The sequence below is a fragment of the Catharus ustulatus genome, chromosome 12 (assembly GCF_009819885.2).
Source record: "Catharus ustulatus isolate bCatUst1 chromosome 12, bCatUst1.pri.v2, whole genome shotgun sequence".
NCBI lineage: Eukaryota > Metazoa > Chordata > Aves > Passeriformes > Turdidae > Catharus > Catharus ustulatus.
This window is the reverse complement of record NC_046232.1, coordinates 9,893,465-9,965,553: the sequence shown is the minus strand read 5'-3', so window position 1 is coordinate 9,965,553 and position 72,089 is coordinate 9,893,465. Positions and strand designations below refer to the sequence as shown.

Below are 72,089 nucleotides of genomic sequence, written 5' to 3'. Positions count from 1 at the left end.
GACTGTTGAGTATTCCCATAGCTGAGAGGGGTTTTTTCTTTTTTTTTTTCATTTTACAAGATGGATTGCAAATGTGCTTGAGCAAAATTCACAGTCATTTTTATCCTCTGCAGACTTAAATTCATTGGTGTGAGATGTGAGGAGATAAGCCAGGTTATAGCCATGAACCTCCAATCAAAATGGGACAATGTATTTGAGCACTTGTGCATTTCCACAGCATTATAAATCTCCACAGTAATTCAATGCAGGTCTTTGCTGTTGCTTTCTCTCTTGTATTTCTGTGTAATTCATTATAAAACCAATAAACCAGCCAAACAAAAAAGGAAAAATAAAAGCAATTTTCTTTAGCCTGTATTGCTGCAGTTGCTTACAACTACCATTATTTTTTTACCTGTTTTGTCCTTTTCCTCTCAATAACTATGCTCCATCCCCATTTTTTAGTAATACTTCCAATTAAACTGAAATCAGCTGGGCTTCTTGTTCTTCTGGTTGCTTCCTTATTTACATATCACCATTGATAACACTTCTAAAACAACTCTGGAAGGAGACTTCCTTCAGTTAGTAAATACCTTATGTTAATGTAGTCTTTCTGAGTGATGCTTTGAGGTTTTTGCTAAAGGACTTTAGGCATAGAAGCAACAGATAAAATATAAACAACAACAACACAGCTCCCCTCTCCACCCCCATCTTGCCAATACTCCTCACACCTGACCCAGGAGGGTGATTTGCCATGGTACATTGAACACTGCACTAGCAGGGGCCAGCAAGGGTGCCAAGTGCTACATGGAAAGCAGTCCACGGGAAAATTGACTGATCCTCCCAAACCTCATTTCACTTAAAGCACTCACTAACAATCACCCGATAACAACCCTCAGTCATTACTGTTCTTGTCCCAGAGTTGAATAAGCAGCTGCTTCAAATCGGACACTAAATCCACTTTCTAGTCAACAGATCAATTTGAGGTTCTCCATTGAAAGTGCACAGGATTAAAACACAGCAGACACAGTCAGCATTTGTTAGAAGATATGCAAGATAATTCTAGAGAACCCTGCTTTACAAGATGAAACTTTAAAAACAGAATGACAAAATACTGCTATTTATGACCTCTAAAAAGTACAAAGATAGTTATAATTCATTCATTAGTTTCTACCTGGTATACCAGGTCTTTATAGGATACCACATGAGAATGAATCAATCTGGCCCTGAACATAGAACATTCCACAGTAAAAAGCAAAATTCTTACCCAAAAGGAGCAGCAGCACTGAAACCCGCATTGTTCCAGCCCTTGGGTCACTCCAGCTGTAGCCATGCTGGTAATGATTCCAATTACATCAAGGATGGCCCTATGAGAACTCTTTTTTCCATACAGTTTTTTTAAAGCAAGCATTCTTTTTTTTTCTTTTTTTTTGACTAGGGAATTTAAACATTTTGCTTTATTACTGGGAACTTTTAAAATTCTGTTCCCATCCCAAGAGTAAAGCTACAAATTAGCCACTGCTAAAACTCCAGACTTGCCTCTGGCTATCTCCTTATGAATGTAAATTTATTACAAGACCCAGTAAATCACAGCTCTTTGGGTATCAGTAAACAAGATCTTATTTAGTGGCCTAATTGTTTAATAAGGAGAGGAGGAAAGGGATTAACCTGCCTGCTCCTCCTCTGTGCTGGGCAGATGGAGATTGCCAAACATCCTGCAGTTTGGCAATCTCTGCCACTGCACAGAATGCAAAGGGAACTGTGAGTGAAAATGCAGTGGGATGGCTGCAGAGCACGTGGGCTTTGAAGTCAGGGCACAAATGATTGTAAGCACTTGTGAAAATCACAGGAATATTACAGACAGCTGAGGGGATATGAAAAACCTGCAGAACCATAAGATTTAATATTCAAGGACAAAAGGACCCTCAAACCAACAGTGTTATTTAAATGTCCTAGAGTATTTGAAACATCTGGATGTAGCTACCAGGTATGGCACAAGACCCAGGGGAAATCCATACATTCCTGGGACGAAGCTGGAGGCCTCATCATTCATTCATTCATTCCAGGATGAAGCACCTCCACCTAGGCTCAGAAAGCACCACTGCAATCCTAGGCAACTGAATCTCATACAAGGAGCCTTGAAGAGACAGTGGCTCTCCATGCAGAGACACGAGGGCTGGTCTTGTCTGCAAGCTGTGTCTTGGTCTGAAGGAAGCTCTTTATTGGACTGCACATGGACTACAGGTGTCTGAACTAGGAAGGCAAAGGCAGCAGGATGCCTTGTGTGCTACTGGCAACAAAACCAGAAGCTCCTTTGTTTGCCATGGGCACATGTATGTTTTACATGTACTGGTGACCTTTTTTTCCCCTTCACTGGACATCGAGTCAAAACTAAAGAGAAAAAGTTTGAAAGTTGGAACTGAATTATTGAATTAGAGTGGATGAGGAGGAACTGAGGAGTAAAAGTGACCTTCTTACTGACAATCCAAGAAATTGCCATATTTACTCAGCTCAGCAGAGCAAATGATGGCAAAAAGCAGAGCAGATCCTCTGCCAGAGCATAGCTGCATCACTCCAATGACTTCAATATACTTTAACATAATAGTTGTGTAGCTGGGCTCTAATGAGTTGCAGCCACATTACACCACTAAGGATCTTTACCTGGAGAAAAAGACTGAAACACCAACCAATTTAACAGACTTGGTTTCATTTTATCCTGATTTTGCTCCAGTGTAAATGCCTTCAATGATTCAAAACCACTGACAAGGAATATGGCATCTTTTGCAACACGGTGTTAACAGACACAATCTATCAGCCATCGAAGGGGGAGACTCTCGCCAGCCACACCTGGCAAACAGCAACGACAAGCACTCCACATTTTCTGGTTTGCTGTGATGTATGGCACCTTTCTCCTGCAGAATGGTGTCCAGTCAAGCTGATCCCTCATTTCAGGGTGGGTGGAAGAATTGTTTGCAGTCCTTACAAAGTGTTCCATTAGCCCTAATATTTGCAGTGATTAAAGGCTTTGTTTAAACCTTGAGTTGCACTCATTTTTCAACTAAAACCCAACTTTTAAATGCCCAAATACTTCTTTTAAAACATTTCAGCTTTTCCATATGCTAATCAATTTCTGGATTAAACTATTCTCTGAATTCAATCCAAAACCAATATTCAACTATCTGTGAATTTACTATTCCTCAAGAAAAATGATTGCTTTGATTTTGTTACCAAGAAACCTACAGGGGAACCATGACAGTCATAGGAATTGCATGGTGTAGGATTGAAAAGAAAAAGATACTTGTGAAAAATTATTAACAAACCTGGCACATGTTAGTCGCCCTGGCATCAAGAAGTAAGAGAGGGGAGACAAAACCCGCATATAGAGTAGGTACAAGTTAGTCATCACTGCCAAATACAGCAAGAAAAAATAGTTCACACTAAATTACAGAAGGACTTGCTACAAAAACCAAAAGGTACGTAACAAAAAGAATAGATTCTAGATAATAGCACCACTCGGAGAATTATGGTCATTCAATTTGCATGAAATCCTGAAAGATCTCAGCTTGCCTCATTGGGAGAGATGAGTCAGCAATTGCCAAGGGTACAGATATCAAAAAAATGAAATAATTGTAATTCATACTTCCTCTTCATTCTGAGAAATATAACCATTAGATTAATAACTTGAATTTTACCTTTGCAGACTTTGGGTTTTCCTGTTCTGCTTCAGTAGACAGTAGCAACAGTAGCAGAAGCTCATTTCTACAAGTCAAATACTTTGTCTATGCACCTAAATATTTAGAGGTAGTTGGAGCTTATGAAATGCGAAGGATGCTCCATGTGCAGGTAGAAAGGCTGCAAACACATCCTATTCCAAAGTATTTTGTCAATGATGGCCAGCAAAATGCTGACCATCAGCAGCAAATAATTATTTTGCTGAAGGTTTGGATGTTTTTTGTTTCACCAAAATCCTGGGCTTTAACACTGTGTCCTTGTCCCAAATCTTCCTTCCCAGAGGCCCACTGCTATGGCAGGCAGTTTGAATTCATCCCTTCCCACCTGACAGGACGATCACCACCTCCTGACACTGTGGGGGCCACCGGGTTACCCTGGTGGGGCCAAGGGTCTCTGAGAGCCTTCCAAAGAGGGGAGGAAAGGCTGCTGCCAGGAGCCACCTGGAGCTGTGGGCAGCGCCCTTCCCACCTGTAATGTGGTGTGGTGGGCAAAGCCTGTCCTCAAATCGGGCAAAGCCTGTCCTCAAATCGGGCAAAGCCTGTCCTCAAAACAGGCAAAGCCTGTCCTTCAAATGGGGCAAAGCCTTGTCCTTCACACCAGGCAAAGCCTGTCCTCCAAATGGGGCAAAGTCTGTCCTTCAAACCGGGCAAAGCCTGTCCTCCAAATAGGGCAAAGCCTGTACTCAAACCGGGCAAAGCCAGTCCTCAAACCGGGCAAAGCCTGTCCTCAAACTGGGCGAACCCATTGTTCAAACCCATAGCCGGGAGGCACTGAGCAAACTCCACATCATGGGCAGATAAAGGAGAGCCCTGCAGGTTGTTTGAGTCTGTCACAGAGCCTGTGCCCCCTGCCTGGGCCATTCCATCTCCTGAGAATTCATTTGCAGCTTTTTCCGTGCTCTGGCCGAGGGGAAGCGGGTGGTCTGGGCCCGCTCCTGTGGCAGCTCTGCCTCACAGGCCTCGCGGATCCCAGCGGGATGGAGCGGGCCATCGTTCTCTGCTCTCCGCCCAGCAGCAGCTCCCATCGGAACAGGAGCACTTCTCTGAGCCTGCCCCAATGCCCAGGGCTCGGAGGGGCCGGGGAAGGAAGGAGCAGCAGCTGCCGTGCGGCCCCAGCTCTGCAGCGCTGCCTGCCCAGATGGCGAGAGGCAGAGCAGATGCTCCGTGATCCCGGGCGCTCCCAGAGAGTCACCTCTGCTCCGTGCCCCCGGGTCTGCGGACAAAAGGTGACCCCGAGCGGGGCCTGTTTCACTGCTGGCAGCAGAACTGAGAGAGCGACGGCTCTCTGGATCTGGATCTGCTCTGCCAACTCGAGTTTCCAGCTCAGCAGCACTAATTTGCCTTGTCTCCTGACAATCAGTCTCATTGGTACACTGCTCTCCTCTTAACTTTTGTGAGGTGCGGTTACAACATGAGGGCCCAAATCCTTTGTGCCCCTTTTGTGTATATGTAAATACATATTTGTCCAACTAGACAGATGTTGATTTATCAGAGCTGTGAATGAAGAAGAAAGGGAAGTGGGCTCAGTGCAAACTGAGTGTTGTCTTTCTTGGGTCAGAACTCACAGAACAGAACCAACAAAAGTCTTTGAGAGTGATCTGTCTTCTCCCTAGGCCAGATCTAAAGATCGCCCTTTCTTCTGCTGTGCCTGAAAGTCATTTGTCCATCAGGATCTTGAAAGCTTCTGTTGGTCATTCCCTGCAGCATCCCCAGGTAGTGCTGTAGTGCTTAATTGTCTACATTTTGGAAGATGTTTCTCTTTGTCTAAATTCACTTGCCAGAATGACGCATTAGACCCTGTGCAACTCAGAGGAGTTGTGGAGAAGAGTTTAATTGCTTTTACAGCTCACAGTAGAATACCTGTTGTGTGAGTGTGATCAGCCAGCAGTGCCCTGGGTACCCAGCCCCACAGGTAAGGCTGGCTGTCCTCACTGGGTGGCAGCCCCCTGGCTTCTCCACCATGGACAAGCATGCTCAGGTCCCTCTCAGTGGCAGCTCCTGTCGCTGCCACAATACAACAGCAAGTACAGAACAAGGGAGTTACTTGGGAGCCCCAGGATGTGTATGACTTGCTCCAAAGGTGTCACACAAAATGGCAAAATTTGATTCCATGGAAGTCAGTCTGTGCTATGTACAGTAATTCCACGATTATAAGCCGCACCTGATTATAAGCCGCACGTCTGGATGTTGGCAACTGTCTTGGGTTACAATACAGAGTGTGATAAAAGGTATCTATTCTATCACCATCTGTTGAGGGTGGGGGCAGTGATCCTTATCTCAACGGCAGATATTCTGCTAATGGGCCATCCATTGAAACCAGGCAGGGCATTGTTCTTTATCTTTTCATAACCCATCCTTCCTCCAGGGAGTCATTTTCTGCCAACGGCCCATTGAGTCCCACTGTGGGACTGATAAAATTACTGCATCCCATTGGAAGCTGCTCCAGCCAGGGGGAAGAGCCCAACATTTCTTACCAAGATAAAAACAGAGGTTTTGGGACACTAAGGGAGCCCCTTTCTCCACTGGACTCCAGAGGAAAACCGGATTTCTCCACATCACCACTGGACCTCCAGAGGGAAACTGCACCTTGTACAGGAGCACTGCTCCAACTGAGCCACATCTGTCACTGCAGGAGGATGCAGCCACCATTTAATGGGACTGCTACCAACACCCTGCCTGACAGGGTGTCAGGTTGTACTCTGACTGTGTCAGAGTTTGGAGTTTGTTTCTTTGTAGTACTGTATTTCTATTTTAATTTCCCTAGAAAGAACTGTTATTCCTAATGCCCATATCTTTGCCTGAGAGCCCCTTGATTTCCAAATTATAATAATTTGGAGGGAGGGGGTTTACATTCTCCATTTCAAAGAGAAGCTCCTGCCTTTTTCAGCAGACACCTGTCCCCCAAACGAAAACAGCAACTTTTCCTTCTTTGTCTATATATAAGATGCACCTGATTATAAGCCGCACTTTGGGTTCAGACCACAATTTTAGTCAAAATGGTGCGGCTTATAATCGTGAAATTACTATACTATCCAAAAATCTATGGATTAATTTCATTCTCTGTATACGAAAGTGCATCTGTAAATACTGCCTAAGACAGCAGTCTATATCCATAGTAATGTGATTTAATAAGACTTTCTTTAATTTTATTAATATTGAGTATAGCCCCTTTATAAATCTCATGTATGTGTACTGTGATACTGCAAATTCCAATGATTTATGCATCCTCTTTGTGCAATCATTTAAAAAATAGTTTTAAAATTGAATGTAAACACTTTATCTGTATGATGGGGGTACATAAATTATGGCTATACCATTTTTGTTGAAAGCTTATGGCTGAGAAAAGTCACAGGAAGGTTCGGTAACTGGAAACATGTTTAATAAATATAAGGTATTGCTATTAAAGTGAACAGTTATTCATGCTATATTTTAATTTAAGTACTTTTTATAGGAGCCATGTGAAGTAATTCATACAGAAATAGCTGTTGAATGTCTGGTTTTGTTACAAATAACAAAAAATGCTGTTACATAAAATGGCTGTTTCCTGCAGGAAGAGGTTGCTATTCACCTATACAGAAAGCAGAGCGTCTAAGGCCATACCCCTGTGAAAGATCACCAGCTTCAGTACAGTGTTCCTTGTCTGCTTTCATGCCATCATGTGTGAAAAAGGGCAGTAGCATTTTCCTGACCCACTCAAAGGATGTGTTGACTTGGTACGTACTGGTGAGCAGGGCTTTGGAGGACTTTAGTGTGAAAGTGTCCCAATAAAATGACATTGTTCAATAGAAAGTTACTTTGAACATGTGGGAACCTTCAGATCCTTCATACAAAGGAATAATCTGCTCTCATGTTTTAAAATAATTTAAAAAAAGGTATGTTTATTGTAGGGAAACTTAGTAACCATTAAAAATTAAAGTTGACCAACCATTTTAATTTTCCTCCTTAATTTGGCTTCCTCTAAACCAAAGAACCTCTAAGCTTTCCTTAAATACTGCAACTCTTTAGCCTATAAAACATCCAGGCTGAATTTTCTGTGAATGTCAAATGAAATTCCCTCTTGAACCACAGCAGTGACTAAGTACATAGTCATGAACATTTCTGTTCTGAGGCTTGTGGTAGTATTTAGTATGGTCTGAGAAAGACTCTTAAAATACATGCTTAATATACTGCTGAAACAGCTACAAGAAAGCTTTTGAAATTACTTCTGTTTGCATTTTGATGAAGCTCAGTTAAAACTTAGGACTGATGTCCAGCCCTTTGTTCTGTTTAGGTGAAAGCAAGACACCATACAAAGGCTGTTTTCCAGGACTGAACTGCCCTGAAGTCCTAATGGCTTATGTAGACCTGCTAGAAGTGGCTTGAAATGGGTTAGAATAGCAGATCTGTCTCTTTCTGGCTTCTGATGAAATAGCACAAATCACTTGAAATCAAATTTAACTATACAATTTTGAATAATTGTAAATATTACCAGCAGAAAGCCCATTCTAAGCCCACAGAATTATTTGCATGTTTAAGGTTCCTCTTCCCCATTTGCCCATAGGCACATTTGATTCAAAAAAGGAATTACAAGTAAGTGTCAGCTTCAGAAGCCCAGATTTAAGACCTGAATTCAACCAAACAAAGAGTAGCACTATCATTTGACAGACAGTGTTGCAGAATAAATTTTGTGAATATTCATGCTGCCAAGAATGCTTGGTAGAAATTGCCTGTGTGTGAGTAACACAGAATGTGACATATGGGGCACTTGTACATCTTTTGCCGGGAAGCAAGACCATATTAGGCAGTTAATCACTTTCCTCTAATCACTATTGCCACGGTTTGTACCATTTCTGATAATCTTTCAGTGCTATAACAGCCAGAAGAGCTGGACTGGACTATTGCATGCACGGGAAATTGGTGCACAGAAAAACACAGATGTGCACACTCATACACAAACCATTTCTCATTAAAATCAATATTGGATCCCCTGTTATTAAATCTCAGTATCAAAATGCACCCAAGGCACATTTCTTTAATTCCAAGCAGCAGAATTGTTCACAGGGTGCAGTGGAACCACTAGGAGCATCACTAGTATTGATTAATGGGATATGACTGAGGGCAGAAATTAAGCTGGGGATAGGGGTCTCCATTAAAAATGTTTATTGCTAAGTGCTCATGTATCACTTCAGTTCCTCTGCAGATCAGATAAAAAAACCACATTACAACCTTCTTCAGGGAAAAAGAAAGACATTTAGCTGACATATTTGTCAAAGAAATTTTCATTCCTTTCTTTACTCCAATCTTATTTAGGGTGCTAAGAGTGCTAATAAAACCTGAGAAGTACCAGTTTGGGAAGAGAGTTAAGTACATCCTTAGCACAAAGCAACACTTGAAGCAAAATATATGCTTTTCCAGTCAGCTCTGTTCTGCTTTCAGTGGCCTGAATCCCAGACTAGGAAAATCAGATCTGTTTTCTTATCTGAAGATGGATACATAAAAATGGTGCCTCCCCCTTCCCCACTAAATTCATTAACTTACCCAGAAGCTGCACCAGGTTACAATCAATTCAAGAAAACACCCTGTAACAAAGAAGAGAAAAAGTATTAACCCCATCTGCTCAACCTGCTACTCTCCAAGCCTGACAGCAGCTTCAGAGTCCAATTGTCTAGCAAAGAGTCTTCAGGATGAGCCACTTCGGTCTGCTTTACTTTTTGGGTACCTACAGCTGCTCTGGGATTCTTCATTTTTACATCCATCTCCTTCCCTTGCTGTTCCAGGCTCATCAAAATGGAAAACTCAGAACTGAGCCTAAACTTTCACAACACTTAAGCATTAGTAGAACTTAAAGGGACTCCACTTTCTAAAAATCAAATTACAATTCCTAGGGTATTTTTTTGTTTGCTATATTTTTATGAGACCTACTGAGTTGCATCACCTTTTAAATAAAAGCCTCTGTGTTTGCTTTTGCTGCAACCCAGAGTCAGAGAGATGGGTAAGAACTGAGAAGACCTCTGGTGAACATTTCCTGGAACCTCAGCGGACTTGGTTCTTACTTGTTCCTTACTCCTAGGATGTCCTTTACTACAAACTCAGGGTTTATCCTCTCTTTAGTGATTTTTACTTTCTTTTCATGTTAAGTTTGGTCTAAATGTTCTGAATTCCATGAAATGAAGTGATGGACTTGAGAAGAAGAGAATGGCATTTAGCTGAATCTCCAAGGAATTAATTTCTGGCATTGAAGGGAAACTTGCAGATAATTATCAGATAATGGAGACAGTAGGATGCTATTGGCACAATACCTATGTAAAGGACTTAAGGACAGAAAAGCACCCTGTTCCCTTGTCCTGATAAGCAATTACAGGTGCAGAGGCACAGTCCCTACTCCTGCCTCACCGATGGAAATCTTCCATTGTTCTGCCTCCAAGGGAAAACTGTCCCCAGTTCTGTGTGGATTCCTGTCTCCATCTCTGGCAAGGCCTACCACCATCTGCACCAGCACAGCAGATACTCAAAGAGATCCCAAGAAAACAAGAGGGACAGGAAAGCTCACAAACTCAATAGTCTGCACAATGCTGCTTACCTATCCTAATCCATACCAGCTGAAGAGTCTGGTAAGGGCTTGGCTCACACAAAGGCATTTCTCCAGTCCAAAGCCAGTAACAGTTCCAGTTCATCACAGTTCCAGTTTTCCAGTTCTAACACACACATGCACACACACACACCCCACACACACCAAAACAGTGGATTTCATTTTGTTTTAGTTAGTTTTTACATCCCTGAAAAAAAAAATGCTCAACTTGCTTTTATTTGTTGAAGTGTGACCAGAGGCAGCTCACAGGTACCAGGTCACAGTCAGTCTGTAGGTAACTCTCAATGCTAATGCATGAACCCCCCGTGCTTGTGCTTGTTGCAAGTACAGGAGAGGGAGGAACAGCTAAAGAGCTGGAATAGCAGCAAAGGAAGGAAAGCATGTGTGAGTGAGTGAGAGTGGGAGAAAAATCCACAGTCAGGCCAGAATTCTGCTTGCCAAAAAAAATGCTAAGAGATCTCTTTCCAAAAAAATGAGTCAAACCAGGGAAACAAAAATAATAATGCTGTATGCAACTTAAAGCAGCAGCTGCTGTCTGAGAGAAAACATGGGATGAATTAGAAGACACAGAAGATTAGTCTTTTTTTTTTTTTGCTTTTCAAATTATTATGTTTGTCAAGCTTTTGGCTCAAAAATGTTTGACCTAATCACATCTGTTTTACTGACTTAAATGAGAGGCCTGGCAGCTGTAGCTGGCAAAAAGATCTCCAAATCTGCAGACAACCTTCCAATATTTGGGCTCTTGTCTGAGCAATGTAGGGATAACAAAGTCTATACCCTAAAAGTGCCTATGCTGTGCATAACCACTTACAGACGGATGCTGCTGTAGCCACTCTGCAAACAAGTCTGCTTCTAAATTCAGCTGTTCCTTGGCTTAGCCTCTGGAAATGGAAACCCATTACTCTGCTGAATGTAAATTTATTTCATATTCTTGCAAACAATCAACTGAAGCCTCTTTGTCTGCGCCCAGATACAAAGGCAAACAATGGCTGCTGAAGAGAAGTAAGGGCTGACAAGTTGGAACACAACCTAGAAAGTCTTGCAAGTAAGATGAAGCCAATCTGTCTTGAGTGAATAGAGAAAAGGTGTTTTGCAGAAACGTAAAACAGCATATACATTTCTTTTTACTACACAAATATGTGTATAACAAGTGAACACCCCCCCCCCCCCCACTATTAATATGGTTACATGAAGATGAACTGACTAAGTGATCTAAAATTACTTTTTTATTTTGAGCCCCTATAACCTGCTGGGTTTTATTTAGTGAGAATTTCCTGTCTGTCAAATTTTCATTGGCACATCAATTTTCTTGCAGTGCCTGATTCTCTTTCAACATCTGTTGCTCAGTTTGACAGTATTAATTTTGGATTTTTCCCCAGATCTGATTAGTTGAAGATTGTAGTGAATGCTGGCAAGAGATCTAAGATTTCTGTCTCTCTTCTCTCTTCTTCATAATGAAAAAATGTTTTTTTGAGATTCATAATACTTGCTATCACTGTACTTGATACTGAAAATCATAAAGATGTTTAGAGAATTCTTATATATACTAATAGAAATAGGTTTTCTTCGCTTTCCAAATATTTTCTCCACCTGTCCATACACACACCTTATTATTCATGGCTACTGTATCCATGAATTGTAAGCACATTCCTCTAAGTATATATGTTGAAAATTGATCAATTTTTCCTGCGTGTAACTGCTGAAGTGTTATTCTAAAAACACAAGTGAAGGTCACAGGACCAAATAGGAACATATATACAAGCACACTGTATTTTTTTTGGTTACAGTCAGTAGACACCAGTGGGTGCTCTGTGCCATTAATCATGTCTCAGGCACAGCCCTTGCCCCAGAGAGCACACAATCTGCGTTTAAGGGAAGAGCCAAGATGCTCTCAGGCAGAGCAAAGAAGTTCAGGAAGTAGCATTTGTCAGTTTGATCAGTGGCAGCACCATACATGAACAACATCTATTTTTGTTCAGGTGATGCTGATTTAGGCATCCAAGCAGAACGAGGAAGCAGCTCTGTGAAATCCCTCTGACAGTGCTGCTCGTGTATAGGAAGAACGTAGAAAAGCACATTGGTTTCTCCTTTAAGGAGTAAAAGAGCTCAACCACCACAAGCCAGCCTCTAGAAAGCAGAAAGAGCTGCAGGAAGAGAGTCCAAACTCTCCTGGGTGTTTTAGGAGAGGGAAGCAAGTCAAGTAGAGCCAAATAAAATAGGTACATTCGTTTATTTGGTGTAAATGAGATATAAGGGAATTCTGAGTTGCCCAAATTAAACTCTGCTGTCTGCATTTGTCCTGTGACAAAATGATTAAAACAACAAGCTACTAAAATAGTCTTGGCAGCAATGTTCTAGATGAATGTAGACAGAGCAAAATATATATGCAATGCCAGTAAAAAGGATGTTGCAGTAATTAAGATGGGAGATGAACAATTTCTAGAAGAGCATTTCAGCTGTGTGGGCAGGTTCTAAGAATTTTTAAAAAGACCCAAACCAACCTTGCAGGTTTTCTCCACTTTTCCTCCAAGGAAATAATTTCCTGAACTGGTTGGGGCAGGGGCCCCTTGAGGCCCCTTTCTAGAGGGACCCCATTTGGAGGTTTCCTCCCAAATTCACCCTAAACCAGGACAGCAGGGAAACAAAGCTGCAGCTTTGTGTCAGTGTGCGGTAACCTGGTGGGAGGATCTTAAATAAAATAAATCAAGCTGATCTGAAAAATTATCTTGTTCCAGACTAGGAAATCCTGATTAGCACAGAGGCTGATCTTTGCTCTCACTTGTGATCAAATAAATAATAGATACTCATCAAGCTGTTCTTCCTACAGTTCTGAAAAATAATCATTTTGATTTATAAATACATGGGAGGTGTTCAGATATTGTTAAAGAAATCTGACAACTATCATCTGATTGTGGGTAATTTATTGCCTGCCTTTGGGTATTAGCAAGATCTGTCATTTAGCTTTTTAGAAACCCAGATGCTTTCATGAGGCGCTTGATTTTTACAGTCTTTCCATTTAAAAATCAGCTGTCTCCACTATTTAAGTTCTAGATCTTTTGATCCTTGTGCTTTTATGTACTGGACTGTTCAAAGTTAACAGGGAGCTGCCAAGTGCACAAAGGATGTTTTAGCTTAATTAGCTCTGGTTTACTCTCCTTAGCATGAGCTACACATAAATGCATGCAAATATTATTGATTCAGAGCAACTGATCTATAATATTGCTCTGGAGGTGAATTACCACAGACAAGAAGGCAGGAGAGCAAAGTGCTCTGTCTAAGCTGCACTATTAACAGCAGGACTTTGGAAGGCTCACTTTTAAACTGCAGCCTCCCCGGGCTGGAGGGATTAACTTCCTCATCTGTATAGGCACAAACAGGCACTACAGCTTCCCATTTGGTTGTGTACCATTGCACAAAACATGCATTTTTCTCTTCATAGCTGGCATTTTACACATCTCTACGTACTACTGACAAAGTTTAGAACATCTTCCATCACACCACAGTCACAGCAGATAATTTTGTATTTTTGATGGCACTGCACAAGCACTCACAGCAAAGGATGCATCTGCCTAACTCTTCCTAAAGGTTTAACAAATGCTTTTGTTCTACAGCCATTTTCCCAGTCATAACTGTTGTGAAAACATGCATTTTTATCTCATCAGGTGCTCTAGGAATTAGCTGGTAGATGTCTTCATGTGCATGTGAGTTTTCAGTTTGATTCAGTTGTCCTTAGACTTTAACAATCTTGCAATCCTTGGCACTGCTGCTGTTCTCTCACCCCTGCTGACCTATCCTGCAAGGGGCAAAACTGGAATGGGCTAGAGCTGAGGTCACTTGAAATAGATTTCAAAGTCAGAATTTTAGCACAGGTGGGAATGGCAGTGCCTGCTATTATTATGTGCTGGTGTTTAACACTTTAACACTGCATTTTCAAATACCATTTTACTCTGCCAAACTTTAATAATTTGGTCTGAAATTTTATTTGCCAGTTGATCTGCATCATAGAAAAAGCCCATAGAATTCTAACTTTTATTTCCAGAGCAGGGTCTGAAGATGTAGTCAGCCACAAAGACAGAAGAATGCCTAATTATAATCACTGTGCTGAGAGTGGGTGGGGTCCAGTGGTAAAAATACAGAAGTAAATAAAAATGCATATGCCTGAGCAGGAAGGATAAAGATTTAAAGCTGGACACAAGCTCTGGAGAGTCTGACAGCTGGAGTTTCTGTGTCTGGAATCTGTTCTTGGTGACAGTATATTTGTATGTAATTAAGCATAGGAAATAATCATCTGTGCTTTCTTTGTTATTAGTTGCAGCATCATTTAGCAAGTCCCTTTTCCTGGCTGAAGCAAACATCAGAGAGGAGATGTATGACCCAGCAGTAGGTGAAGGATGGATGTGAAGGGCTTGCAGCACTCCATGCCATGGGAAACTCTGCCATCTGGAGCACCGAGCATGGCACAGGCCCTTCCTAGCAGGTACCTCAGACACGAGGATCACGTTTCCCTGGCTGTGGCCATAGCTGACTCCACACTTCCCAGCAAATTGAGTGGCCTTTGCTCGGGGCTGTGTCTGCGCCGTCACGCCAGGCACAGATTGACGCGGGCTGGCAGCGCTGGATTGCTCCCTGGAGTTGACAAGCGCTTCGTCTCAGCCACATGTGCTCTGCTCAGTCTTTCAAAAGCCCTTTAAACTTCCACTGATTAGAGGTGGCTGAACTGAAAACAGAGCTCTGCCCTGGTTTTGATCAGCAAATAGAAGCTCAAGTGCTTCTTTGGCTTAAAGGTACGTGTATAAATCTAGCCTGGGAAATTTGCAGGACACACTTCTGTCAGGAGGCATTAAGTGCATGCTGCTTTATTTTAGGACACATTGTGATGAGTCATTTTTTGTAAATGTTCTGGCACTTTATCTTCGTGATCTGGCTTGAACCTTTCTCTGAAAAGTGAAAATAGTAACAAGACTTACTGTGTTAGCTTTTTTTTAAATGCTATTCTATCCTTTTAATATGATTAAGGCTTAACTTTTTTATTATTTTTTTTAACAAGCTATTCTTTGCTTTTAATATCATTAAGCTGTTTATATTTTTAGGTTTTTACCATTAAAACCATGCAGGGACACACAAATGTCGTCACAAGAGAAAATTAAATTTGGGAACGTTTTTCTCTGTTTGAAGCTGAGTTTCAGATTGAGGAGCCTGTTCTAGCTAACAATCTGTCAACTGAGTCATGGCTCACTTTTAGTAATCTTTCATAGTCTGGGATGCTCATGAAAAGGAGCAAGAAGTTAGTTAGAAGGACCTGTTCTCATGATGGGAGGTAGGAGAAGAACAGAGGAGCATGCCATGTGCTCATGTGTCTCTCTGCTGCTGCAATCCAGCATGTTTTCTGAGAGAGCAGATATTTCAATGATCTCTACACCATGGTCAGCAGTCAGAACCAGTAATTCCCCTGCAAGTGGAGTACATTTTGAGTGTGGTCATTGCTATATTTGTTGATTGACTGGTGCACATATTTTGAAAAATGTTTCTTTAAACACTGCAGTATATATAAAGTTGGAACATGGAAGACTGAATATCTCTTGGCAAAATGAAAACTTGACAAAACACTCGTATTGACAAGCAAAGGATGTATTGGGAGGTAGGCAGATCAGGAAACACCCTACAGCTGAGAATTTCAGGGCTAAAATTCTTCAGGAATAGGCATTTTTGCCATTCAATTTGGACAATGTTTTGCATTTATTCTGAAAGGAGCTGGGTTGTCACAGTATGAAATGCTTTGCTGTGATAATGAAGTTTCATACCAATTCTGTTTTCATTACAAAACATTTGTAAAGTGGAATCAGAAAGGTCACTTAATTTTTAACTGTGAAAAGCTCTAAAAATCTATGGGGTAAAACATTCCCTCAATCTGAGTAGAATTACACCTGGCTGGAATTTGGTTCCTGAATCCTTTTCATGCCTTAATCAGGAAAGCAAGTGTGAACATGCACTCCCAGAAGGGATCAATCAGCTGTGTCAAAAGTAAGAAGAGAATTACCTCATTTTTGTCATTAGACATGAGCCAAAATGTTAAGGATTTTCTTAAAAGGTTACTTTTTTTTTTTAGGAGTTGTTCAGTGTTCTCATTTTCTGATTTGTCTGCAGACAGCAAAGGATGAAATATGAAAGATGCACAAGTGTGTCTCATATTTTCTGAATGACTGAAATGACAAAGTCTCAGAAATCCTTTGTTTTTGTGAGATTTTCATCATCAAGAAGTCTGGATGGATTAGATAAGCTTCCTGACTTTGGGTACTTAGCCAGACTGATGAAACAGGATTGCAGGTAGCCCTGCTTTCAGATCACAGGCATTTCAGTATTTCTCTGCCTGCTCATGCATTGATTTTTGCACTTTGTGAGTATATAAAATGTGAGCTTTTAGTACAGGCTTGTGCTAAATTGCCACGGTTTCATACAAGAATAACAAAAGTGAAAGATTTGGCAGTAAGCCTCACAGAAAACTGTTCCCACAGCTCAAGCAATATCATGAGTTGTGAGGACTATTTTAAAGTCATTAATGCAGAATTCAGTGTGCTGTCTAATATCCTGTGGTCTGCATGTGATGGAGATGTCTGACTCAAAGGATGTACAGTGTAAAGATATATTGTTGAAATTCTTTCAAGACCATCGCTAAGGGAGCTATGAATATTTGCAGTTGTGTCTTTTTCAAGTTTCATTGTTTTTTAAAATATACTTTTACTAAGTACCTGAGGCTATTTCAGTTTGTAATAACAACTATCTATAAAACAAAGGACTAAGTATGCTTTGCACAGATCTTCCCTAAAAGCAGTTAGACTAATTGTGCAGTGATAGTCTGCAGGAGAAAACCCTGGAAGTTGCCACCTGAGAGGGGTGACCTAGAGTCTGCAGCCTCCACAGAGGAGCAGGTTCATGAACAACCTGAACAGCTCTGTTTCCAATATTTCCCTTTACTTGAATTAGTAAAGTTGGACATCTTCTGGAGATATTTCATGTTCTAGACAGTCAGTGGGATGACTAAGGCTTTACTTAAACTGATACAGTGAAATTTAGAATCAATGAGACCATTAATGCAATCACCAATCTTTCCATAATCTTAGCTAAATTCTATCAGAACAGGATATGGGCCCTCTTTATCATCTGTCATAGAAAACCTATCCTGGGAAGCAAATCTCTGCAATATTTTTCCTGTTCAGCTCCCCTTGGCTCTGTTCCCCTTCCGAGCACATCTCCAGGGAGCCGAGGAAGACTATCACAGCTGCAGAGACATGAGCCCACCTCCCAGTCATGGGCTCTGCCTAACACAAGTGCACAAAATTAGTGGGGAAAACAGATGCTTTGACATCTTCAAATGTCTCCTGAATGCTTTTACTACCTCAGGGTACCACAGTGTTCATGTTGCTTGTTCAGCATTCAGGCAGTACTGAAATGGGAGGATATATTTTGCTCAAGACTTTAAAACACAGCCAAGTATTAGCAGTGCTATTTTTGGCAAACAAACATGTACAGACATCTTCTTTGATTGCTACTTTCTCAAAATCACTATAATTTTCAGCAGTTGCCAAGAAATTAATCCTGCTAGCAAGTCCCAACCCTCATTTCCATAGATAATTAGTGGATGGGGGGCAGCTAGTCCCTACTATCATAGCTGGAGAAATGCATTGTTCTCAATCTGCAGCTACACCACCAAATGTTCCATGCTAAATTTATCACTGTTGATTACTTGCACGAATGCTCGGGGTGGCCTTTTGGGGATTTTTCTGGACTTTTGCTGGTGTGTTACTTGACAGCCTTACCACAATAAAACAAAGCTATGATTATACCACTAGTAAACAACTCCCCTTCAAAAATGAAAATAGGGAGACAAGGTACAGAAGAAATGCAGAAAATCCTGCAAGCCTGTTCCCAGACTCCAGACAATGTGAAGAGCAGATCCAGCTTCTTTACTCTATTGTTTCTACCCTCTAGTCCCATAGTGACACTTTTCCATCCATTTTTCACTACTGGATAAGTTTCTTTGTTATGCTGGTGTCTAATACTTATCCTTCCACTACCTTCAAAATGGGGAGTAGTGAAAAGGACGGAAGCACTTTCAAAGGTTTCCACTAATTCCAGATGTCCAAGCCCTGCTTACTGAATTTCAGTAAAAGGAAGCGCCTAAATGTCCTAGTTTTCTTTAATTCTCATAGTCAGTTTTTCTTTTTTATATTTAGTGGGTTTTTTTCCTCCATATGTTGTGCATCTTAACAATGTGTCATCATTAAGAGAGAGAAATAAGGCAAATCAGTGGTCTCACAAGAGAAGCCCAAATTCAAACTACTGTTAATGTTCTCCTACAAAAGGTTTAGGAAAAAAAACCCAAACCTTTAAAACACTCCCTAGCTACAATCACCCATCCTGTTGTTCCAACAATATGTCACAGGAGAAAAAGCCATATACTACCCACAACTAGATATTGTTGCATTATTTTTCAAACTCAAAAAAAACCAACTTTAAGGACATTTTCAGTTCTGCCAATCAACATTGTAGCGTGAGAATCAGTTTAATATTTTGATAGGTGATGACTCATTCTCACATCTGAAAAATAAATGACATTAACTCTGGGATTAAGTCATTGACAAGACAGAGGTAATCATATACATGTAGCATTATGCTGGTTTTATTACCCTGAATCTTTTAAGCTTGCACATATTCAACAAAGAAGTAATGTAAAATGGAAAATCCAATTAGCCCACGCATATGCTTCTTGAATACCACTACCACTACCAGCTCTGCATGTAGATGAACTCAACAATGCATTCACAGCTTACAAAAGAATTGTCATAAACAGCTTTTTAGCCTTGCATTTAGATTTTGCAAAAAAGATGAATTTACTTCATTTATAGATGATGAAAACATTGGGTTTTACATGGGTTAATAAAACATCTTCTATGTAAAACTTCAGCAAATCCATCTCATTTATAAATAAGTTCTAACAGCGATCATGATCAAGTTTAGGAATGCTAAATCAAGAATGAGAGTACTAGTTTTGAAGCAAGCAGAATTAGAAAAAAATCCTAGAAAAACAACTGCATAATGAAAATCAAAATATATCTGTTTAATCTATACACATTGACAGTTTGTGTATTTAGATTTAAACTTTGTGAGGCATACGGAAGACATTTCTTAATTCAAGAATGCACTAATATCTCTGTGAAATATTTGGCAGAGTAAATGCATCTCAGACTTTTTTTCGATCTGTAATGAGCAAATTGCAAAATTAAGAGTTTCATAAAGCAAATCTGGTCTGTAGGCTCACAGCATCTCAATGCAAAGATGTGTATATTGAATTTCATGAGAAGCCTCAGGTTCAACCCTCATGGCTGTCAGGGTGAGCAGTCTAAGCCTTTTTTTGCAGCTTTTGTTTTGCTAGTGGGAAGAAGCTTTCAGCTTTCTTACATAGGTCATGCTTCCAAATCCCTGCAGCCATTCTTTATTCCAGACACCATTTTCCTGGGAAGGTTAGCAGAGAACTGTACACAGTATTGAAGCTCCAATAGCACCAACACTTCCTCACATGTGTGAGAATACCTTGAACAATACTACTAAAAACAGAAGCTAAAAATCACCAAATTTATAATCTCAAGTCCCACAGCTTGTCAATGGTGCAGACTCCATCTTCCTCACAATGAAAACACAAAAAACTTCTCTGAGGAGATTAAGTCCAGATGTTCAAAAACATAAGCACCAACAGCCGAGCCAGCCAGCACTGGACAAATCACTAGAGGTCAGTGAACAGAGATTGCTCCTTCCTCTCTGTGGTGAGTCCCAAGGAAATGCCCAGTTTTCTTGCTAACTCTCCATGCATTAACATCCCCTGAAAAGGAATGGGAAATACTCCCTAGATTCCTTTTCCACACATATGAAACATGTAGGTGTACAACCTCACACCAACATGCAAAAATATGCAAAATTTGTCACTGGACATTGACAGAACAGAAGAAAATAAATACAAGAATTGACCCATTTCTATTTGGTTGATTGTCCACTGTCAGTACAAATGTTTACTTCCTATAACTTTAACAATAATTTATTATACTACTCCCTTGTAAATGCAGGCATATAGAATATGTTATGATTTTATCACTGATATAGAAAATATTATGCTTTTGAAAAATGCAGAAGTTTCCATTATGAATTCTTTTAGAAGTTTCTTTATTTCATTTTAAAACTTTTAGAATGCCTTAAGTATGTGAAATTCAAATGCAGTATAACTGGGATTAGAGTCTAATTTCAGAAAATAGAATCTCATTCTTTATAAACCCTTCTTTGTTTTCTTTATGAGTCAAAATGACAGCTACAGATAGGCCAAATTTTCTCCTGCTTTGCAATTTTTACTTACATTTAGGATTCAATATAACAAAATACATGAACTCTTGACTCCAGAGTCTCTTCCCACAGTTCCTAATGTCTATTTAAATGTAAGCCAAAATTTGAGTGGCCTACTTTAGATACTGAACAACCTGGCTCATAATATCCTCACTCAGCTAATGAGGAATTCCTGATACTGTATGAAAATACAAGTATAGCTCAGTATATAGATGTATGTGATTTAGGAGTTTCTATGGGAAAGCTGATGGTTGAGTTTAAAGTGCACTGCCACAAATCTCAGCCAGTGGGCTTGGACACAGGATACAGAAAGAGTCCTCTTATCATACCACATAAAAAATAGCCTGACCTGGGTTTCTCCAGAGCTGGCTTGTCTTTCAGCTCATTTTTTTCTTTGATTATTGTGGCATTTGGGGTATCAGAGAACACACAGAAACTCCAGAGAACGTGTTCAGCAGGTTCTCAGGAAACAAGGTCAGTTTTCTGTGCATGTACAAATTTAAATTCAACATACCCAAAAACCCCATGTTGCACCCAGTGTGCACATGATCTGGCCTGAAAAATCTCAGAGAAAACCACTGGATTTGCTGTAAAAAATCAATTTGTCTGCATATCATTGACTGAATGTTCTTGAATCTATTTGTTTGATAGGTAGTGTGGCATTTGTAGTCACCACGTTTCAGATAATTAGGAAAATTGACATTGCTTCTTTCAAGCGTGGTTTTATTTTAGTCTCAAAACAAGAGAAAATCTGCCAGGAGCCAAAAGAGATGTCTAAATCCACAGCCCTGGCCGAGCTTGGCTTCAGCAGAACATTATTTTTGCAGGAACTATGATGGGGAATGAAAGAGCACCACAGGACAGAGACACTTTCATTCAGATTCATTCTGGCTGAAATGAAAGTGAAGTGCAATTAAAGCTTGGAGATTTTCCAAGGAGCTCTAAATAACAATACATCTTCCTTTTATTCAGATGTTTAAATAGCTTTCAAAGAAATCCTGACGAACATTTTAAATGTGATTTTTTTTTTGCTTTAAAGCCCAAGAGAAATGGCCATATTCCTCTTTAACTTAAATCCTAAAACCCCATGAAAATACGTACTTTTCATTTAATCAAGATTTTGTTTATCCTAAATTAGAATGATCTAACTTTAGGCATTAAGTGTTAAAGATTTTTTTTACCTTTCTTCCTCTGCAGTCAGTGAAGAAGGGGACTTGCACCCAGACTGAGACCATTCTACTTTTTGGAAGGGTCTGCCTCCCACCACCAAATGCAGAGGGACTACTTCCAGGTAAAATCTGATTTTAGAACTAAGCTGACTGCCTTTCAACCTCACCTGTGCTTGCCTGGACCCACTGTGGGATGGTTCAGGTACCTAAACCTGTAGAAAATGAATCTTCCCCTACAAAAACAAATTGCTTCTGTCTTTAGCTCCCTGAACCAGCCCATAGCACTACAAGAAGGAGCATGTCAAGCTCAGCCCAAGGCTAACAGCAAGCCTTGGAACACAGATGGAGGCAGAGGAGAGGGAAAAGGACTAACAGCCCCATTTAGCAGCTCAGTTATGATATGAACTGGCATATCCTTAAGTGGTTTAATCCAGTGATTCAAAATGGCAGGAAAATGATGGACCCTATTTATGTGTGTGCTGTTTCCATCTGGCTGTGTTTATATTTATCTCTTAGGTACCTACAAAGACAGGTATTTATCTTTATGTGAATATGTTTTTAACCAGGCTTTTCAAGTTTATGGTGTGTATAACGGAAATCCTTTCAGTTTTTTATGTCCTCCAAGAACCAGTGGCTCATCTTTCTCCTTAAAGGGATGCTTTCACCTTTTCTGCTTCTCAAATTAAGTGATCACCTGCTCTCCAACGACTCTTTAATAATTTCCATGAGACATTTGCTAATAGATACACTGTGGGATCTAGCACACACAACTGGCTGAAACAGCCTCGTGGCATATATAGTTAAAATGAATGAATGAAAGATAATATTAATAAAACTTTGCACTTTTCTGAGTCCATCCTTCAAGGATCTCAAGGCACACAGAAAATGCTAAATGATTAAGACTCCTGAGATCATTAAAGATGCAAATAAACACGCTTGTCTGCTAAGACAGTGCCTGCTAATTAATTTATTTATTGTGTTTGGGGAGAACTTGTATAACTGATTTATAACCCTCCAAAAATAAAGGTCTGTAATTGACATCTTCTTATTTACAGTGCAGCCAGCAATTAATTTTGTAATTTATTTGTAGAAAACATTAAAAAGCAATAATCTTTGCCTCTTATGCATTGTGTTATAGAGCAAAATAGCTGAATTTAAACAACAGCAAAAAATTAATACCTTCAATACCAATTAATCGTTCCTCAATTAGTTTATAATGAATGAATCCTAATGCATGCATAGAACTAAGTTCAGGTGAAAGAACTCTTTGGAATTAATGATTTGATAATTGTCTGAAAGATATTACATATAGTAAATTTTAATCTCTGAAATGCCCAATTTTCTTTCTCCTAATAGTCTCTTTATACTTCATGACAATCTGGAACAGAATTTTAGTTATGTGAATATTTTCAGGCTGCAGCTCTCTGGATAAAATTTCACGAGTGGCATAGATTGTATGTGCATTCTCAATCTGTTTTCTGTTCCCTCAATTCTCAGAACAAGCCTATGTTACTCTTCATGAAAACATACTTATTTCAGATGTAAGATTCACTTCTTTAAACACTTTAAATGGATTTTTTTTATTCTCACTCTCACTGGAAAAAACTAAACAGTGCCACAGTTGCAGCAGGGAAGACTGACATAGTTCCAAGGAGAGAGAGCACTGACATGTTTTTCGATGGAGTCCTGTGTTTTGTTTAGCTTGTAGTCTTTGCTGAGGCCCATTTGGCTTTGAAAGAGCTCTGCTTCTGATCTCTGTGCCATTCCCACTCTACGCCCTAATCCTGCATCAACTCCTACAAGGACCTTTTATCTTACTAACAGAACCTGGGATGAAAGGAGACACAGATATGTAAAGTACCAAAGGCAACTTCCATGTGCTCACACCCTGCTAAATGTGGCTCAGTGACACAGCTCTTCAGCATACAGATATGCCAAAATAAATCAAACAGGACTCACCTTGAAAGCTGCTAAAAGAAGGGGCAGGCAGCAGTTTGGGACCACAGGGCTCTTCAATCTCTCTTTGTACTTCTCTCTGTTTTTTCTTTTTTTTCAAGATAATGAAGATAGGGTTCCTGCTCTGAGTTCCCTGGAACAGAGGCTCTTCATCTTTCCTTCATCTAAAAAAAAAAAAAAAAAAAAAAAAAAAAATATATATATATATATATATATAAACAACCCAAAAACAAAAGAGAAAAATCTACCACTATTTTCCCATTCAGATTTGTTGGTGAGAAATAAGCATCACATATAAACCTTGAAGTTCCTGCTCTGAGACCCCTTCTGACTAATACAGGACCTAAAGCAAGCATTCCTCTGCCAGAAAGAAATGCAACGGTTCCCACCCTACAGCTCTGGTCCACTTCATGTGCAGGAGGGCTGCAAATTGATTAACACAAGGTGATTGAATTTTGGGCTATGTCCTCATGTAGGAGTGTGTGCTGCCTGATGATTTCAAGCAGAAAGTGAAATATTTCTGGCTGCAGGCCCTCATGCAGGGAAAGCAGTGTCTGTCCCCATGCAGTCATGCTGCACACAGCCACTGCAGGGAATGCAGAGCACTCCCTCCTAGGGCTTGCAGTGCAAGGACTTTGCCCTGGCTCTGCCTGGACTTCTGAGAGCCCCACAGCTCCACATGGAGTTTTGGCAACCTGCTCTCTGTAGTGATGTGAAAACATGGGAAGCTCTCAGCCAGATTTTAAGACACCCTGCAAATCAGGAAATTTTTAAATAAAACACTTATAAGTAATTTTATTCTTTTAAAATACAATATCCGGATTGTCAAGTTTCCAGATCTGTTCTGAAAACTATATCAGCATGTCAGTAAAAGATATTAGACTAATGACATATTAATGTGGCCTCAGTGGGAGACACCCAATTACAATGTTTCATACAGCTTGCTTCATCTCTTGCTGGGTACAGCTAATGAAAAAAGACAGGAAATTTTGGAGACAGGGAGGAGAAGATGATAATTTTTTGAATCTGGCCCTCAGCAATTGTGGTCATCTGTGAAATTACTTTTTCTGTAAGCAGAAAATTCTGCCTTTGGATATTTAACAGAAGAGCAATGGAAAATGGAAAATGCTTCCGTAGTGAATCAGGATAGTGGTATTTAAAATGAAATTAATAAAGGATCAATGATATATAAAGGCCTAGCTTCATTCCAGAAAGCATGAATACTTCATTGACTGTTAGATTTTTAAAAGAATCCTGGTTATACTTTGCACATCATTCACAAAACCTTTTGCTCTCTAATTTGGATGATTGCTATACAGAAATTGGAGAATAAATCTCAATGGCTTAAGGGTGTATAATACAGGCAGACACCTTCTCCTCTACATTACGTGCTCAGCACTACTCAGGGTAGCTGTGACTCCATTGTCAACCCACCTCAGGTCTCAGCAGATAAAAGTCTGCAGCAGAACAGACCTGGTTTGGTAAGAACCTAGTCTCCTATTTGCCCTACAAAAGAAGGTTGAGAGCAGCAAAGAGCTGGCATTTCCACTGAAACAGGCAACAGAAGTTACTACTTTCTGAAGTTTTTTCCTGATTCAGGGAGGGGGAAAAAAACATAATTCTCCAATATTTTTTTAAATATCAGGCATACCAGCAAACCCTGGAGCTATGCAGAAAATCTACCCATCCTGTCACTTGCAAGTACTTTCATAGCGTGCAATTAGCACTAAACAAGACACTTTTTCAGACACTGGTGGAAGAGGGATTTGATTTTGTTAGCAACCTCATCATCTGAAGGCCAGTGCTGGACTCCTCTGCTAGTGGGGTATTTGCTAACAGAAGACAAAGCATCAGCCCTAAAATGAAACCAGCTGGTGAGGAGCCATGCATGAATTAACAGAACATTTATTGATCCTCACCCCATCCAGGGGCAGGAATGAAGGCAGGAGGCACAGCATCCAGGCTTGCTGCTCTCAGTGACTAAGGCTCCCTTCCTGCCATACACACTTGCACCATTTGCAGTTCCTGCTGGCTACAGTGGAAGCCAGTGGAGGTTGGAACTGAAGCAGCATTTTGTTGGCATGTGGGCAGTAATCCAGCAAAACAAGAGCTTTTTTTTCACTTCCATATGTGTCTATTTTCTCTCCCAAACAGACCATCCATCCCATTAGTCAAACTGTGTAAACAATTTTCTTGACAACAAAAAATGTATCACACATCAATCAAAAAGAAAGACTAATGTGCCAACTACTACCTCAGTTGAATGTGCCTTTTGCTTAACTTTATTTCAGCTGGTATAACTCTGGCAAAAATAAGTAAATATCCACACAACCTGGAGATGGAGAGACCTATGCTACTGCTGTACAGGTCCAGCAAATTTCACCTGGACAAGAATAATTCCACACAAATAGGAGGGATGCTTATCTGGCAATGCAGAGCTGCTCTGTAGTCAGACATCTCAGCACAGCCATTTTACAGAAGCCATTTTTAAAAGTCTACAAATTAAACTTGAAGAAAGCTTGCAGTGTAATTACTGAAGAGAGCAAGGACACAAAGGGAGGGAGGAAGGAATCTTTCTAAATGCCTGTAAACTCCTTAGGGGGCTAATCTTCAGAGAAGGGAGGCATCAGAAATCAAATTTGATGAATAATTTTCTCAGTCCACACAGCACTGAAATATCATCTGACACAGATATCCATTTTATATCCAGCCCCCACTTCTGTTTAATGGTTAGATGATCATGGATCATAAGTTTAGTTTTAATAACAGCCACAGCAGACACTTTATTAGCAGATTTTGCAGGCTACAGGGTTGTCATTTGTCATTACAGCAATTTTCTGGTTTAAATACTGCATCAATTTGTTTCTTCTTTTTTTTCTTTTTTTTCCCTTCTGAATTAATGAAGTTATGTCTATCTCCCTAGTACTATGAGTAACTTCTTTGCCTATTTGAGAGCTTTCTGGTCTGAGAAAATACAAAACAGACAGCTACTAACTCACAAGGCTTCTAAGAAAGACAAGGAGTAGTCTCCTCTTCAAAGCAACTGAAGAATTGCTCAGATTTATTCAGTTTTCTGTATATCAAAGCAAATTCTCTAAGAAATGTCCCGATGGATAAGAGAATGTGTTGAAGAAAATCACCCACCCAGAAACTGTCCAGTGTTTAGTACACACATGGCACCCTAGCTCTGGAAATAAAGAAGAGATATTGCCCTAAAATGACACTGACACATGAACACCTTCTAGAATGAGCATCAGGTGCAGGACATGCAGTGCACTTGGCCTTTCTTGCATCCCCCATGGTCTTACTGTCCTGGTGGGGTTCCATGGGGCAGAGAGCCTTTCTTGACCCTACACATCAGAGCCAGGGCTGCTGCAGTGTGGATGTGCTGGCACACACAGCACAGAATTTTGCTTAAACCAAAATTGTGTGGTTTGACCAAAAGTTGTCGTGGCCAGTAAGGTCACAGCAGGGAAGAGGTCAGTGATATTTAAGATGTGAAATGAGACTTTATCTAAAGTTTCACCTGGTCTAGTGGAAGGTGTCCCTGCCCATGGCAAGGTGGTTGGAACTAGATGATGTTTAAGGTCCCTTCCAACACAAACCATTCCAGGATTCTATGATAAATCACTGAGCTGCTTTGTGGCTCTGTTTTCTGAATAGCAGTGTGTTACTGCTTGTAAAGCATTTCCAATGACTGATGTGTGTGCTATTACCACAGTGCCAGCAGCTTTGAGGCATTATTTTAGTGGGAAAATTAGAAAGCTACTACAAATGCTTAAAAAATGATCACCTCCTCTTTTTTGAAATTTGTTCTCAAAATCAGCATTAGTTCTGTACTGTAGCATTATGGTTTTCTATCTGAAGTTGTCTGAGAGCACAGACAACTGGTTAAATTTAACTAGAATTTTAAACAGAATAGCATTCATGTGTTTTCCAGCTGTTTCTTCCCTTCAGAAGAAAAGCACTGTGGATGGATGCTGTATCAGGAAGGGAGCGAAATAGTCACAAAACCAGGAAAAATGCATGCTCTGAGTATTTGAAAAGATATAATCTTAATTTAAAATGCATTTTTGTAAACTATTCAGGACCTTCAGTTCAGAATTTGCTTGTGGTTGCATTTGTGCAAGAAAAAACTATACATTTGAACATTACAAGCAGACTTGGAAGTGCCATAAACCATTTGAACTTTAGATACAGGTAACATCTTTAATGTTTTACAATTCCAATGTAGCTATTAAACCTAGATTGGGGTCTTGTTTGTATTTCAGCCTTAGCACTTTGGCCAGCAACATATATTATTCTGAACCCCCAGAAAAGACATGAATGTTTGGTTTTGTTCTCTGTCTGGCCATAGAAAAGCCAATAGTACTGAGTTAATCGCTCCCACCAGTCCTCCTATTGCTTTACCCTAAGTTTACAGACACTGAAATTGCTGTAGCACAAATGCAGGAAAAATAAACCAACGAACCAAAGAGTTATCTGTTTCACAGTTCTTGCTCAAATTAAATGGAAATTATGTTCATGCACAGATAATAAGTGTGGATCTGGGCCCTGAGGCAGCGATTGAGAACAATCCCTTAACTGCATATATGTATATGTGTCTATGTGTTTTACACTAATCTCTTACTTTGGGCAAAAAAGCATAACTGAAGTAATTTGTTTGCTCAGAAAAAAGCATAGATGTGTTCATGCTGGCTGATTAAAATACTCCTATTTTGGGTATCTGGCATTCTCACTAGTAGAGACCAGCAGAGCCACAGGATGGTTTCTCTTCACCATCCAAAGTTACAGACAGCAATGGAGAGGGGATTAAAGCACAGCTGGTGACTGATCCCACTGACCCCATCAGGGCAGACAAAGGGGCACAGACCCCTTGGTTCTGTCAGGGGTCTGACAGCTCAGCCACTGCAGAGCTGCACTTTTCTACTTGAGGCTGAATGGTAGTTACTTCTAAAAAAAAAAAACAAAAAAAACCCAGAGAAATTACTATTTGATAGAAAGAAGTTCAATTATGGAATCTTGAAAACTCTCACCAGATTAGGAATCCAGATGAGGTGACTTCTAATACCCTTACCCATGCATTTTAGAACAAAACAGGATAACAAATTTGTCTTGTAAAGGTTCTGTCTTCAGAAGCCTTCCAGAAAGTGGCTTCACTTTTAGATTATCCCTGCTGAAAGAAAGTGTCCATAATTGCTTCTTCACATTTTATATCTGCACATTGGAAGCACCAGGTGCCTTTTCCAAACCAATTTTTCAGGATTAAAATGACAGCAGCTTCAAATTTATTCAATAAACAAACTACCTCTTTTTTTTTTTTTTTTTTTTGAGCAGTTAGACTAAAATCCTCAGTATACTTGCTTAAATGTAGTTCATTTCTAACTCACAAAGGAGTCAAGAGCAACAGCAACTACATTAATCATTTGATTTCTTGGAAGATCTCCTGCTTTCAAATGCACTTCCTTTGGCATTCTCAGAGCACCCTGTACTTTTCTGTGTCTCTAAAGCGGGTAGTGCAGAGATGACAAAGCACAGTTTTAATTTCTATTAAGCACAACCTTCATAATGATTCCCACTCCCATACAGCACTTCCTGCAAGAATAGTTCAGAATGGCTTTGGGATCTTTCCCCTTCACACTGGATGGACACACCAGCCCTGAGGTGATGCTGGTGACCAAACAGCAGCTGACACCCACTAAGACATGATGAAGGAATGTACAAATCAATGAGTTGGGTAACAAATGTCCCATCCATAAACAGGAGAACGCCCTGTCCTGCTGTGCTGAGGGACATGTATCTGGTTTCTCTACCTATTTATCCTGTCTCTCAGAACTGCTCAGCAATTGGAGATGTAGCTCTTGGCACCTGCCAATATCAGCAGCTGTGATTTCTACAGCATGAAAGGACTGAGAGATTATCATGGAGTGCACTGAACACAATTTGAAATTAAATAAAAGGCTTTTTTTCTAAACTGGGAAGAATTAGAATGTGACTCAGGTGCACAAAGCCCAGGGACTAAAATCACTTCTGATTTAACGTCACTGAAGTAAGAAGCAAAACCAGTGAGGTATTTGCCATATTCTTATATGTAGGGTCTCCTTAAGGTCAATGCAGACATTTCTTCACTGAATTACTTCATTATACTAATTTTAGCTGCTTTCTTGTTTTAGTACAGTTAGTACCAGTTACAAGGGCAGTAACAGTGATCCCAGCACTTGGCAGCCATTGTTCAGGCCAGCCCTGGAGTGTGACCACCAATTTAAAGCACATCTTTGTTATAATACAAGATGCTGATACTTGTTTACTAACTTATTATTCCAGCAGTTAGTAAACAAGATGTCACATGAATAATTAATAGTTCCCAAAAATCTCATAATTATAATCTAGTGGTACTTCTCAGTGCACTCCTCCGACTGCTGATCTGAGCATCTGCAGGTCAAATAGTTGTCAGAAATTAGCTAATTATATCCTTTCCCATGAGGATGAAAATCTTTAAATTTAATTAAAAGACCTTAACTCCAGTCCTGTACATTAAGGTCTATTTCCCATTGGATTCTCTTCTGTGTGACTTACAGAGATAGGCTTAACATTCGTATTAGTGACTCTCATCTGTGGGTCAGCTTCTTTCCCAGCACTGGTTGAAAGATAATTTGATAAAATGAGTCATCAACTCATCTTGATACTTCACTTTCACCATAAAAAATAAAATAAAAGCACTAATAACAAACCATCTGACTTTTTAAAGCTCATTTTGTGCCAGTATGTCTCATACACCAGGTAGCAAGCAAAAAATTCACTCACAACATTTGGTTTGATGTATTAATCAACATAGTTGCAGAGGTCCCAAAAATTATGAAAGGAATGAAAATGTCAAGCTAGAGGCACACCAGAGCTGATTTGGCCATGTAGATTAGGCTGAGCTAAACAGATTATGAAACCAAAATACTCCTCCTACTAATTTATAGGTTTTCAAAGGAAGGAATAAATAAATTACCTCAGCATTTCCACCACGTTAAAGAATCCTATAAATCTATATATTTTTGCTTTGGTGTAAGCATGCATTAATTATTAAAAGTATGTTTAACACTATTGATTCTTTGCCAAGAAGACAGATTTATTACAAAAATCTAGATATTAGCAGAAAAGAAGAATTTAAGACAGCTCTGTTATATCCACATTTACTATAATACCTGGATTAGGAAATCTAAAAAGGAATAATTTTCCTGCAGTTCACAGTAATGACTCTAAATTGGTTATACTATTGTTATAGAGCAGAGATTCACCCATGATTCTTAACTATCAAATCTCTCTTTTTTAGGGCTGTTAGAGTGCCATAAGTTCTTTCACATTGTTCAAAACTGACAGCTAGCATTATATAATTTATAACAATAATACAAATGCAATTTAGCCGTATCAACTGTTTTGCTCGTCAGGTCCCTACCAACTGAGATTAAAGCAGATACCTTTGATGCAGAGGTAATAGAATGTTTCTCTTCCAACCTCTTTGTGGACAAGGAACCTTCATAACAATTCTCTTTTATAAGGAATTTTGCAAATTAAAGACAGAAACAAACCCTAAAAGGGAAAGAAGTACCTTGAAAGTGTTCATAGGAAATAGTGCTTCCTAATCAGATGCACTTAAAAGGAGTCAGCAGAAATACAAAACAAGTCCTCTTCCTCAATAAGGACAACAGATTCTACAGCCAGGATGATCCATTTTGGATTTTAGAAAAAGGTTGCATCTTGCCTGCCACTGTGTGAAGCTCTCACTGCTCACCTGAGCCTGTGTGCAGCAAGATTTCTGCAAGGTGCTGAGTCACAGGAAGGGCTCAACACAGAGAATGAGCACCAGCAATCCTGGCTGCTCCAAAACAATTTGCTTTCAGGCAGGTCAGCAGGCCATTCTTCTGCTCTCTTCTGCTCTTGAAGATCAGTGGAAAACTTGCTTGATACAACAAAAGTGGACAAAGATTTCTGTCAAACATGCACTGAAGGACTGGGTCTACTGACATTCTTTCAGCTGACAGGTAGGAAGAATTCAACTATGTTTAGTCCAACAGAGCTCCTCAAACTTCTACCACTGAGCTACTTTGTAGAGAAAGCTGAGGGATATCAATTTTTTATCACAGGGTCTTCACCTTAAAGACAAAATGACACCGCAGAGTGGAAAAGTTCAGAAGCACATTGGAAAGAATGCTGAAAGAATAACCACAACCACAGTAAAAAAACTGATTTTCTCCAGGTAGAGGCAACACAGTGTGATTAATAATGGAAAGGGAGAAGGGGGCTCCCCACCTTCTCTAACTCACAGGATGGACACTTTGATCTGAGTCACTCCTGGTGTGAGGCTGAACGCTGGGGATCAAGTCAGACCATAAATCTCAGTATCATGCCTCTTATGATGCAGACTAATTTATTCTAGATTGAAGACAAGGGGTTATAAAAACAAATTTATGGCCACTGTATTTATTAGAATTTGTTTTCCCCATAATGAAAGCATAGTGATTTGGAAAAAAATTACCTTTCTAGAAGTACCTTTTTAAGCAGCCCATTGCTGCATTAAGGTGCCTGGCTGCATCCAACATTCACGCAGTAAAGAGAGCAGAATTCTTGTACTCAGGAAAGAAGTGATTTCATCAGTCACAGCAAATCCAGATGACTCAACATCCCAGAAGGTATTTTCTTCCTTTTAAATATCCATTTTACCCCCATACAGATAAGATTGGATATTTCTGATGTAGAAACAAGACTGACATCCAAAACTGCTTGCTTATGTTTAAATGAATAACATAATATCTGTTTCTTCAGCAAGTGTGTGCCTGCACCAAACCAATCTGGCACAGGAGTACTGATTTCCCTGCTAAGCCCTCTGATCTCAGATCCTGAATAATCCCTATATTCAAATAAATGGTGATTACTGCTGAGTCTTACTGGCATCGATACCAGCTCTGCCTCTGATAAGAGAGAAAAGTGAGTATCCCACAGAGCTTGGGGAGCTGAGGAGGATAAAGTTACAGAATTTTTGTGCATTGTTTTAGTTTCCAATAACCTTGATTCTGTTTCTCCCTTCTGCTGCCCAAAAGCACACTCCTCAAGATATGGGTGCTTTCTAATAAAGAAGGCATGGACCAAAAAAGCCTGAAAACAGTTTTTAAAATAATCTTCAGGCTGGCAGCTCCTTCCTTACAACAGGCAGGATTGTGCTGCAGCTAATATTTCTGTTGAAATATATTGAGATGCTGATATACCGAGAAAATACATTGCTATTTCTTTATACATAAATGACTATACAAAAAAAAAAAAACAAAACCCAAAAACAACACAAAGTTATACTTAATATGCAGATTGGCTTGCAGTATTTTCTCCCCATAATCTATAGTTTTTGTTTTTCTTCTAAAATGGTAACAATTTCTGGTCTGTAAATGTAATTTTAATCTAGTCTTTGCAGACAGTCAGGGGTTATTACTTCCTCAATCACTCCCCATGAATGAAGCACTCCAGGCAATGCTAAAAGCCCTTTTGATCACTGGAAATACCATAAATTTAAAACCAAGATTGTATTAGGCTGCCAGATTTATAACTAATTTCCCAATAATTCCATTTCCTATGAATTTTCAAATTGTGCTTACATGAAGAAACTCAAAAGTATTGGGGTTTTATAAGAAAAGTAATGCTGTACTTTAGGAATTTTGTTAAAACTGCTTTTACATTAAATCATGGCAGTCTCCCAGCTATACATTTTTGCAGTAGATAGAACAGGGTTAAGGGGCTTCAACAGATGTGATAGGAAGCAACCAAAATAGCAGGATCCAGACAAGTCTGAAAAATGCCCAAAGCAGCAGACACAAAACAATTTAGATCTGATGATGACTGGCTGAAAGTAACACCTAAACCCAGAGCCCTGATCTCTCTACCAGCAGCAGAGCCCCAGTGCCTGATGTCAGACCACATCACAATCCAAGGGAGACAGACCAACCCATGGAAATCATACTTCAAATAGAGGCCAAGCCACAGATTTCTAGGACTTGGAAGTGTTGGTTAGAAAATAAGTTCCCAGGTGTCCCAAGAAAGTGATTTGAACCAATTATTCTGTGATAAATCTTTGACCTCAGTAAACAATGAAGATCAGTCCTTACTGCCTTTAGTTAAATGACCAACAGTTATCACAACTTTTTGGGTTGAATTTCATCTCAAAATATGAATTCCACTCTGAGCATTGTACCACAGCATTTCCAGCTTCTTTTCCTTGCCTTGAACCTAATGCTAACATATGCTCAGGAAAGAAATAAACACCAAACAGAACTTTTGAGAAATTAAAAAGAACAAATAGATCCCAGCCAGTTTTCCTCTTACTACTGTAATATACTTTCTAATCAAATATAGAAAAGACTATTGGCTATGCTTAAAGGTTACTAAATATCAAAATGTTAGTAAAAAGTTCATAAGAATTTAAAATTAGGAAAAATCCACACTGCAGGTGGAAATCTTACTCTAATCTAGGTAAGAGAGAATTATTTGCTGTGCATAAAGATTTGTGAGTCAGGAACTGGACTGCAAGACAGTTCTATTCTCCACCTAGTTTGATGCCAATTAATTTCCAGCTCCATTTTGCTGTTAATTAGTGCTGTTCAGAGTCCAAGTTTTCCAAGGCACAGATTGCCAGTAACCAAGTGATCATGTAAATGAGGCTCTGTTATTAATGCTGCTAGTTAGGTTGGAACAAAAATAACAGCAGTTTGCAACTTTAAGTTTTTAATAAAACCTTAGTGGAAGAAAAAGTGAAATAATCTGGTCTTTAAATGGCAGGACACTGCCAGTCTTCGTACCTATAGTAACTGAGCATCTGTTTTCACTAAGACAAGCCTATCAGAAACTATATTTTTTGCAGTGAGTCAATGACGCAAACAATTAATTAATCCCTTCCCAAGGTAGGTCTTTGGCTTTCTATACAGAGAAAATCAGACGTTTCATGTTTCTTACAAAGCTGCTTTGCGAATGAAAAAAAGTCAAGAACTGCAATTCCAAAGAAATATCCTTCCATTTGGAGACAAAGCCAACCAACAGTGCACTATCCTCAAAAGTACTGCATTATAATATTTATTTTTTTTCTGTCAAAGAACAGTGGGTTTACTTACAGACTTTTGTAGTAGGAGACAGCCCTGGTTATTCTGTGCTGTCTAAGGGTAAGCACTGGCCACTATGGTTAGTGAGAGACAATTCTCTCTGAGCACAAATTAAGTTTGACTGCTGTACTATGAAAGGCAAGCATGAAGTTTGGTACCTTTCAGAAACATATGTCCTTCAATTGTGCCAATTTATGTCTGGATTTTTTTCTCTTTGTCTTTCCCAAATAAAATGCCTCATGATGTGACATAAACAAGTTGTGACCAACTATCCCCACTTTATTCATTTGATCTCAGGATGAGCCTTTTGCCACTGTGCTTTGAATTCAGAGTGCAGGGCGAATGCTGCTCATATGGACTGCAGAGGAGGCTCCAGTGAATATTCAAAGTATTTGGTTTATTTACCTCATCTGCTCTTTATTTAATTGTTAGCCCAGATGACACTGCTTTTAAAGTCAATACGTTAAAGAGCAATTTCAGGTACTGCTCCTCTCACATTATCCCCTGACATTTTAAAAAGCTTTTTCTCTTCACTATTGCCATATTAAAAAGGTAACTGAATGAATTCCAATGAGGGCCACTTGTTCAAACAAATGGCAGAGAATTCAAATGTTAGATATTGTAGAACACCTATAAGGAGGGTCAAAGTCATGAAAAAAGTTACAAAATTTGACAAATATTTTTCCACTGGATGATGCTCAGCTCTTCCACAACAGTGTCTATAACAGCATAATGTTGAAGTCAACATTTCCTTTTTGTGTGTGTGTTCATTAAAAGTGTTCATGCCTTTAAAACATTTTTGTTATTTGACCTCTAGACAAAAGGATTCAGGGGAAGATCCCTTTTCTACTCTAAGGCAATAATTTCATTTTTCTAGTTAGAAAGTGAAAAAAAAAACCAACTGTGAACTTATGTGTCAAAAGTCACCATTTTTTCACCAAAAAGAAAATAAAAAAGAGCAGAAAAAGGATGACCAGCACCTGAAAATATACAAATCTCATTTTTTCTCCAAAGAAAGACAGGGACTTCTAAAAACTCCTTTTCCAAGGGCAGTATAAAATCTTGATTAACACAAGTCCAATCCAAGATACTGAATGAGGATTTTAAAATTCTCCTCAGCAAAGTTATTGCAGGAGACCATGACAAAGCAAACTGATTCATAAGGAGATCAAATATCAGCTGTGCTTCTACAGACTCTCAAAGTTCATATATAAGATAGGAACAGATCAGCTGAATTTCAATGCAAGGACTTTTTGTGCATTTCCCCATATCCAGCCTCTCAAAGCCTGTGGGACTGACTCTCTCTGAGCCATTCATCTACTTCTACTTTACATCTGTCTTAATGGAAAAAAGCATCTAACGCCAAGATTTTATAAATAGCAGCACTTAAATCCAAGATAAGCACAATTCACAGTGCTGTACTCAATGGGAATATTCCTCTAAGGCTTTGTAACCTGTGTGTAAAACTGTGTTTCAGGCTGAAATCTGGTACGTGTGCATTTCATGAGAATGGAAATCTGTGGTTCTTTAAGAGGACAATTGGATGAAACAAGTAGTAGGTGTCTGCTTTCCCAGACAGACACCCAGCTTTGCAAGTTAATGTGGTTTTTTTTTGCTAAGTGATTACTGTCTAGCATGTACAATATCCATTAATAGAAATTGAGTTCATGTTCATGTGGAAGGCAATAGCCCCAGGCACACTCTTAATGAACAGAAGAACTGGGGGCTCTCAGCTTGGACTAAGTAGCACTTCCACCCATGAAACAGTAGAATAACTGAAATGAAAATGTTTCAAAAGTAAATTGTCAATATCTGAATATGGCTTGCTGAAATGAAACTATGAGGTAAGCCAGAGAAGGGCCACAGTTGCTCAAAATTACTGCTGATTAAAACCCTAGCATGCTGTTCAGATACTGGGAATAACTATATATTTACTGTGCTCAAGACTATAAAGGTCTAGGGAACAAGAAAGCAAAGCACTCAGATCATATGGCCAGCTGTTTCTCTAAAGTTAGTTCCTCTTTGGTGCAGCTGGAATAGTGCAAAGGGATGTAACAGGTCACAGCAACCAGTCCTCCACCTGTCTGCAGAAGCTTTTGCACTATTAACTGGAATAGTTCTTCAGTAACCTTATTGTATCAACACGGAAACACAAACCCTTAATTTCCACCACAAGGTATATTGTCCCTTTCACATTATTTTATGTTTTTATTTCTCTATGCCTTAAAAGTGGTAATAAGCTAACAAGCACAATAGATGCATATGAGAGATGTTAAACTTCCAATTTAACTGTCACAAAAGCAAAAATACCTGCATATTAATATTAAAAATCTGATAGACAGTTATAACATTCTACCAGCGAAGTGAAAGCATCATTCTCAATTTCATATTCCTTTTTTTGTTATTGCACAGACAATAACAGACAATTCTAAGTCTTGATTTATTTTCTTTTATTTATTTCTAAGATTGTCCCAAAACCTCTTTTTTCCTACATGCCATCAAGGATGACACTGACAAAACAGGGTATCAACTGTTATTAATCTTCATTTTGTACCTCTGCACCGGTTGGAGTCCAGTCCTTGAATTGCCAAGGAGTAAAGAATACAAGTATTTAGGACTAGAAGCACTAGTCAGCTTTCTGCTGTTGCATCAACCAAAGATAGGATTGGATCTTTAGCCTTAATTTAGTTTCTATTCAGGGACATTTTTAAGAAGAGAACTCCTTTGGTATGTACTCTCCACAGTGTCAGACATCATGCAGTGTTAATATTAGCAGCTAAATGAAGAATATCTTCCACTCCAGCGTCCATCAGGTGGCATTTAATGCACCACAAACCTTTATTGGCTCTTCCCAGACAGGAGGATAGAGTGGAGCCTGTCAGACCTGCTTGCCATGGCGTGTCACCGCTGCAGTGGGAGTGTGGAGTGGCAGGAGCAGGGTATGGATGTGTGAGCATCTCTCCATGGCCTCAGCAGCACAGAGCTGATCCCACAGCCCAAAGTGCCTGAATCAGCTGCCAGCAGTGTGAGCTCTGTGCCACCCCACCCACAGCAAACCAAGCCCACCCAGAGGAAAGCAGGCACACCCCAAACACGAAGCCTGACAGCTGCTCTGTGTGTGGCTCCCTGCTCTGCACTGAACCTGCCTCTGTGCCTGGGCTCTGCCCTGGCTGCTCCTGAAGCATCAGAAACTGCCTGCTGAGCTCTGATACAGGGCTCCTCTCCTCTTGGCTTCCTCCATTTCTGAGGGTTAATAGAAGAAATCCACTTATTATTTGATCGTAATTAGTCCTTAAAAGTGCTTTGCAAACACAGCTAATTGATTAAGTAGCCTGTGCAAAAGCATCAAAACACTGGTTTTAATTAACCACCTTAAACCACATAGTTCATGCAGAGTTAAAGGAGCGTCTTTCATCTTCTAGGTGTACAAAAGAGGAGAGGAAGGAGGAAAAAAAAAAGGTACAAATTAATTTCTCTGTGAGCATTCTATGCTAATTATGTAGCCTTTTCCAGCATTCAGCACAATTTCATACTGAAAAACCCCTCTTTTTTCCCCCACCAGAGTAATTTATATTAACAAAACTACAGTCTCAGTCTTGGTTCCAAATCTTAATCCCACAACTCCACTACTTGTATTTCACAGAGATTCCATGTCTCTAAAGGCTGCACCTGCAGGTGCCATCTGCCCTTCCCAGGGCTCTGGCATCACCCAGCATCTGCAGAAGGATCCCTCACTGACAAACATTCAACTGCTCCTGGTTCCCAGCTCAGGTCATCCCTTTCTCTAGGTTATCTAATCAAACCCAACAGAATTTCCTGGTTTAGACTCCCAAACGTCTGTGTTTGGGATCTCACACCCAAGGGGGTGGAGATTTTACTCTGATCTTGTGTAAGCCTGTTACTCTTAAACTTCTGGCCATGAAGGATTTGTTAATCGTTCGTTGGTGTGACTCTGTCACAGAGCACTGCAGTGAACCCCTGGTTCATGCTCAGGAGTTTAGATCTTATCACCAGCAGGGCTCAGACACTGTCTCACTATCCCACACTGGGGGAGGACAAGAGAGAAAGACTGGGTTGCATTTACATTTTTCAGTCTGCACTCTACATGCTCGAGGAGAAACTTTTCAGTCCAACACTGTGAAATTTGGTATTCAAATGTGGATTTGGCTCCATGTTGTAAAGCAAAGTACAGAGGTTGCTCATAATAGAGTCAAGCATCTTCCAGTACCAAAGTGGGAGCAAGGGAAAGGATAAACAGCACAAGGATGACCTTAGGCTACACAGGTTGTGTATTTGTCTGTCCATCTGGTACAAATTAGAGAAACCTTGAGGCTCTGGTAGCAGCTGGGACCCCTCTGCCCTCTCTACCTGTTATCATTGTACCTGGTGCTGGGAAGTCCAGCAGGAGCACTGGATGGGGCCTGGGCAGACACAGTGAAACCCTCAGGATCCACTGGATTTTAGTTTGCTCATTAAAATCTGCCTTGGGTTTGAGACTGCCCCCAACATGCAAATTACAATGGAGACAGACACATGAGCCGGCACTGGTGACTGAAATGTAAACATCAGTACCATTGATTTTTTAATATTACAGTCTAGGGAGAACACATCAAAAAAATAAATACAATTTTCTCTTTTCACTGTTTGCACCAGTATTTGAAAGAACACTAAAGTCATTAATGCAGCACAATTCCTTTTGAAGGCAATAGTTTTCTTTCCACTTTTTCTCACGCACAAAAGCTAAAATACTAACCTACAGTGTACACCTCTCTGGAATGAAATCCTGAACATATTCCTCTGGAGATTTACAGTGTATACATGAAGAGTTACAAATGGTAAAAGAGAAAATGTGCCTATATTTTCCTATACATGTTCAAATCTTTCCTTTAGAGACACTTAAATCCTCATAAATTGGCCCTTGCATATGAAGCTTTCTTTTTAAATCTTAAGCAAATTCCATTGCTTTTCTATTGCATAATGAAATAGCCAATCATGCTGAGGAGGTGATGTTAAGCTTGTCTGAGCTTGCAGCCATGGCTGAGAACATTTCATAATTCAGAAATGCCACAAAATCCTTCATCACAAAAATTCATTTTTTTAAATCCCCAGAAGTCTCTAGGATGTCTCTAACATTAAACCCCCAAAACAAGAAAGCAAAACCAGTTATGTTCACCTCCCATTCTAGACTCCACCCTTGTGTAGCTCTGTACAGCAAATATATTGGGGCTTTTTCATTTCTTCATTTGAAGTCTATCTCAGTGTAAAATACACACACCATCTATGAAACTTAGCACTTTCTCTCCTGAAAATGGGCATTTAGTGCCAGATTTGTCTACAAAATAATTAACAGAAGATCAAGCTTTGTCTTCTAGTTGTTTAGCAAAGAGCCTTTCAGAAGACACCATGCTGGTTTTTAAAACACAAGAAATCAAGTAAGCATAGGTAAATCTAATAATATTCACTATGAAGAGCCAACGATGAAGTTCCTCAGTTGTGGCAGTTTATTTCAGATGTGTTTACTTTAATTGGCTCACACCAGTGTTTCCTATCACGCTGCACTCTCTTCTGACAAGTGCTGCATACATTTGTTAAATTTTGCAGCTATGAGAGCCCTTGCTCAGCTCCTGGGAACATGAAGTATTTAAAAGACCTGTAGATGTGGCACCTGGGGACATTATTTACTGGTGGATTTTGCAGTGCTGGCTTAATGGTTGGACTCAATGGCTTGAAAGGCATTTTCCAACCTAAACAATTCCATGATTCTGTGTCCTGGTCTATGCAATCACAGAGAACATGAAGAGAAGTAATGCATATAAAGGAGAGCATCAACTCCAAAGACTTGAACACAGTAAAATATTTGACTGTAAATATACAATTTTTTCCTGTGTTCAGAGACTATAACGATTTTATAAAACAAAACTGAATACAGTACTATTTATAGCAGTATAATTACTGATATTTACATTGTATCTCTCAGCAAAGAGAATGTGCTCAACAACCATAGAATGTAATTTTTTCGACATTTCTCAGAGCTCAAAACTTTAGTATTTGCTGTAAAATAAAAAAGCTTTTGCATTCTGCACACCTTCTGAGATCATGAGCTAATAGTCCCTTGTCCAACTCCTCTCCAGTTCCAGTGTGTTTGAGTTCAAGTGAAAACTGCCTGAATGACCAGCTTTAGCTTGTGACCAGCTAAAGAGTGTTTAGCTGGAAGCAAGGCTCCCAGAGATCAATATTGTCTCACAACTTCATTAGTGACCTGCAGAGCACACCCTCCAAGTGTGCCACATTTCCTGGCTGCCTTTGGAAAAGCACAAAGGGAAGCCAAGGGAAGAGATCTTTTCTCTCTGCTTGGCATTGGTGAGGCCTCATTTGAAGGACTGCACCCAGTGTTGGGCTCTTCAGCCTGATTTTGCACAATATTGCCTCTCAGTGATAACAGCAAACATTCTTAGTTAATTTGATGGAGCTTTAGTCTATCTCCAAAACCCTCGAAAATTATAGCAACGTAACAGGTCTATAGGAGACCCTTAAGAAAAGCCCTAACTATGTACAAGTCTAGTTCCAGCAGAGCATCTCCTTGCCCTGTACTGCCACAGAACTTTCCCACAGCTGAAGTCTTCCTACCCATAAAAAGGGCCTTTGACATCACAGTCCCATGAACAGGGATGAAGGGCACCATGGATGGGTCAGGAGCAGAACTGCTCCTGTTCTTGCCCTGTGCATTTAAATTTTGTCAGCCACTGTTCACCTGTGTGTCACTCAGTGGTGACAGCACCAGCAAAAAGATGACTGGCAAGAGGTGGCACGAGCCAGCTGCTAAACCTGAATCCTGAATATCAAATGGTAGCCCCAGAGGGCCGTGAATAAATGATGTGCAGGCATCACTCTCTCTCTTGGGAATCACCCAGTGTTTTCAAATACTTAACAGAAGGACAGTGCCAAGGATGGGATTGTAGATTCTGTGTTCACAGGAACCTTCTCAAGTGCTCAACACCTCCTTCCTGAAAAAAAGATGAATGCTGTATCTGGAAAAGGAGAAGAAATGAAATATGCTGTGTGAAAGGGGTATATCCTAGCAACTCAGCCTCATGGTGCTGGTCTACCTGGCTGAGTACAATAGCTCAGTACAGCTTTCATCAGTGCTGGTGTAATGGTTAAGCAAAAGTGACTTGGTATTTCTGGGGTTCAGTAATTGGATTTGGAGCCTTTAACCTCCAGGTCACAGGGTCAGATCCGACTCCAGTTCATAGAGTCTGAAAATCATTAGTATCACAGACCTGTTCATGGCACATATGAAATGAATGTGTGGCTTCAGCCCAGTTGCTAGTGAGAATGAGTCCCTTGTCGACCCTTTCAGCAGAAAAGCAGGGGATTAAATGAGTTAGGAACACAAGTTAGTTTTTTTCTCCAGAAGGGTGGTCTCTTTGGTCAGAGTTGAGACAATTTATCTGGTGAGTTCTTATTGCTGCCTGCTCTGCAGTAGTCTATATGAGTATAAAATTTCAAGGTTGAGGTCTACATATTTCAGAATCTTTAGAGCTCCTACATTGATTTTGGATAGAATAAAAAAAATAAAATCCACATTTGACCTTCCTTTAAAAACTTGTTCAGCTCAGCTGCATTTGATTCTAGTTTTTCAGAAATCTCAGCAGGCCACAAGTGGCAGCAGCACTGTAGACTGGGCCCATAGAGGTGCCTATATCCATGTGCCTTGCATTAAATTCCCCTACTGAAAATGCCAGTTAAAAAAATAAAAACAACAGAGCAAAATCCATAGACTGATATGAGATCTTTGGCTTGTAGGAAGCAGAACCTTAATTCAAAAGAAAGAAAGGAAGAAAAAAAAGCAGTGACTCCATAAGCATTATCTAACAGTTCCAAACTCTTCCAGCAGGATGGAGCAGCCTCGTACGCAGGCTCAGGTCTCATCCCGAGTTGGATTCTCCAGCTCTGGCTGCAGCACATGGACAGCACTTGCCAAGAGCAGAGATGAACCTGCTCTCTCTTGTCAGTGACAGTCACTTTAACCACAAAAATGTTTACAATAAACTCTAAGCACACAGAATTCATTTTTTCTGAAGATTTTAAAGCCAGCCCTGGTTCCCCAAAACTCATGGGTGTGTAAGTGTTTCAGAATGCAGAATACAGTCAAACCTTCACTCCTCAGCACTTCAGCAAAAACAAACACCTCCCCCTCCCCAGATGAAATTCTTAAACTTTACCACACTTTTGTGGAAATTTTGGCCTTTTGGAAACCAAAGTTTAAACAACATGGAGAGAAAGCCAACACAATTGAAATAAAATTAAAAACATAAACAGAACTGCAAAGGAGAGACTTCAAAAGACTCAGAAAGCACTAAGAATTATTTGCCTCTTTCTTTACAAACCATTTACTGAATCCCAATTGTAGATGAAACATTCACAGAATCCCAAATGTAGTTCACATGCATTTTAATACTTGTTTAGTGTGATTTTTTTTATAATCAGTTTTGAGTTTATTTGTATTGGGTTTGTTTCTCATAAAGCATCTGTTCTTCTGTTTCTTTTTACATGACTGGCACTCTCCTAGTGTAAATGACTGGACTGACATTTATTGGATTGGGCTTCTCATGGAGCACCTGTGAGCAATATGTGCTGTGTGTGACTTTCTTATGCAGCCCTAGTAATTTTAATTGTTTTTGGCATGTTTTTCCTGCCATATACTGTAACTTGACCTTTGCAAACAGTAATTTCATTCTGATGCTTGTGAAATGAAGTAGACTAATATTCCAGAAGAATAAAGTCTTCTGTTCAGTCACAGAAAAAGATAAAGATAATGTAGCGGCAGCCAAACGTGTTTTTCAACAAGAGGTTCCTAGAATCCTTGGGAAGGAACATGGTATACCTACTGAATAATGTAAATGCCTGAAGAGCATAAATGGCATGGAGGGAGAAGGTTGTCCACAAGAAAAATGTAGGAATAAAAACAATTAAAAAGAAACCTCTTTTTTCAGTTATTAGAAATCACAAGGTCTGATTATTCTTTTGTTCCTACCTAAGCTTATAGCACTGTTACAGACGCTACTATAGAACATTTAGTACTTCTACTGTCTAGCTTTTCTTTTTTTTTTTTTTTTAAGAGCACAGCGATTTTTTGCAAAGCCTCCTGAATTGAGCTAATTAGCTGCTACTTTTTCTGAGGTAAAACTGAAGTGACAGGGTTTTTCCCAGGACACAAAATGGGCTAGGAATAGACAAGGGATCTGAAGTCAAGAGTTCTTGGGTTCTGTTCTCATGGAAAACAATTAGGCAACATTGCCTTATAACTGGAGAAAGGTATGCACCAGCACTGCTCCACATTTAGGGGAGAGGATTCCTTTAAGAAATTACATCCACCTCACCAGGTATATTAACCCTATTAACACCTTTCAGATTGTTCTCTACAGTGTCTTGCTCTAACAATGAGAATAGAGAAAAATTTGAAAATCAGAGTGTAGGATATTGTCAACCAAAAACATTCCAGTTACTGGTTGTGATGATTTTACTTACCTATGACTTCAAATTATATAAGCTGGACAGAATTTTAGTTGCATGAAAACAATGATAACTTGAGGATTTTACATATTTTTAGTTCTTGTATTCTATAAATTGTAATCAAGCTCTGAACTCCTTTTTTTAATTAGAAGAAGAGTAATGGAAGACACTAAATAAAAGCTGTAAGCATCTCCTCAACCAGCAGTTTAACCAATAATGTATTATTTATTAACCACCCTCGCAGGCTGGCACGGTGCTCAAAGGGGGGCAGACCCTGCAGCAGCAGTGACAGCCTGATGACACAGTTGCTCCTGGCAGTGCTGACGAGCTTTGGCAGGGATCACTCTGCCCTGAGCCCCAGAGGCTCCAGCCACAGCCCTGCCCTGAGGTTTCACCACTCACACTCCCCCAGAGGAGGCCACGCAAAGGAGAATGGGCTCAGGCTGCAAAGTGCTTATGGCAAATGAAAGCTCTCTGAGGAAGCACGTGGCACTGCTCCTCAAAAGGCACAGGATGTTTTATTCCCTCCATCGGGCTGCTTTATAATGCCACAGATCTAAAGGTGCCTGGCACTAAATGAGAAGCTGACCCACGATGCTCACTCATGAACATTCAAAGGCAGTGCCTTGTTACTGCTCACTTAGCAGGGGCTCTGGGTCAGAATGCAGAGTGTGCTGGATACCTGAGTGCCCATAATAGCTAACAGCCCATCAGCACCAAATAATCAGCAGCAGGAAAGAAATATTGTGAGCTGGACCTACACCTGGTGCAGACTGAGAGACCAGAGGACAGCAGAAGGCAGCTGAGTCATGCTGGCTAATAAGCTTATGGATTATGGTCCAAACAAATCTCTTGTAGTTGGCCATAATTATTACATTTATATGTTTGACCCCATTTTAAATTCATAAAATAAATTGAAAAATACTAACATCAGCATTAAATCAGTAACAGTATTAGGCCCAGGATTATGACCTTTTCTTCCTATACAGCTACATTCTGTAAAATGAGATCTATTGGTTTCATTTCCCCAGCACAGCATCCAGAAAAGCCTTCAAGTAGAATTATTGCTTCTATTAAAACATGTACCATCTTCTAACTCTTCCCGTTTTCTCAGTTTAATATGAAACAATTGAGAGTTATATCAATACATTAGAAAAGAATTATCTTTATCAGCATCCTCAGAAGTCGTGATTAATGCAACAATCTCTTTCCTGAAGAAGCCACAGGAGATTCTAGTCCTTCTTGAACAATTATGTAATTTAAGCTTTGTAGAGTACACATTTTTGCAAAGTGGTCAATAACTCCTGGTTAAGTAAAAGCATTCCTTTCAATTAATACAAGTTTCTAAGTAAACTTACACATACAACAAAAACCACAACAGGCTTGGATTTTAAAGGCACCTGCTTACCACAGTGTATTATGAAAACCTGATTTACTACACTATTAATAAAATTCTAACATATTCTATTAAACCTATGCTGGTGAGCAGTGTGGGACCAATTCCCCCCCTTGCTAAAGCAGATGAAGGACCTCATCCATGCACGTGCACCCACAGAGATGCTGCTCCTGCAGCACAGCACATTGGAAAGATGGGGATTCAGAATAACACAAACAGCAATGAGGTCTCCAGAGCTGCCTGCAGCCTGTTCAGCACCCTCACAGAAGCTTCTCACCTGAAGGGCACAATGTGAGACACCACTGATTGCCCTCACTCCCTGCATCCCAGAGCTCCTGCTCACACAATGCTGGGCTCCTAAGGGTGTGCTATTCCCCAAAACAACTTCCACAGACCAAGAGGAAACCTTTCAGCTCTCTAACACCATCCAAAGAAGTTTAGAGCATACTGACATCCATGCACATCAAGAGAAACAGTTTGTAGGGAGACCTGGTGTGACTCATTTTAGTTTTGAGAACTGGGCCAAAATTGAGAAAATTCTTTAGATTTTGTACTGAGCCTCTGTGAATTATGTGAATGATATCAGTGATGCATCATCTAGGTAGATATGTGTATGGGTAGAACAAGTATACTCATGTGTGTGGGAATGGCAGTGTTAAAAAGAAAATAAATAACCCTGTCCAACTGAACTTTCTTTGTATTTAGCAAGGGACATTTTCCTCTGATATGAGTGTGAGAGGTTGGATGGAAAGTCAGTGTTATTAGATTTTATGCTTTTCTAGAGACATTGTCATCTGAGCCTAATAACTTTGTTTCTCTTCTACACTCTTCAGGGGAATAAATGGATATTTAAAGTTTGGTTGAATTTTTGTGCTAGGGGACTTGGTTATTTGGTATAAATGTGATCCATTTTCACCCCTTCCCTCCTGACTCTTTTCTGTGCATTCTGTTCTGTACATTTTCCAATTAGGAACCCCAGTGACAGAAATCAAGTGCCAAATTACCAGCCTCAGGCTAAACTACAGCAGCAGCTAAATTCCAATTTTTAAAATCTGATTGAAGAATGTGGAACTTTATCTATATGCCAATGTACGTGCAACAGGAAGGTTTTCTTCTTTCCTCCCTTGGCCCTGTGAGCAGAAAATCCACTAAAAATACCAAAATAAGATCATATCAGCTGATTAGAAAACTCACAAAAGAAGAAACTATGTCTGAGTCACTGAAACTGAGTCACATTTCCTGTGATGAGCCATAAAAGGTCCCAGTTCCAGAGCCCCTTCCTGAGCACAGGCATCGTGTCTGTGCTCCTGGAGTGCACACAATGTCTGTGTGCAGAGACTGAGGGGATGCTGCACCTGAGGTCCTTCACAGTGTGCTTTTGCACACTAGAGGCCTCTCTCTGGGTATTTCAGCAGCCTCCTGTAGTTAAAGCTTCTCTAACTTCCCATTTTCCCTTCTGCAATCCCAGGTGGCATGTCCCATTAATTTTCTCTCTCTCTGGATGAAGCTGTTGGACCTCACTTTGTTATACTGTGCTAACAGAGGCAAGTCAACTGCCTGGGACTAGAAACTCATTCAGAAATTAAAAAAAAAACCCTTTGAAACAGGCACAGTATTGTGCAAATAAACACAGAATCAGGGAGCAAGTGCTTGCCACATCTTCTGAGTTGCCTGTCCCTGGCCCCTTCTGCCCAAATTGAGGAAATCTTGCCATGCACTCTGCAGAAGCTGCTGCCTGAGCTCCTGCCCTGCTGAGCACTCAGCTCTCAGTGCTACAGCCCTGGCTGGCCCTGCCCTGTGTCCCTGGGGCATGGGGGGAATGTCAGACACCCACTCCATGCAGCACCACCTGCAGCAGCACAGCTCACCTTGCCAAGGGAGTTTTATGCCATGGCTCTCTTGTCTTCTGCTCCACATGAGCAGATCTGTCCCAGAGATCAGTGATTGTCATTTCTTGGTGTGAACTGACCAAGACTGCCAGGACACAGGCAAGCTCCAAGACTTGTGCTGAGAAAGGAACACTCCTTGAAGAACTAGTTTGTTAGGTGATTCGAGAAGGATACTTGCAGCATAGGAGACAAAAAATTCAGTTTTTATTCTCTAAACAAGCCCCTGTATTTCACATTAAAGTATATAATGACTATCCTATCTCTTTTCATCAAGCATGACATGCAAACACTATCATCTCACCTACAGTTTATTCCAAGGATGCTGGCATCACCCTCAGAGTTACTTCCTTTTTCATTGTCCAGAAGTTGACAGCTCCCCTTTCCCAACACCACTCCTGTATCTAAGTCTGTGCTGTCAGCCAAGTGAGCAGATATACCTGGGAAAATACACAGTGCCACCAGTGGAGCACAGACAGCTCCTGTGTGCCTCACACAGTGCAGACACACGTAATTCTGAGCCCTAAACACCTCCTTTCCTTCTCTTCTGCCAACATGCTTATAATAAGCTTGTATTTTTATCACAATGGGTGGATTCACTGACAGGCTAAGAACCATTCTTCTACACTGTTTACTGCAGCACACAGGGATCCAGCTGCTCCCTATCCTGAGTGTTGCTGAATCCTGTCCTGCTTACAGGGCTGGTTTTATAAAACTTTAAAACTTTATATTTGTCCTCATCACCAGGCTGAATAGTGCATGAGGCTTACATGCCAGTACAAAATATTTCTTGTTTAGGGATGTGTCAGCTCATTGAAACTAAAGCTAAAAGCCTCTGTGAGTCTGTGAATTTGAAAGTTTGACTTCTAAGTGAATATCCTTGGTTAGAGCTCCATGTGGAAGAGAATGCTGGGAAAGAATCAGAAAAAGGGTGAATAACACAAGGCTTTAAAGCTGATTTAGAGAGAAAAGACCTGAGGAAAAAACACTACACAGCTGTTTTCACACCACACAAAAAGACTTTCTGACAAGTTTTACAGGGAACTCAACTCACTGAGCACCACTGTGGTCTTCAAAATAGGAAATGCAGAGTCAAAAGCAGGTTTGAGGTTGGTTGTTTTATTGTTTTGTTTTTTTTTTCTCCACACTGAAACATTTTGAAAACACAGAAAGTTCCAGAAAGAGACAGAAATAGGGGAATGTCCATTTGTGACCAAGTGCTGAGAGAATGGCCCTTTGCCAAGTTGTCTTTTCAGATGTTTCTTGCTATTAGAGTGCTATTTATCAGAAGCTTTAACTAATCTTGAAACTTAAATACTTTTCTCACAAACAACAATTTGAAAACTTCCACCATTTATTTAAGCTAACCCAAACCAGTGCTTACTGAATACCTTTGCAATCAGGTGCAATTCTAGGCTAAACAAATTCTGCACATGGTGAGTCTGTTATATTTTATTAGAGCTTTTCTGCCAGATGCATGCAAGTATACTGTGAAATATATATAATTGATATTTATATCATCAACCAAGGAGTGATCAGTGATAGGAACATGACCTTCACCCCACCTGGTAAAGAACTTTGAAAAGGCAACAAAACTGTCATCTGCAGTCTTGAGACTGATGAAATATTTCTTAGGCATAGACTGTAACTTCAGTGCCAGTATCAGCCTGCAGTGACCTTCTCCCCTGGCTCCTGCACAGGGGGGTTTGCTGGGGCCCTTCCCATGGCCATTGCCATTACACACTCCAGTGCTTGCTTTAGCACAAGCCACTCAAACCCCTGGTGCAGAAGACTGCAATTTCACATTTCACTGCAGAGGAGAGGGACAATGGCAGGCTGGACAGGGACCCTAGCAGATCATAAAGACAACCAAAGATGAGCAAGACAAGGAGCAACTGTGGGAAACACATTACTATTCACAAGAGCCTTTTGCCTGCATTAATTTAGACATGTACAGAATCAGGAGGCTCCAGCATGATAAAGGCAGAATCAATAGAAACTACTTTTTCATTTAAAATTAAACTATTGTTGCTTTAAAAGGAAGATCTATTTTTAATCTTGTCCCCTCAGTTCTATTAACAGACAACAGGATACAGAGCAGTTCCATATGGCTCAAAATGTTCAATATCAGACGCAGATTGCTGATTCATGGATTGAGTTATTGGGGAGGGCAGGGGGTTATTTCTCTTAGTCATAATGTAAATGTAAAGAAGACAATCCAGTAGCATTTGGGGAGGGAAAGAAAAGGAGAAAAAACAAGAAGGAGTAATTGGGGTCACATCCACTGAGCACAGAGGCCTTTCCAGAACAGCGTCCAAATGAGTCACAGGCAGCATGAGTGAGAAGAGGGGGGCAAGTGATAAAGTAGAACTCATGTGGCCTTTTTAAGCTTTTCTGGCAGAACAAGAAAAGTAATTACACACTGTCTCAGCAAACATCCGTGGCACCACCTGGTGTATTCTCAGAGAAATCCCAAGAAGGGATTTTTCATCTTAACCTTGATAAGTGCTGTGCTGGTACCAACTCTTTGCATTACACGCAATTTTGAGAAGGAATCAGCCTGGGAGCACTGAGTGAAACACAGGCCCTCTGAGATATGCAAGTGCTGGAAGTCAGCTGGAGAGTGCCTGGGCAACAAGAACTCCAAATGAGAAGGAAAGGAAAAAGACTGCTAAGACTGATTCTGACACCATGAAGTCATAAACATAGAAAATCTCCTGGAGCCTGGAAAAGAGGAGGTGATGATGAAAGTCTCTGGTATCTCAGCCAGTGCCAACATCCCCAAGGCAATGCTGGGCCTTGTTTCTGGCTGTGTGTGGTAAAACTGGCATGCCTTTATCCACAAAGATTCAGCAACCTCCTAAGCAGGGTCCAAAATGCATTAATTGCTGTAACAAGTAATTATAGTTCCTGAATTCCTGAACTGCTGCTACTACCAAAAGTAACTAACCCCTAAATAAATTCCCTGAGCTCTTTATGTTGGGTTTTAGCCCATGAAAAATCTTTTGCCATCATGATTACCCTGACTGAGGTATCAGTCTAAAAACACTTTTGCCTGCTCAGATCAAACAAGCAAGCAGTTGGTCTGTAAAGGCTCATTCCTGTGAAATAACCTTGCAGTCAGATTTCTTTGGACTGAATGGGTATGATGGCATCAAGAGAGTTGAAATTAGCACATAGTCCATTCCTAGTATCACAGATATCCCATTTTAAGCTTCAATAAAATGATTGGTTTCTGTGTTTGAGACATGCACATGTGCTTATGCAGACATAAATACATGTGTAAATATATATAAAAGTATGTCTTTAAATAAGTGTATTTGAGAACAGATGAATTTGTGAATCAGGTCACTTGGATGTTTGCCAGCTTGAATAGTTTTGGCAGGATTCTTAGGCTTGAAAACAAACAGTAGTGCCTTATTAGAACTCCAGCAGCCACTGTATTGCAAACACTTGAATGAGTTTTTGCACATGCATAAGATTGAAATATAATGTTGTGTAACAAAATGCCAAATTACCAAGGAGGTATTTGAAATGATCTTACTGATTTATGAAGTAAAACATCAATTTTTCATCCTCAAATTTTATTTCAGGCCTAATACTAAAGAAATAAAATAAAAATATTGCAAGTTAGACATTGGGAAGAGATGTTACAGAAAGAATAAAAAGAGAATTTTCCTGATGGATTCCTTAATCACGTACAAGTCACTGGTGAACAATAAAATACATCGAAGATTGCTGCAGAAATTAGGTCTTGACCTGAGTTGTTGAAAAATAGTTCAAAGCAAATTGAAAACATAAATGGATTTGGGAGGGGGGGTTCCAACTATATTTCAGAATAATGAAGACAAAGTCTATGTCATACCAAAGGCTAACACTAAAATTAATGTTACCACCTCTATAAAAATAGATGGATTGCTTCACATCCAGAATGTTGTGTCTAATGCATGATATAATGCCACAAGAGACTAACACACACAAAACTCCCCTCCTTTCAGCCTAAATGATGTTCAGGTCATTATGACACCTGGCAACCAAATCAGAGAATTCAGAGGAAAAACTGGCATTTGTGCTTTACCTTTTGCTTGGAACCTTCAGAGTATGTAGGGAAACTATGGGATGAGTTTACCTAAACGTATACTGAACATGATTTAAATCACTTTGATACTTTTTTTAATAGTTCTACAAATATACCTGCCAAAATCTTCCCTCACACTAGCATATGCCTGTAATTGCTCTCCTTAGATTGCTTAGATCCAGTTTGAGTGGACTGAGAATTTAATTCATAGAAGTTATTTGGATTGTACTTTATCTGAAACTAAAACATAAACAGAATTATCCAAAATAACTGTGCTTTTAACTTGTCAGAAAACAAAATCAGTATTTGTGCTAGATGAACATTGCTGCTGTCTCAGTCAATCAGTTGAGTGAACTGATAGTGGCTTTTGGGGAGGGTTCATTTTCTTTTTCCTCAAGAGCAGCTACTTCTAAATGAAACTAGCACTTATGGAAGGTAGGTTCACAGTTATGGGATGAAAACAGGATTCAAATTTAGCTCTATGCTATGGGTAGAGAGAAGGCAGCAGCACTGCTCTCCCCACAGACTCTGCTCTGAATTACATTTTTTGTGTGTTAATTTGCTGTATTTTTACACCCACATGAATGTTCAGAGTGGGTGAAGAGTAGAAACACATTTTCAATGGGAATTATTACAATAAATGGTATCCTGTCCACGGTCTGCAAAGGTTGAGTGCCACTGTAATCCTTCACTTTACATGGCAACATCATTTATGATGCCTGGGCATGTCCCAGGCTCAGGCTGGCATCTAAGTCACTTCGCAGGTGCTTCAGCCCCCAGCATCTCTTTATTTCAGTCATGAAAACACTTGTCTACAGAGCAATCACTCATCCTTAGACTGACATTGCTGCTTCAAGCAATTTATATAAGCCAATGCTGTAATGACATTTCTCAGACTTGTATTTTATGGGTATTTCTCTTTTGGAATTTGTGAGGATAGAGAGGACTAAGCTGGCTGGTTAAATTATTAAACTGTCCTCTGAATACTCATCTTTCCAAAATGCCTTAAACAACATTTTAATCAATATAAAAGTAAGCTGGTTTCAACTGCAAGAAAATTTCCAGGGGCAGTAGCTATCCCTGTGTAAAGCTCATTTTCAAAGCTGAATATGCTGGTTGTTAATGGAATAATTCTTCAGAAAACATGCAATCCACCCATGTTTATCATTTTGGTACATTTCCTACTTTAATCCTAAGAGATACAAAACGAAGCACCTCAGACATGTGTCCTAGATTTTGCATTGGGAAGCAGAGCTGCCTCTCCTGCACCAGTCATGGTGTGCCTCAGCACTCACCTTGTTCTTTGCAAGGAACTCAGCCTTTTGCTGCCCCCTTCAAAAGCAAACACCAGCCTTCCCTTAAACACAGATTCAGGAGACTAAAACACCAAAAGAAGAACCAAACCAAAACCCAGATGTGGCCAGTGGCTGTCACCCTCTGACACCTCACAAGGCCACTCTCACCCTGCCTCTTCAAGGACAGAATTCAAGCTCTTATTCCTCTCTCACACTCATTTTGTTTCATCTGCATCTTCCCTGATTTACATTGAGAAATAGAAGTTGAATAAGGTTCCTTCAGTGCTACTGATGAACTGACTACTCCAGTAAAAAAATTCTGCTTGTCTCATACCCACATGAAAAGCAAGATCAGTCTCTCTTTTGGAATAATCAAAATTGGAATAGGAAAGAAGGACTGGGTTCATAACAAAGCTTTTCAAATATGAGCTGCCTTTAAGTCCTATTGAACTCTAATTCTAAGTGCCAGGGCCTTAGTGCATGAAAGCAGTCTGCACCCAAAACACAGGCAGGCAAGTAGAAAACCTGACTTTCCCTACTGTCCCCTTTAGCCCCTTACACATTTCTCTATTTCTGGACATATTTCCTCCTTCTCCCCATGATTTTTTCTGGTTTATTCTTGTACCATCCTCTCCTCTTTTCACTTCTTGTACAATTCAAAGCTGTTCCTGTCCCACTAGAGGCTCTGGCCCTTGTGCTTGTGAATTTATTCTCTCTTCCAGTACAAAGAGCTGTAAATTTTAACAGGCACAACATAACCAGACTGTTTATTCCCCCTGTTTCCCTCTGCTTTTACAGAACTAGAAGCAGCAGGAAACAAAACAGAGCTTTCATCCTTTGCATCATTCAGTCAGCCAGTCCCACAAGATCCTGCAAGGAGAGTTTCACATCCCTGTTTCAGACTCCCTTCTCCAATTACAGAACACAGGTGCTGGTGTAATACAGAATAGTCATCAAGTGGCACCTTTTTTTTTTTTTTTTCTGGTACATTCTATTGAACTGGGTGGACCCATAGGGACCTACCTGAGCCTTTTTTTTTTTTAACATATTTCAGGTAGGAAGTCTAACACAATTTTCTGAGATTAATGCCTGTGAAAATGTGTATGTCTTAGGGATTTTACTCAGGCTACTCAAAGCTCACAATATTAAATTAAAAATCATAGTAACTGTTGTGAGCATTTTTTCATTGTAGCCCAGGATCATATCTGCCCTCTATTCACAATTAACCCACTCCTGAAATCCTCAAGGTGAAGATCCAGTGGCAGGCAAGTGAGCATCAGAGGACAAAGGTATTTGTACCATCATACTGACAGAAATAAATCTCTATTTGAAATATTAACTTGACATGGCTCACAGTGCAGCACATTCACACTGACTCAGCCCATCACTAATAGAATTATCCCAACAGTAACATGTGCCAGAAGAGAAGGGAAAACATTAACTAAGTGATTTTAAAAATAAATAAGGCTTTGATTTTTTTATAGTGCTAAAAGGCTTTAAATTCACACATTGCTGCCCTCTCCACCTTCGGTACTGCTGAGTTCATGGAACTACCTCATGCAAACTTTAGGCACACAATAAATATTTTTTAAAAACTCTACAGGGAATAATGTTTGTTCTGTCAGCACTTCATGGATTGCTTTGTGGCATCTACAAATAATGAATGATTGGAGCACAAACAAGAATAATAATTGACTTTAAGGCATAAACAGCTGCACTTAATTCTGGAGGAGTGCCCAGAATTGCTGCTTTGAAATCCCTCTGCTTTTTCCATGATAAATATGTTACAGGATCATGAAACAAAGTCTGCAAACAAATTATTCCTACTTATCTCCTATGTGTCATTCTCTCTTGTGTGTTTATTGTGCCCTGTTAGTTTGGCATTGTTGCCTAGGTGCAGCACTGTATCACTCGGTTTTAGGAAGTAATTACAGCTGGAAATAAGTTTTGTAAACCTGATTTACATCCTTCTAAACCCCCCATAAATCCATAACAGCCTAAGAACTTCTGATTTTGCTCTGTAGCCACAGAAGGCATTTTTTTACCACACTGGATTTGGACAGAAAGTCTCTAATCTGATAACCCAGGTATACAAAATTATATGTCCTGTGACAATAATCCAAGTGGGCCTCAGATTCCTTGCCTCATTTGTTTAGATCTCTGAAGTTTTCATTCAAGCTGCTGTGTTGGAAGAATAACTGGTTCTATCTGTTTCTCACAGGCTTTTTTAAAAGCTGAAAAAGGAGAGAACTTAATATCTAACATATTGCTATAGTCTCTACTATAAACTTTTACTAAAATTAAATTAGATGATACAAGTAAAGGTCAAAATTGAAATGGAGTCAATAAAAACCATTAGATTAACAGTGATCCTGAACTGAATCACCATCTAGCTGAGTCCCCAGATTAATACAGCCAGTCACCAAATAAAATGGTTGTACAGCACCATCAGACCTTACAAACCTGCAAATACTCTCCTATTGAATTTAAGGAGGCAGTGTGCATTTAAAACTGCTCCAATGACATCACTCTACTTACAGCAATCAGTCCAAGCAGTTGAACCTTTTTAATTTAAAAAACCCCTGTTTTCTGCCTCAAAGGGTGCATCAAGTCTTGGAGTTCCCACACAGCTAGCTGATTACTATCTGGCATACTGAATTTTGATACAATATCTGTCATAATCATGTTTATTTTATTGACACTTTCTCTGCCCTCATAATTGGCCACATAATTTCTTTGAGGTTTAGGTATAAGAAAAATGATCATGGCAATTTTGAGGCAAGGAGAGGAAAATGCACACTGGGCTCACCCATCACACACCAAATCCATCCCACAGACAGAGGGGCTCACTCTGGCTTCACCTGCCATCACAAAAAGGCTTGGACAAATACAGAAAAGTGTATTCATGCATCTCTGTGTAAGAATTTTAATTTAGTAGTCACCCTTAAAGAGTAGTATCTTTTCAAATGGTCCCATTTCACAACAGTCAATAATCTAAGCATTGCATAGACAAAAACCACAAAATCTCTTTATTAACACCACACTTGGACCTCATGATTAGAGAATTTCTGTGACCAGAGCAAAAGTTGGCATGCATGTGCAACAAGAGAAGTTTACTTTAGAGATGTATATGCATGTATTTTTTTAAAAAAATATATATATAATGACTCTGTAGTGACAGTCCAGTAGTGAGTTTATTAACAGTACTAATTCATGTTTTGGAATTTGCTCTTAGAAGCATGCAGTGGCTTCTGCTTTACCCCAAGTCATGGTTCTCAGACACTAAGCCACAGCTGTGTCAGTGGATTTTGGCTCTGGCCACTGCTGGAATCTTGCTGCACACTCTCTGTGGCTGTGGTTCACAACCATTCACTGAAGCTTTAATAGTCTGAGCAAAAATGCATCTGGAAACAATGGCACCTGCAGCTTTAACCCTCCTTTGCTGTCTGGGGACAGGGGTTTGGTTCATGACACAACACAATAGGATATTTCATGAGATAAAAATCTTATGGTTGAGGCCAACTGGAGAATCATGAGGCATCCCCAGCCAGGGTATTTCTGAATGGATAGTTAAATTTTATTTAACTTCTGAAAACTCTCACAGATAGGAAAAACGGGCTGGTTATTAGTTATAGAAAAAAAAATTGGGTAAGAATCTACCTAGCACATAGCACTGCTTATCCACTGGGGGAGAATAAATTAGGTTAGTTTGCACTTTCTCTGCCTTCCAGACAATATGTTCTACAAGAAAACTGAGGATAATTTGTCTAGAATGTATTATTCATATACAATTAGGATGTATTAAAATGATAATGTTGTTAGAGTCTAAGGATCTAAACAAAGTATGTGGGGAGATTTAATATCTTTTTATTAGAGTGACATATTTAGAAGAAAACAAACAAGATTTCAAGAGCTCAAGATGATCTCCAATGATCTGAGGAATTGTATGCCAAAAAAAGTCTGCCTGATCTTCCCTAACTGTATCAGTTAGGCAAATAAAAGATATTAACCTGCCTCATAAACCTTGCTTCACTCAAAATACTGAAAAATTGTGCTCACATGTGTTTATGCTAAGATATGGAAATGGCAAGAAGAGAGAAAAAATAAGGTAAGAGCAGGGATATTTTTCAAACAATTTATGCTAATATTCTCCTAAATTCCAACATGAGCTTCCAGCAAAGCTGTATTATTTTCAGTGAAACAAAATTACTCATGTGGAGTAATTCAGTGACTTGCTTATTTCAAACAGGCTGTGTATTTTAAGCCTGTAAAAGATTTCAATTGCCTGGTAAGTAAAACCAGCTGATTTAAGGGCACAGCATATCACCCAGCCAGCCCTGTCTCCAATACTTGGGTAATTATTCAGATGATTATTTGTTCATTCCTGTGAATGGGGATGTGCAGAACTTCCTCTGGAGGAGGAGAGCAGCACAGCTCTTGCCTTGCTCCACCAAGCAGAGACTCTGCTCTCCCAAGAGTCATTGATGTGTGTCATTGTGAATGCTTTGGGGCTTCCAAGGATAGCACAGGGAATGTTATCCTGGTCTTGCAAGGACAGCTGAAGTGCTGGTGCTGATGGAGCACCTGAGGATGGGGCTGTTGGACAGCCCAGCTGCCTGAGACGTGTGTGTGCTCCTGTGGCACATCCCAGCAAACAAACAACTCCTTGGGACCCTGTCTGACTGCAGGCTGCTCCCAGCTGAGAGGGACATGCAGCAGGCAGTCCTGCCTCTCTGAATGAGCCAGAACTCATGCATGGAGTCACCTCTCAGGATTTCAGGAGAATGGGAGAAGCCTGCTTGCTTACCATCTACTCTGAGGCACCTCAGAGAGAAGGACAACAACTTGGATGTTAACAACATTAAACACTGGATCCCTCACAAAGACTGTGCCACAGATGGAGATGAATGTACAGCAAAATATTTTTACATCAGCCTCAAATACAGAGCAATCGTGAAGTTACAGCATCAGCACAGTTCTAGAAGCAAAAAGAACTCTACAACTTAGTCAGATATGGCGTTTACAATAAACATCATTTTAACACCTTCAATAGAAACCAGGAAGAAGTTGCTGTATGCTACTACTAAGTGCATTCTGTGCTTGATTTTAGAGTATTGAGGGTTGGCTGGCCAAGGGCCAAAGTGCCACACTACTTGGCTCTATCAGATATTTATTGAAGACAGAATCCACAATGCACAAAGAAATGTCATCTTTGTTTTTTTCTGCAGTGCCTATGCATCTGGCTTCATTTGACTGATGCTTAAAAAAACTCTATTTTTCCTTCTTTAAATAGAGAGAATATATCAGACCAGCAGTTTGAAGTATTTACGTTAATTGAACAATTTTAAGAAGAGCTTTACTATAAATAGCATTGCCAAAAAACTGACTCAGTTGTCACCCACATAAGGATGTTCTTATTTATATTTCTTCCAGACATCTAAATTACTGCCAATTCTGAAAGTAATGCTGATGAAAAGAGGAAAAGGAAAGGATTGTGTTAGATGTACATTAATGACAACATCACTGTATCCTATTAGAAAATGATTAATTTGGAAGATTTGCAGTTAGTTTAAGTAAGGTAGAAAACAGGGGAATTCTGGTTCTCCTCAGTCCAATCTTGAGGTTCACCAAGTTTGAAATGGACTCAAATCAAGGCCACCTGGCTTGGCTGTTCCTGATCTCCAGCCTGTATTCCCTCATTACCTGCAACAGGGAGTCCCTGTTTAAAGACCACCCCTCAATTCAGCATTAACAAAGTGCAATTTTTCAAATAGGCTTCTTAACAAGCTGAAATGCTGCCAGGCCTCCTAATCCAGCAGCAAGTCCTGTCAAAACATGGTGACTTTGGACCAAAAACCCTGTCACTCACTGGAATGGGGTCATTTGGCTGGCAAGCACAACCAAGTACTTCTAATTGACACAAAAAGGGGAGGCACAGAAATCCCACCAACACAAATTATTGAAACCCACACAAGTGAAAAAAATCCAAGCTGTTGTGGGGGCAGGCACCAAGTGGAGCTATTGAGGTGAAAGAATGGCCCTGAATGAGCTCACAGTGCACTGGATCCCCAGAGGCAGGAGGGCTGAGTGGTGCTGAGCCGTGCCCCAGGCTGGCTGGGCATGGCACTACAAGAGATGGGAGAGCAAAGGCCATGGATCAAGCCTTAAGTACTGAAAACAAACTCCTTTTCTTCCTCCATCGTTCATGAATATCTGAAAATAGCTGGGAACAAACACAAAAAAAAGCTGGGGGGCAAAGGCAGGATGTTGGAATTGGGCAGAAAATCCCTGAGCTGTATGCACAGACTGCACATGGGACCACGAAACTGAGTTTAGGTGCACAGATTATTTCTGACAGGCATACAAGTAGTCTCTAGTACAAATTGTATGGGATGGAAGGGTTTAAAGGCCCTGTCTGGGTCAGGGGACACACACTCATGAACAGCACTGACCCCAAGCCTCAGCTCAGAAGGACCCTGCAGTTCCAGCAGCACAACAGCCTCTCCCAGCCTTATAAAAAAGCTCCTGTTGCTAAGTGCAGGCTCACTGGCAGCCATCTCTATGCACTATTTGCCAGAAGGTGCCTTTTCCTCTTTTGACTTATTCAAACTTCTGTAGATTAACAGCTAAAAATGTTCTGCTTTTCACAGGTTTTAATTAAGATTGTTTTCTCCCTGCAGGAAGAGAAATATTGAAAATAGCCTGAAAAATGAGTCCCCTTGTTGCCAGGTGAGTTTCTCCAACACACCCAGCCTTGCTAATGAAGTGAAACTCCTATCTTCACTTCAGGTGGTAGCTAATTAGTATATTTTCTTAATTAAAATGCTTTTCCCATCGAGGTATTCTTCAAAAAGGCCAAGGAGGGCATTTTGTTGCTATGACCACTTAAAATCAAAATGTCTTATTAGAGGAAGGGGACATCTGCTCTGGGTTTCAAAATCTCCTGGAAACTTGCTGGGAAGACTGTGTGCAAGTCTACAACACCAACTGAATGATTCAAACAGCAAGTAAGAGCTTCAAGACCAAAAGGTTTAAACCACAGAAGACAAAAGCTCAGTTCATAAACCAGCCCACAAGAGAGGTGCCACTTGAACCGAGTACGTGGTGTGTAACTAAGCACTGTCTGGGAGTCTTTATTCTATTGTCACATAATCAGTTCAGGGCCATTTACTTTCATTTCTATTTAAAAATAACTTCAAGCCCTTAAAGTTTGACTCTACTTTCAAACTGATCAAACTTTCACTGATTTTAACATATACAGATCCTTTAATAATAACTGGTTCCAAACTGATTTAATGACTTTTTAATTAGCACGTTACCAGAACTCTTACAACTGTTGTTAACATTGCCACAGATCTCTAAAAATCCAGATGGTGTGTTTTGGCAGCTGGGTTGTTTGCTTGACCAGCCTCTTTGGCATCTCTGTTCTACTGATCATTGTTCTTGGGTAGGACTTTCAGCAGAAGGCATTTAAAAGTTGGGAGGGGTGGGAATGGGTTGCACTGGAAAAAAGGCTGAAAGAGAATGATTGATTTGGTATTTCTTTACTTCAGTGAATATTCCCCTTCCTCCTTTTCTCTCTGGAAAAAACTGTGTACAGAGCTGTCCTGAAACTTTCAGCTGAGCACAAAAAAAATAAAAATATGTGAACTCCAGCATTTTGGGATCATTTGTAGGAAGAAATGTATCAGCTTTTCCCCCTTTTCTCGTTCTCCTGTCAATGGTGTTCAGATAACACAGAAATTCGAGCCTTTCAAATGCTGCAAGCTGAAAGCACACTGAAAGCATCACACTCTGCTTTTACCAAGTTTGAATCTGTCTCTGATTCCTGCAGAATGGAAGAAGGAGAATGACATGCTGCTTCCATCTGTCTCATTGTATGTGAGAGTGCAGAAAGGAGCTGTCACACCAGCAGCTCTCCATCACAGTACTGAGCTGGGGTCACAGCCATCTTCTACCTATTAAAGATAATTCCAGGCTTTGTCTGCAGTGTGGAGTGTTTCCTTCCCCTTTCTTTTTAGGTGTAATGTATAACCTTGTCAAAGAGCTAAATATACTGCAAGTTCTCACAAGAAACAGAGAAGTGTCAGGGACTGAATCTTTTCACACTGACTTTATAATAAGTTTCCTTTTTTGGGGGGATTTTTATAACAATTTCATGACTTGCAGAAGCAGTTAATTTTCCCCTCTTGTACATTAGCTCAGGGTTGTGAATCAATTTGTTCTTGCACAGACATAGGGGAAATAATAGCCCTGTTGAAAAATCCTACTCCACTGGGAGTTTGTGACTGACATCTTGGGAGGGCAAAAGATGTGACTTCCCTTGAGCACTAAAATGAGAAGATTTGTTTAAATTCCAAAGGTATGAAAAACCTTGCCATTCGTGAAAGGTTTTCCTGACCTGACCAATGATAGGAAAAGACTGTTGAAAACTGGGTATCTCCAAAATAGAAATGCCAAATTTCTAGGGAGAAATTGGTAATTGTTATAGATCAAGAAGTGGATTATCCATTAGAAGCAAATATTTTGGCTTTAAAATTAAAATTAATTTAAACAAAAAGTTGTAATCAGGATCCTGAACAACTGCTTTTTACCCTCAGTCCTGGCAGAGTGATGGTGAATTTTTGCAAGAGGAATTAAGAGATTGTTAAACTGAGCCTCCCAGGCTCCCATGCCTTTATAGTGGGAAGTCTGGGAAACAGCAAGAGGCCAGAAGGTCTGCCAGCCCTTCAGGCTGGGGAGCTCTGCATTCCATGGCAGAGATGTGGCCTGCAACCCAGGTCCTCCCATGATAAGGCACCAAATCCAAGGGTTTATTCTTTAGATGAGGGACTGGAAGTTCACATTAGAAACATGTAGTCAGGTGAGTCTCCTGACTCAGCATGGAAAGAGAACATTGGAGGATATGAGTGGCCTGTAAAGCCTGGCTCTGCATAGTAAAGGGGTGGAGCAGGGAATTGCCTGTTCCAAGTACATGTTCCAGTGCCAGAACTGGGGGTCAAGAAGTGAATCCTCTCAGACCTATGGTCAAAACAAAGGAAAATTAAGGTCAAGGCCCACATTCCTATTATGAGGTCACATTTCACATTTGCTGTAGAAGCCTTCTATTTGCTAAATTCAGCTCCTTGCTCCTCCTTCTCTCCTTCATTATCTTCTCACATAATTCTGCAACATAATCCTACCACGGTGTTCCAAAGAATTTGCATTTGAGCTGTGCAGTCATACATAAGGCCCTCTGTGCTAGTTGTGGGATACATCTGTGCTGGAGAGCAGCAGCCCTCCCTAGAGCAGGGTTTCAGAGCTGTGCTAACACCAGTGGGAGCTGGCTCCTCTCAGGATTTACGGCAGTGCTGCAGCAGCTGAGAGCACTCGAGGATACAGTGCTGGATGAGGAGCATGTGCCTGCCTGGCACCACCTGTGGTGTCACAGCAAATGTGTCTCCTCGGGCTCTGAGCTCTCCAAGCCCTGAGCTCAGCAGGGAGTTTCTGTCCAAGGGCACACAGCTCCTGTCTGCAGCAGCTCTGTGACCCTGCAGGCACTGCTGAGTGCCTTAGTGCTGGGATTGCTGCAACACCTCAGTCACTCAGCCACACAGAAGGAGAAGGGCAGAGCCCAGGACATCCAGTCTCCATACCCAGAACTGTGCACAGAGATGCAAATCACAGTGACCAGCTGGATTTGTGCATTCCAGACCCCTCTCTTGGCAAGAGGCCACACTGAAGAGACACAGGCTCCAACCATGACTGGAACAGGGCCCTGGTATGGATCTTGTATTAACAGATGAGTTATTGCTTACTAGGAGAGGGGTCATTATCCATGAAAGCTGCAGAAAGTTCTCAATCTAGACCCTTCCTGGAAATTCAGGATGTACTGCAAACAGGGAGTGGCTGCCTCTGGGGTGTGCATCACACAACACTGCAGTTTGTGCCCTTCAAAGACTCCAGTGCCACATCTGTGCCATCCCTGCGCTGCCCTGCTGGACAGGAATCACCTGGAAAAGCTGTGGTCCTGCTGTGTTTTGTTAAACACACACAAGAAGCAGGTGTAGGCCTAGGCTGGTCCCACATCAGCCGTGTCCCTGAGTGCCCTGTGCTCGTGGCACATCCCTGCCGTGCCAGGGCCACCGGGGTGACCAGGCTGCTCCCCACCAGGCAAGGCCACCAGCTCCTCTGCTTTGGCCAGCAGCTCTGTCCTTGGCCCCTGCACACAGCACAGGTTAAAACACAACTCCAACACCACTTCCCATCTGCTCAGGGCAGCCTCCAACCAGCCCCATGTCCCTGCATGATCCCACTTTGATGTGGGTAAGTGATGGACCTTGTTTAAAGCTGCTCATCACTCAAATGTATGAGCCAGGCCTGTAGGGAGAGAGAGGCTCTTCCCCAGGTGTTTAAAGGGCACTGTGTAAAGCTCAGTCACTAAGTGCTTTATGACTATTTTAAAAATTCTCTCTATAAAGAGAGGTGAGAAATAGTTTTAAAAACTGCACTGGAAGTCAGGTGCAGCAGACCCCCACCCACAAAGTCTGTACACTTAAATGTAGTTGCTACCTTACTAAATCACTTAACAGAAGCAAACAAATTATCATGGAAAGACACTATGAACTGCAATATTTCAGTAATTTAGAGTTCACACTTGTGTAAAGATTGCTATTCCTTGGCATCTTTCAAATGCAGATTGAAGACTACACTGCACAACAAATGCACAAGAAAAAAGGTATATCATAATCTAAACTTTCTGTTTGAGTGTCATTTTAAAATTCACCACTGATTTTTCATAGAAGAACTCCAAGGAGTACCCTAATATGCTTTGATAATATCATAATCAATGCTTTTAATGAAAAACACTGTTTTCACTGAAAAATTCTGTTTTCTTCTTGAAGGAAGAGAATCATATTTAAAAGAATACCTTTTATCCCCATATTTGACTTTAATAAAATCAGCATTTACCAGGAATCCTAAAGGCAAGTCTCTCACACAAAATCTGAAGTCACAATTTACAGATGACACATCTGTTAATTGGAAGTTCTATTTTTGACAGATGTTCAATGTGTATTAATGATCTGGTGCTTCATCTAATCCAGCCAAATCAACAGCTTTAGACAGAATTCAAAGGCTATTTCAGGGATCTCTGCCAACATTTATGCCACTGGATTTAAAAAAAAGAAAACCAAAAACACAGCAGAAGCCTGCCTCCCATCCTCATAAATCCAAGTATACAGAAAGTAAAATATGAATTGTCACACTGTCTCCATAATCAAGCTGACCAGAGCTGCATTGAATAAATAAATAAATGGACAAAATACAGCTAATGTTATTGTCCATGGGTTCAATATTTACCAGTTTATGTACCATCTGAGCTGTTTCCTGTAATCAGCCAGGCACATGGCACTTTCATTCTCAAGAGACATTATCACCATGACAACTTTATCAGAATAAATTATGAAACACAACACTTGGGGCACACAGAATGTGGGCACAGGTTTGGAATATTATTTTGTTAGTTATTCTTTTAACAACGCTCCAAGTGCCCACTGGAGAAGAGGAAATGGAAAAAAAAAAAAGCCCTGCAAACCATGCCTATCAAAATGACAATAAAAATGTAAAAACTTTGCAAAAAGAAAAGGAATAAAGTCATTAGGCTGAAAAATGGGCAATCAAAGGAGCTATTGCGCTCGGCAGATGGAAAAGCAGCAGGTGCCATAGTGCAGTGGGACCTTGCTTCCCATCATGCACACTCCACAATGATGCAGCCTGACAGGGAAGGGAATTAATGTGTTGGAGCAGGTACTTTCTGTCCATTAGCTGCCTCTCAATACATGCACACAGACTGCTGCCCCTACCTGCTCTCTGAGAGGAGGACTAACAAGCCATTGTTCCCCACGCTGTGCGACCCGCCCGTCACCGTCCCAGATTAACGCGCCAAGAGTGACCGAGCAAACATCTCAGACTGGGATTAGAGATTCCAGCCTATGAATAAATTATTTGAATGCAGATGTTTGGAATACATTAAGGTAAAGCATATTGGACAGGCTCCACTGGGGGGAAGTGCTGCTGAATAGAATTTCCAAGCCTGTACTAACTCTGGCAAACAACAAAAGCAGTGTGCAGAGCCCGATAACACACCCACACCTATTCTTTATCTGGGAAAATCCCTTGTTACATGAAGGACAATTTATGTTCTGTAAACTCCATTTCTCTGGTGGCCCATGACACATCACTATATCCTGGTTGGTTTGCACTCCTCATTTCCATCACAAATGACAGAAAATATGACCATAAAAATAAAAAACAAATCCACGCAGAGTCTTGAGAGGTTTCAATTTGTTCAAGTCAGTCAGTCCCCTTCACTGGCCATCTGTCCTTCTTGCTGCTGAGTTCAAGGATGTCTACAATGATGAGTACAGGAATTACTTCTGGCAGCAGCAAAATGACACACTTTGACATCCTTGCTTCTGACACAGCATTTCCAAAGAGCCAAAGAAGTACTACGTTTGCCCTGACTGAAACAAATGGCAAATTTATTTCCACAAATGAAAGGAATCTCCAGGAGGTCTCCATTCAAATTTTTCAGTGATTGGAAGAATAAAAATTAATGTATGTATTCTACAGTATTTAATATGAATTTGGCACAATGATACACCAGGCTTCAGTTAGACACCAAGGTTTAAAACTTCCATGATCAAAATATTTTCTTTTGGAATTTACAGCAATCTGAGTACACACTTCTTCAAAAATGCTTTGTTTCTCAACATCATAAGCAAATAAAACATTAATGATGTCAGAACCCTGCTGATAGTTCCAATTGGATAGATTACATTTTTCTTTGTAATGATTACAATTAAAACAAAGAAAACCCAAACCAAAAAGATAAAGCAAGTCACTAGTCACAATAGAAAAAGTAGAAAATTCCTGCAGGTATTGTCATGCAGACAGTACATCTTTTGCTCTAATCTGCTATTGTGTAAAGCCTCAACAGCAGCTGCATGGAGTGTTAATTTTATTTTAATTCCTTGGATTTTTAAAATGCAATTTTAAAAAAAAGCATTCTTTTTTTCCTGCCTAATTTTGTTGTATCATTACACCCTAGAGCTAAGAATTATCTTCTTTTAATTATTTCAGCTTCTCTAAAACTAAAGACCATTACTTTCAGAAAACCTCCTTCAGAATCCTCTTAGTTTATTACATTCATAATTAGAGAAAATAATGACATACCAGTTACAGATATCTTTAGAACTGAACCACCAGAAGACCCATCAGGCATGCTTCGGCCTTCCAAACAATTCACCAGACAGACACAGGCAAAAACCACTTTTTGAAGTCCTCACTTAATGTAACATGACCTTTTTTTAATTTAAAATTTGGTTTATCAAAATGCTACCAGAAATGGTCCATTTGTTTTGTACTGATAACACAGGATATGACTTCAGGGAACTTTTAAATGAATGAAGCATATGCAGGACTAGTCAAAGGATTATTTTAGAAATTTGGGGTTTAGCCAGGGCAGCCTTCACACCTGGCTTATTTCAGGGACATTTGAGATCCAATAGAAGAATATGAATTAACACTGAAGATAGAACATATTCAAAAGGATCATGGCAGTTCCAGAATCAAGCACACATAATTAGAGACTGTTTCTGCCTCAAGTAAATCTGTGCATTTAAAAAGAAGGCATGAGAAGTAGGTGAGACCAGAGAGAAATATATATCACAGAAACGTGAAAAACTCTTATCTAACAGCTTAGGCACAAAGTTAAATCTCAATATGTTGTTAAAGCAAAAGATCTCTGGCTGTCCTGATCTTGGAAGTACGACCAAACAAACTGCATCAAATTTAACCTGCTCAGGTGCCTCTGACTAAGCTGATAGTGTATCTTTAACTGTGCAACACACTGCTAGACTAATATTTATGAAGTTAAACTAAAGAGCCTGTGTTTTCCAGAGTCCTAAGGGATGTACCTCAAAGCCTAAACACAATATTTCTGTACAGTCTGCTTCTAGCAGCTGCCATTGAAATGGAAATTGCTGGGTAAATTTCCAATCATGACCTATAAGAAATATTTCTAGTAGCATTTGGCATGATTGATTTGAGTTCTGTAGCACTGCCCTCTCACAGGGATTATCCATTTTGCAGCCTGCTTGGCTCCACAGGAAGATGGAACGATAGAGACCAGGAGGGAAGGATGAATACAAAACACAAAATGCCTGCTAACCAACAAAGCTAATGGCACTATTTATTCCTAAACCTGGATCAGAATTCTGCAGTTACATGCAACAGCAGACCAAAAAGACACTGTAAAGATCTCTCAACTTGTGGGCTAAGGGGTTTTTGCGGTTGCTTTTTTTGACCATTACAAAACCAGTTAATGCACTCTGCCTGCAGATGCTGCATGCTAGCAGACACAGCCATGTCACTGCCAGTAGCTCAGAATGCAGCACCATCAGCACTGACACATTTGTCCATAGCATGGCCTCTCCTCTACATGCTCATCTACAATCTGATTGCACATCCACCTAAAAAAAAGTAATAAAAAAGATCCCTCTGAAATGGGTAAAATACTATTACTAAATGATATGTGTAATCATTCAGTACCATTACTACTGAAAGGTGATATTGCAGTGACATTGAGAAAATTGGATCTATTCTTCATACAATTATACAGCTACACTTTCACTCTAATGCCATTCTAATTGGAAAGGAGCACTGAAATGTGAAACTGGGTGCATTTCAATATCTAATTATCACTCACTAACTCATTCTCAAAATAGTTTTCTGGAAGAGACAGTTGCCAAGAATGCTATTTTAATTCTGAAGTCTTCACTAACATTCTCATAGAAAAAAATGTTTTATTCACTATTTGTCTGTATTTCAGCTACACCACTGAGGAAAGATGGACAATAGATATATACAAACGTAAGTTGGTTTGGCTTCAACAGAAAAACATTTGTGTTTACCATCCTTCCAGTCAAGGGATTGTGAGCAAGATATGCTTCTGGGACAGGCGCTCTTAAGGGTTAAGAAATAAAAACAAATTAAATTAAAAAAGCAATATAAAGGCAACATTTTTTACATAAAACATTTGCTAGATAGAGCAATAAAAGAAGTAATTTGAGTTATTGTAGGTAAAATCAGCAGGATCTATGCTAGAGACCCATTACAGTGCTTTAACAGGGTACTTTTGAATTGGTGTTTCTCCCTCAGGACTTAACCTGATGACAATCAAATGCAATTTAATTTTGATAACAGAACACTTTGGGGGAATTTTATAATGAAAATATTCTAAAGAACCAAACATGCATGAAATGTGACAGTCTTGGGGATGAGTCTGGGTTTAGTTTTTGAAAGGAATAGAATCTTTCACACATCAGCACCTATATCCATGCAACAACCTTGCATCCACATGAACAAAAGGATGGCCTGCCTGCTGATGTAAATTGGCAGCATTCACCTGCTAAAAGCTTCCTTGAAAAAAATCCAACAAGTCAGAGATAGATGAATCCCAAGGTGCTGAATGATCTGAATAGATCCAGTTCTATTTTCATGATTAGGCCAAAATTCATCATTTGCCCTGCATGTTTATTCTTCTTGCCTCCACATTCTCTCCTTAAAAGCACAATTAATCTAAAAATGAAATTATGTATTTTTGTTACTGACAAAGGCTGTGGCAGGAGGTGTCAGAAAGAAGAACTTTGAGACAGTAGGTTACCAATACCAGCAATACTAAACATGCTCTAAAACAAACATGTTCTGCCTGATGCTAATCTGTAATTATACAAGCTTTTAGGACAGGTACCTCACAAGAAGTTTCCCCAAAGATCATTGCTGTGTATCATTCTGCCCAGCACAGAAAGGAAGGAGTAGGAGGAAGGGGAATAAAACCACTCATTTCTGCAGGTGGAATAAACATCCACATCTGCAGCCAAGCAGATCCTCATCAACAGAGAGAAAAAGATCCTTCATCTGTCCATAAAGCTGCTCTAGAACTTTACTTGTGGCTGCTGGGACCTCAGTCAGTCTTTCCAAGTTTCCACACACAACTACAAGTGGCTCCAAGATTTTCTAGCCAGTGCTCTAAGAGAAGATGTCTGCCAGTTTAAGGACTTTAAAATATCCACTAGATAGAAACCATGCAGATCAAGTTAGGATCATGACTTGTTTTAGATTAGCTTTTTATATTACATTTTATTTTAAACCAAGATTAAAAAAAAGTAGATTTCAACTTTCTGGGCAGTGTCTGCTGCCTTCCCTGCCAAGACAAAAATAATTGATTCCTTGTTATTGTATAGAACACATGAAGTGTTTTCTTCTATCACTTTATGCTCCTGGGTCATTGGTTCTTCTTAACTTTCCTTACTTGGTTTTTGTACCTTTGACAGTCATTCTTAGCCATTTGACCTACTTTCCACTTTCTATACAATTCCTACTTGTGCATAAGTCCTTGAAGGGTTCATGATTTAGCTGACCTTTTCTTAAGGACAGCCAGTGTCTGTGGCCTTGCAGAAAGTCTCTGGGGATCTGCCAGTTCTTGAAAATCTTCTCTCACTCTCACACAGCATCCATATCATTAACCCAAGGCTATTAAGTGTTCCTTTATTAAGTCCAGAATTTTAAATTTATTCTTATCTCTCTCTACCTTTTCTGTATCAGAAATGCCAGTATTTCAGAAACTTTCTCATGAGCCCCACCTTTTAATTCTGCAATTTCACCTTTAACCACCAAAATGCAATCCATGAGCCTCCCTTTAACCCTTTATTCCTGAAATTCCGAAAACTGACCGCAAAATGTTTCCAGCAGATATTGGGCCATCTGCATTCCTTCCCAGCAGGTAGGTGGGCAGCTCAGGAACCACAGGGCTGCACAACAGCCTTTTCAGCACTTTGGCTACTCCTTTGGTCATTATAAGACACTAAGACACCTAATGGAAGTCTCTGTATCCATCTCTTATCACATTCTGCTCATCAGAGCAGGCTGTTCTCAACACCCATAAACCAGCAGCATTTCCAGTTCTCCTCAACAGTTAATTCCCTTGCCTCATTTTCTAGTATCTCCTCTTTGATATACATGACAAAACGTCATATTTCTCCTTAAATAAACAATGAATGTTTGTTATTATTATGATATGTTAAAACTTAAATTCCTCCCCTCCACTTCCATAATCCTTGCATTACACTACCCAAGGCACAAATATGTTTGACATATGACAAAATGGCTATCAGAAGCACCCAGGTTTTGAAGGTTATCTTAAAAATAAATACCACAGACTCAATTTTCCCCTCTGTCCTAGCATGTAATGAAATTATAATGGTGCTTTGCTGTGGCTAGCCAGAAGGAGAATGTTACTGACAGATGGATGCCAAAAGGAAAGAGCTAAAAACATCTAACAGTCCTAAACTGATGAAAACAATCTAAGAATCAGTCTGCTGACTTGGTTCACATTGCTGAGCTCTAAAGAAGGCTGTTCAACCATACTTTTGGATTATCCATAATCAGTTCTTGAAAAACTCCAAATCCCACTGCAACTTGATGTTTTTTCCTATTCTTCTTATACAATACCAGTTAAGTAATTTATGCCATTAAAAATCTTCAGCATTTTAAAGGGGATTGCAGCACAATGAAGGAAAGGCACAAATTAAATAATCACTTTTCCTAAGAGATCTGATTTTTCATGGAGAGGATTAGAATTGTGGATCTATGCAAGACAATACAAAATGAAATAGAAGAGCACCTCCTCCTTTTCTGATAACAAGAATGCATTGCTAAATGAATAGAGCACCATATTTCTCACTTATTTGCAAAGTTTGAAAATAAACTCCTAAAGTCAACATAATCTTCAACTACATGGATTAACCTTTTCCAGGTGTAGCAAGCCCCAGAAGATGGAGTGAAAGTCATTCTGGAAAGGAGCAGAAATAAATCCCTGTCCTTCAATCCCCCCTAGAAAGCCTCTTCTGCCCCCCCACCCACATTAGGCTGAAGTTGATTTTCAGAGAGTTTCCCAGAGTAAGGGAACAGAGCTGTCACTTGAGCAGGGGAAGATTGGATTCGCTTAGCACTGGCAAGAGCTGTGCAGGCATGGACAGCCCAGCTGCTCAGAGCAGGGGCTCTTCACAGCTCAGCATAGCTGCACCTTAAAGGATCAGTTAATCTCATTTTGCATGTCCTCTCCCTACTCATGCCTCTAATGACCCTGCTGGCTGTCAGTGGAATCTGGACAGCTGCTTTTGGCCACAGGAGTTCCACCCTGGACACTGCTGTAGTCCAGGGTTATCTCATATCCCACAAGACAATGGGATATTGAAAGGCTCTGGAAGACCAGGAGTAGATTAAAAGTAAAGACAAAAATATAAAACTGTGAAAGATGCCATTATCCTCTTTCACAGACTTTCAAATAATTCAGAAGAAATATATCACATTCTGTGAATTCCAGAGCACAGAGATAGCACTAGCATTCCTTTTTCAACAATGCTTTTCCCACATTTCATTTGGTTATCTCAAGCTTTTCTTGCAGAAGGAATACCACTGCAGAGGACTTAAATCACACTGTACTTAATTTTCAATGTGTTTCAAAGACTGTCTAGACATGAAAATTTGAATAAGAGGATCTCTCTTCTATTTAAAAAAGTTTCTTTTCAAAGTAATGCAACAACAACCTTGAAGCCAGAAGTTTTTCAAAGGTTTGTCAGGAATATTCAGCAAGTTAATAGTTGATTTTCAATCAAATTATTTATCTTTTCTGTTCTTACAATAAATACCCACATGAAGACTAAATTTTCCCAGTCTACTCTATGCATAAACACACCAACATAACCTTTATGTTTAGTTTATTTTAACCTGTGCCATATGTATTAATAGTGCCACTGCATATATCCTTAGCCTTATACAGACAGAGAAATTAAACTAAGAACTTTCTGACAGGACTTGCTAAAGAGGCATTATATCTCTTGATAAAATATTTGTTACTGCCAACAGAGAAGAGAAAACTTCAGGAACATGGGATAACTCAGCC

General features: G+C 40.0%; 1 long non-coding RNA gene across 2 annotated transcripts; it reads left to right on the top strand.

Annotated features, from left to right (window-relative positions):
- Window positions 1-14,935: 14,935 nt before the first annotated feature.
- On the top strand, window positions 14,936-61,001 carry LOC117002127. Of its 2 annotated transcripts, none has more exons than XR_004419216.1 (4): window positions 14,936-15,059; window positions 21,859-21,952; window positions 59,764-59,812; window positions 60,918-61,001. It is a non-coding gene; the product is annotated as an uncharacterized LOC117002127 (long non-coding RNA). The 2 variants fall into 2 exon arrangements; XR_004419217.1 differs by lacking the exon at window positions 60,918-61,001 and adding an exon at window positions 59,923-60,538.
- Window positions 61,002-72,089: the final 11,088 nt, after the last annotated feature.